Consider the following 72,089-nt stretch of genomic DNA (forward strand, 5'->3'; position numbering starts at 1 on the left):
ACCACATGATCATTTCATTAGATGCTAAGAAAGCATTTGACAAAATTCAACACCCCTTCATGATAAAAGTCCTGGAAAGAATAGAAATTCAAGGCCCATACCTAAACATAGTAAAAGCCATATACAGCAAACCAGTTGCTAACATTAAACTAAATGGAGAGAAACTTGAAGCAATCCCACTAAAATCAGGGACTAGACAAGGCTGCCCACTCTCTCCCTACTTATTCAATATAGTTCTTGAAGTTCTAGCCAGAGCAATCAGACAACAAAAGGAGATCAAGGGGATACAGATCGGAAAAGAAGAGGTCAAAATATCACTATTTACAGATGACATGATAGTATATTTAAGTGATCCCAAAAGTTCCACCAGAGAACTACTAAAGCTGATAAACAACTTCAGCAAAGTGGCTGGGTATAAAATTAACTCAAATAAACCAGTTGCCTTCCTCTATACAAAAGAGAAACAAGCCGAGAAAGAAATTAGGGAAACGACACCCTTCATAATAGACCCAAATAATATAAAGTTTCTCGGTGTGACTTTAACCAAGCAAGTAAAAGATCTGTACAATAAGAACTTCAAGACACTGAGGAAAGAAATTGAAGAAGACCTCAGAAGATGGAAAGATCTCCCATGCTCATGGATTGGCAGGATTAATATAGTAAAAATGGCCATTTTACCAAAAGCAATCTACAGATTCAATGCAATCCCCATCAAAATACCAATCCAATTCTTCAAAGAGTTAGACAGAACAATTTGCAAATTCATCTGGAATAACAAAAAACCCAGGATAGCTAAAGCTATCCTCAACAATAAAAGGACTTCAGGGGGAATCACTATCCCTGAACTCAAGCAGTATTACAGAGCAATAGTGTTAAAAACTGCATGGTATTGGTACAGGGACAGACAGATAGACCAATGGAATAGAATTGAAGACCCAGAAATGAACCCACACACCTATGGTCACTTGACTTTTGACAAAGGAGCCAAAACCATCCAATGGAAAAAAGATAGCATTTTCAGCAAATGGTGCTGGTTCAACTGGAGGGCAACATGTAGAAGAATGCAGATCGATCCATGCTTATCACCCTGTACAAAGCTTAAGTCCAAGTGGATCAAGGACCTCCACATCAAACCAGACACACTCAAACTAATAGAAGAAAAACTAGGGAAGCATCTGGAACACATGGGCACTGGAGAAAGTTTCCTGAACAAAACACCAATGGCTTATGCTCTAAGATCAAGAATCGACAAATGGGATCTCATAAAACTGCAAAGCTTCTGTAAGGCAAAGGACACTGTGGTTAGGACAAAACGGCAACCAACAGATTGGGAAAAGATCTTTACCAATCCTACAACAGATAGAGGCCTTATATCCAAAATATACAAAGAACTCAAGAAGTTAGACCGCAGGGAAACAAATAACCCTATTAAAAAATGGGGTTCAGAGCTAAACAAAGAATTCACAGCTGAGGAATGCCGAATGGCTGAGAAACACCTAAAGAAATGTTCAACATCTTTAGTCATAAGGGAAATTCAAATCAAAACAACCCTGAGATTTCACCTCACACCAGTGAGAATGGCTAAGATCAAAAACTCAGGGGACAGCAGATGCTGGCGAGGATGTGGAGAAAGAGGAACACTCCTCCATTGTTGGTGGGATTGCAGACTGGTAAAACCATTCTGGAAATCAGTCTGGAGGTTCCTCAGAAAATTGGACATTGAACTGCCTGAGGATCCAGCTATACCTCTCTTGGGCATATACCCAAAAGATGCCTCAACACATAAAAGAGACACGTGCTCCACTATGTTCATCGCAGCCTTATTTATAATAGCCAGAAAATGGAAAGAACCCAGATGCCCTTCAACAGAGGAATGGATACAGAAAATGTGGTACATCTACACAATGGAATATTACTCAGCTATCAAAAACAACGAGTTTATGAAATTCGTAGGCAAATGGTTGGAACTGGAAAATATCATCCTGAGTGAGCTAACCCAATCACAGAAAGACATACATGGTATGCAGTCATTGATAAGTGGCTATTAGCCCAAATGCTTGAATTACCCTAGATCCCTAGAACAAACGAAACTCAAGACGGATGATCAAAATGTGAATGCTTCACTCCTTCTTTAAATGAGGAAAAAGAATACCCCTGGCAGGGAAGGGAGAGGCAAAGATTAAAACAGAGACTGAAGGAACACCCATTCAGAGCCTGCCCCACATGTGGCCCATACATATACAGCCACCCAATTAGAGAAGATGGATGAAGCAAAGAAGTGCAGACCGACAGGAGCCGGATGTAGATCGCTCCTGAGAGACACAGCCAGAATACAGCAAATACATAGGAGAATGTCAGCAGCAAACCACTGAACTGAGAATAGGTCCCCTATTGAAGGAATCAGAGAAAGAACTGGAAGAGCTTGAAGGGGCTCGAGACCCCAAAAGTACAACAATGTCAAGCAACCAGAGCTTCCAGGGACTAAGCCACTACCTAAAGACTATACATGGACTGACCCTGGACTCTGACCTCATAGGTAGCAATGAATATCCTAGTAAGAGCACCAGTGGAAGGGGAAGCCCTGGGTCCTGCTAAGACTGAACCCCCAGTGAACTAGTCTATGGGGGGAGGGCGGCAATGGGGGGAGGGTCGGGAGGGGAACACCCATAAGGAAGGGGAGGGGGGAGGGGGATGTTTGCCCGGAAACCGGGAAAGGGAATAACACTCGAAATGTATATAAGAAATACTCAAGTTAATAATAATAAAAAAAAAGAATGTGCGATTTAGACTGGGAAACGCATGTTTTGTCTATGTAGAAAAGTATACTTTTTACCGTCTAGAGCCACTTACAACTAAGTTTACTCGCCTAGAAAAAGCAATTCACTTTGCGAAACACTGGCTGTGTTTTCCTGTGTAAACGTAAATATCCTACAAGCTTTTCCCTCTTGGAACGAACAGAATTCGCAAAAGAATGTGTCAATCAGACTGGGAAACACATGTTTGTCTATCCAGAAAAGTATGCTTTTTACCGTCTAGGACCACTTCAAACTAAGCTTATTCGCAAAGTAACAGCAATTCAATTTGTGAAACACAAGGTTTGTGTTTATCTGATTTGTAAACTTCCTACACGCTTTTCCCAGTCGGAACGAACAGAATTTGCCTAAGAATGTGTGATTTAGACTGGGAAACGCATGGTTTGTCTATATAGAAAAGTATGCTTTTTACCGTCTGGAAGCACTTAAAACTAAGCTTACTCGCCAAGAAAAAGCAATTCACTTTGTGAAACACTAGCTGTGTGTTCATGGGTAAAAGTAAACATCCTACTAGCTTTTCCCACTTGGAACGAACAGAATTCGCAAAAGAATGTGTGAATGAGACTGGGAGCACATGTTTGTCTATCCAGAAAATTATGCTTTTTACCGTCTAGTACCACTTAAAACTAAGCTTATTCGCCAAGTAACAGCAATTCACTTTGTGAAACACAAGGTTTGTGTTTATCTGATTTGTAGACTTCCTACATGCTTTTCCCAGTCGGAATGTACAGAATTCGCCTAAGAATGTGTGATTTAGACTGGGAAACACATGTTTGTCTATATGGAAAGGTATGCTTTTTACTGTCTGGAACCAGTTAAAACTAAGCTTACGAGAAGCGGCACAGGTCTTCCTTGTTGCTGCAGCTGCAGAGAGCCCCTGGGCAGCACCCCACGAGCGAACCTGAGCCTCGGGACCACAGGTAAGACCAAATTTTCTGCTGCAAGAAAGCTGCCTGGTGAGCTTGGGACACACGGAAGCAGAATTTCTCTAGGACCGGGCACGTTCTGTGTTTCCCGGAAGTCCCACACCCGTGGATCCCGGCCCGCAGCAGCTCTCTGCTCCCAGACCCGGTGAGAGAGAGACCCAACCGCCTGGTCAGGTGGGCACTCCTGAGGCTGCAGAGCGGAAGAGACCACCAACACTGCTCACTCCTGCCCACATCCCTAGCCCAAGAGGAAACTGTATAAGGCCTCTGGGCTCCCGTGGGGGAGGGCCCAGGAGCGGCAGGACACCTGCCTGAGACACCGCCGGAACCTGAAAGAAACAGACCGGATAAACAGTTCTCTGCACCCAAATCCCGTGGGAGGGAGAGCTAAACCTTCAGAGAGGCAGACAAGCCTGGGAAACCAGAAGAGACTGCTCCCTGCACACACATCTTGGACGCCAGAGGAAAAAGCCAAAGACCATCTGGAACCCTGGTGCACTGAAGCTCCCGGAAGGGGCAGCACAGGTCTTCCTGGTTGCTGCCGCTGCAGAGAGCCCCTGGGCAGCACCCCACGAGCGAACCTGAGCCTCGGGACCACAGGTAAGACCAAATTTTCTGCTGCAAGAAAGCTGCCTGTTGAACTCAAGACACAGGCCCACAGGAACAGCTGAAGACCTGTAGAGAGGAAAAACTACACACCCGAAAGCAGAACACACTGTCCCCATAACTGACTGAAAGAGAGGAAAACAGGTCTACAGCACTCCTGACACACAGGCTTATAGGACAGTCTAGCCACTGTCAGAAATAGCAGAACAAAGTAACACTAGAGATAATCTGATGGCGAGAGGCAAGCGCAGGAACCCAAGCAACAGAAACCAAGACTACATGCCATCATTGGAGCCCAATTCTCCCACCAAAACAAACATGGAATATCCAAACACACCAGAAAAGCAAGATCTAGTTTCAAAATCATATTTGATCATGATGCTGGAGGACTTCAAGAAAGACATGTACACACTTAGGGAAACACAGGAAAACATTAATAAACAAGTAGAAGCCTACAGAGAGGAATCGCAAAAATCCCTGAAAGAATTCCAGGAAAACACAATCAAACAGTTGAAGGAATTAAAAATGGAAATAGAAGCAATCAAGAAAGAACACATGGAAACAACCCTGGATATAGAAAACCAAAAGAAGAGACAAGGAGCTGTAGATACAAGCTTCACCAACAGAATACAAGAGATGGAAGAGAGAATCTCAGGAGCAGAAGATTCCATAGAAATCATTGACTCAACTGTCAAAGATAATGTGAAGCGGAAAAAGCTACTGGTCCAAAACATACAGGAAATCCAGGACTCAATGAGAAGATCAAACCTAAGGATAATAGGTATAGAAGAGAGTGAAGACTCCCAGCTCAAAGGACCAGTAAATATCTTCAACAAAATCATAGAAGAAAACTTCCCTAACCTAAAAAAAGAGATACCCATAGACATACAAGAAGCCTACAGAACTCCAAATAGATTGGACCAGAAAAGAAACACCTCCCGTCACATAATTGTCAAAACACCAAACGCACAAAATAAAGAAAGAATATTAAAAGCAGTAAGGGAAAAAGGTCAAGTAACATATAAAGGGAGACCTATCAGAATCACACCAGACTTCTCGCCAGAAACTATGAAGGCCAGAAGATCCTGGACTGATGTCATACAGACCCTAAGAGAACACAAATGCCAGCCCAGGTTACTGTATCCAGCAAAACTCTCAATTAACATTGATGGAGAAACCAAGATATTCCATGACAAAACCAAATTTACACAATATCTTTCTACAAATCCAGCACTACAAAGGATAATAAATGGTAAAGCCCAACATAAGGAGGCAAGCTATACCCTAGAAGAAGCAAGAAACTAATCGTCTTGGCAACAAAACAAAGAGAATGAAAGCACACAAACATAACCTCACATCCAAATATGAATAGAAAGGGAAACAATAATCACTATTCCTTAATATCTCTCAATATCAATGGCCTCAACTCCCCAATAAAAAGACATAGATTAACAAACTGGATACGCAACGAGGACCCTGCATTCTGCTGCCTACAGGAAACACACCTCAGAGAAAAAGACAGACACTACCTCAGAGTGAAAGGCTGGAAAACAACTTTCCAAGCAAATGGTCAGAAGAAGCAAGCTGGAGTAGCCATTCTGGTATCAAATAAAATCAATTTCCAATTAAAGGTCATCAAAAAAGATAAGGAAGGACACTTCATATTCATCAAAGGAAAAATCCACCAAGATGAACTCTCAATCCTAAATATCTATGCCCCAAATACAAGGGCACCTACATACGTAAAAGAAACCTTACTAAAGCTCAAAACACACATTGCACCTCACACAATAATAGTGGGAGATTTCAACACCCCACTCTCGTCAATGGACAGATCATGGAAACAGAAATTAAACAGTGATGTCGACAGACTAAGAGAAGTCATGAGCCAAATGGACTTAACGGATATTTATAGAACATTCTATCCTAAAGCAAAAGGATATACCTTCTTCTCAGCTCCTCATGGTACTTTCTCCAAAATTGACCATATAATTGGTCAAAAAACGGGCCTCAACAGGTACAGAAAGATAGAAATAATCCCATGCGTGCTATCGGACCACCACGGCCTAAAACTGGTCTTCAATAACAATAAGGGAAGAATGCCCACATATACGTGGAAATTGAACAATGCTCTACTCAATGATAACCTGGTCAAGGAAGAAATAAAGAAAGAAATTAAAAACTTTTTAGAATTTAATGAAAATGAAGATACAACATACTCAAACTTATGGGACACAATGAAAGCTGTGCTAAGAGGAAAACTCATAGCGCTGAGTGCCTGCAGAAAGAAACAGGAAAGAGCATATGTCAGCAGCTTGACAGCACACCTAAAAGATCTAGAACAAAAAGAAGCAAATACACCCAGGAGGAGTAGAAGGCAGGAAGCAATCAAACTCAGAGCTGAAATCAACCAAGTAGAAGCAAAAAGGACCATAGAAAGAATCAACAGAACCAAAAGTTGGTTCTTTGAGAAAATCAACAAGATAGATAAACCCTTAGCCAGACTAACGAGAGGACACAGAGAGTGCGTCCAAATTAACAAAATCAGAAATGAAAAGGGAGACATAACTACAGATTCAGAGGAAATTCAAAAAATCATTAGATCTTACTATAAAAACCTATATTCAACAAAATTTGAAAATCTTCAGGAAATGGACAATTTCCTAGACAGATACCAGGTATCGAAGTTAAATCAGGAACAGATAAACCAGTTAAACAACCCCATAACTCCTAAGGAAATAGAAGCAGTCATTAAAGGTCTCCAACCAAAAAGAGCCCAGGTCCAGACGGGTTTAGTGCAGAATTCTATCAAACCTTCATAGAAGACCTCATATCAATATTATCCAAACTATTCCACAAAATTGAAACAGATGGAGCCCTACCGAATTCCTTCTACGAAGCCACAATTACTCTTATACCTAAACCACACAAAGACACAACAAAGAAAGAGAACTTCAGACCAATTTCCCTTATGAATATCGACGCAAAAATCCTCAATAAAATTCTGGCAAACCGAATTGAAGAGCACATCAAAACAATCATCCACCATGATCAAGTAGGCTTCATCCCAGGCATGCAGGGATGGTTTAATATATGGAAAACCATCAACGTGATCCATTATATAAACAAACTGAAAGAACAGAACCACATGATCATTTCATTAGATGCTGAGAAAGCATTTGACAAAATTCAACACCCCTTCATGATAAAAGTCCTGGAAAGAATAGGAATTCAAGGCCCATACCTAAACATAGTAAAAGCCATATACAGCAAACCAGTTGCTAAAATTAAACTAAATGGAGAGAAACTTGAAGCAATCCCACTAAAATCAGGGACTAGACAAGGCTGCCCACTCTCTCCCTACTTATTCAATATAGTTCTTGAAGTTCTAGCCAGAGCAATCAGACAACAAAAGGAGATCAAGGGGATACAGATCGGAAAAGAAGAGGTCAAAATATCACTATTTGCAGATGACATGATAGTATATTTAAGTGATCCCAAAAGTTCCACCAGAGAACTACTAAAGCTGATAAACAACTTCAGCAAAGTGGCTGGGTATAAAATTAACTCAAATAAATCAGTTGCCTTCCTCTATACAAAAGAGAAACAAGCCGAGAAAGAAATTAGGGAAACGACACCCTTCATAATAGACCCAAATAATATAAAGTACCTCGGTGTGACTTTAACCAAGCGAGTAAAAGATCTGTACAATAAGAACTTCAAGACACTGAGGAAAGAAATTGAAGAAGACCTCAGAAGATGGAAAGATCTCCCATGCTCATGGATTGGCAGGATTAATATAGTAAAAATGGCCATTTTACCAAAAGCAATCTACAGATTCAATGCAATCCCCATCAAAATACCAATCCAATTCTTCAAAGAGTTAGACAGAACAATTTGCAAATTCATCTGGAATAACAAAAAACCCAGGATAGCTAAAGCTATCCTCAACAATAAAAGGACTTCAGGGGGAATCACTATCCCTGAACTCAAGCAGTATTACAGAGCAATAGTGTTAAAAACTGCATGGTATTGGTACAGGGACAGACAGATAGACCAATGGAATAGAATTGAAGACCCAGAAATGAACCCACACACCTATGGTCACTTGACTTTTGACAAAGGAGCCAAAACCATCCAATGGAAAAAAGATAGCATTTTCAGCAAATGGTGCTGGTTCAACTGGAGGGCAACATGTAGAAGAATGCAGATCGATCCATGCTTATCACCCTGTACAAAGCTTAAGTCCAAGTGGATCAAGGACCTCCACATCAAACCAGACACACTCAAACTAATAGAAGAAAAACTAGGGAAGCATCTGGAACACATGGGCACTGGAAAAAATTTCCTGAACAAAACACCAATGGCTTATGCTCTAAGATCAAGAATCGACAAATGGGATCTCATAAAACTGCAAAGCTTCTGTAAGGCAAAGGACACTGTGGTTAGGACAAAACGGCAACCAACAGATTGGGAAAAGATCTTTACCAATCCTACAACAGATAGAGGCCTTATATCCAAAATATACAAAGAACTCAAGAAGTTAGACCGCAGGGAAACAAATAACCCTATTAAAAAATGGGGTTCAGAGCTAAACAAAGAATTCACAGCTGAGGAATGCCGAATGGCTGAGAAACACCTAAAGAAATGTTCAACATCTTTAGTCATAAGGGAAATTCAAATCAAAACAACCCTGAGATTTCACCTCACACCAGTGAGAATGGCTAAGATCAAAAACTCAGGGGACAACAGATGCTGGCGAGGGTGTGGAGAAAGAGGAACACTCCTCCATTGTTGGTGGGATTGGAGACTGGTAAAACCATTCTGGAAATCAGTCTGGAGGTTCCTCAGAAAATTGGACATTGAACTGCCTGAGGATCCAGCTATACCTCTCTTGGGCATATACCCAAAAGATGCCTCAACACATAAAAGAGACACGTGCTCCACTATGTTCATCGCAGCCTTATTTATAATAGCCAGAAAATGGAAAGAACCCAGATGCCCTTCAACAGAGGAATGGATACAGAAAATGTGGTACATCTACACAATGGAATATTACTCAGCTATCAAAAACAACGAGTTTATGAAATTCGTAGGCAAATGGTTGGAACTGGAAAATATCATCCTGAGTGAGCTAACCCAATCACAGAAAGACATACATGGTATGCAGTCATTGATAAGTGGCTATTAGCCCAAATGCTTGAATTACCCTAGATCCCTAGAACAAACAAAACTCAAGACGGATGATCAAAATGTGAATGCTTCACTCCTTCTTTAAATGAGGAAAAAGAATACCCCTGGCAGGGAAGGGAGAGGCAAAGATTAAAACAGAGACTGAAGGAACACCCATTCAGAGCCTGCCCCATATGTGGCCCATACATATACAGCCACCCAATTAGACAAGATGGATGAAGCAAAGAAGTGCAGACCGACAGGAGCCGGATGTAGATCGCTCCTGAGAGACACAGCCAGAATACAGCAAATACATAGGAGAATGTCAGCAGCAAACCACTGAACTGAGAATAGGTCCCCTATTGAAGGAATCAGAGAAAGAACTGGAAGAGCTTGAAGGGGCTCGAGACCCCAAAAGTACAACAATGCCAAGCAACCAGAGCTTCCAGGGACTAAGCCACTACCTAAAGACTATACATGGACTGACCCTGGACTCTGACCTCATAGGTAGCAATGAATATCCTAGTAAGAGCACCAGTGGAAGGGGAAGCCCTGGGTCCTGCTAAGACTGAACCCCCAGTGAACTAGTCTATGGGGGGAGGGCGGCAATGGGGGGAGGGTCGGGAGGGGAACACCCATAAGGAAGGGGAGGGGGGAGGGGGATGTTTGCCCGGAAACCGGGAAAGGGAATAACACTCGAAATGTATATAAGAAATACTCAAGTTAATAATAATAAAAAAAAAGAATGTGCGATTTAGACTGGGAAACGCATGTTTTGTCTATGTAGAAAAGTATACTTTTTACCGTCTAGAGCCACTTATAACTAAGTTTACTCGCCTAGAAAAAGCAATTCACTTTGTGAAACACTGGCTGTGTTTTCCTGTGTAAACGTAAATATCCTACAAGCTTTTCCCTCTTGGAACGAACAGAATTCGCAAAAGAATGTGTCAATCAGACTGGGAAACACATGTTTGTCTATCCAGAAAAGTATGCTTTTTACCGTCTAGGACCACTTCAAACTAAGCTTATTCGCAAAGTAACAGCAATTCAATTTGTGAAACACAAGGTTTGTGTTTATCTGATTTGTAAACTTCCTACACGCTTTTCCCAGTCGGAACGAACAGAATTAGCCTAAGAATGTGTGATTTAGACTGGGAAACGCATGGTTTGTCTATATAGAAAAGTATGCTTTTTACCGTCTGGAAGCACTTAAAACTAAGCTTACTCGCCAAGAAAAAGCAATTCACTTTGTGAAACACTAGCTGTGTGTTCATGGGTAAACGTAAACATCCTACTAGCTTTTCCCACTTGGAACGAACAGAATTCGCAAAAGAATGTGTGAATGAGACTGGGAAACACATGTTTTGTCTATCCAGAAAATTATGCTTTTTACCGTCTAGTACCACTTCAACCTAAGCTTATTCGCCAAGTAACAGCAATTCACTTTGTGAAACACAAGGTTTGTGTTATCTGATTTGTAGACTTCCTACATGCTTTTCCCAGTCGGAATGAACAGAATTCGCCTAAGAATGTGTGATTTAGACTGGGAAACACATGTTTGTCTATATGGAAAGGTATGCTTTTTACCGTCTAGTACCACTTAAAACTAAGCTGATTCGCCATGTAACAGCAATTCACTTTGTGAAAGACAAGGTTTGTGTTTATCTGAAATGTAAACTTAGTACAAGCTATTCCCAATTGGAACGAATAGAATTTTTCTAGGAAAGTGCGATTAAGACTGGGAAACGCATGTTTTGTCCATATAGACATGTATTATTTTACTGTTTAGAACCACTTAAGTCTAAGCTTACTAGCCATGTAAAAGCAATTCAGTTTGCGCAACACTAGCTGTGTGTTTATCGGTAAAGTAAAGGTCCTACAAGCTTTTCCCACTTGGAAGGAACAGAATTCGACAAAAATGTACGATTCAGAATGGGAAACACATGTTTTTTCTATACAAAAAAGTATGCTTCTTACCGTATAGTATCACATAATAGTAGGCTTATTCGCCAAGTTCGCCTACACGCTTTTCCCAAATGGAAGGAACAGAATTCGCCTAAGAATGTGCGATTTAGACAGGGAAACGCATGTTTTGTCTATCCAGAAAAGTATGCTTTTTACAGTCTAGGACCACTTAAAACTAAGCTTATTCACCAAGTAACAGCAATTCACTTTGTGAAACACAAGGTTTGTGTTTATCTGATTTGTAAACTTCCTACATGCTTTTCCCAGTTGGAACGAACAGAATTCGCCTAAGAATGTGCGATTCAGACTGGGAAACGCATGATTTGTCTATATAGAAAAGTATGCTTTTTATCGTCTAGAACCACTTAAAACTAAGCTATTCACCAAGAAAAAGCAATTCACTTTGTGAAACACTAGCTGTGTGTTCATGGCTAAACGTAAACATCCTACTAGGTTTTCCCACTTGGAAGGAACAGAATTCGCAAAAGAATGTGTGAATGAGACTGGGAGACACATGTTTTGTCTATCCAGAAAATTATGCTTTTTACCGTCTAGTACCACTTAAACCTAAGCTTATTCGCCAAGTAACAGCAATTCACTTTGTGAAACACAAGGTTTGTGTTTATCTGATTTGTAGACTTCCTACATGCTTTTCCCAGTCGGAATGTACAGAATTCGCCTAAGAATGTGTGATTTAGACTGGGAAACACATGTTTGTCTATATGGAAAGGTATGCTTTTTACTGTCTGGAACCACTTAAAACTAAGCTTACGAGGGGCGGCACAGGTCTTCCTTGTTGCTGCCGCTGCAGAGAGCCCCTGGGCAGCACCGCACGAGCGAACCTGAGCCTCGGGACCACAGGTAAGACCAAATTTTCTGCTGCATTAATGCTGGCTGGTGAGCTTGGGACACACGGAAGCAGAATTTCTCTAGGACCGGGCACGTTCTGTGTTTCCCGGAAGTCCCACACCCGCGGATCCCGGCCCGCAGCAGCTCTCTGCTCCCAGACCGGGTGAGAGAGAGACCCAACCGCCTGGTCAGGTGGGCACTCCTGAGGCTGCAGAGCGGAAGAGACCACCAACACTGCTCACCCCTGCCCACATCCCTAGCCCAAGAGGAAACTGTATAAGGCCTCTGGGCTCCCGTGGGGGAGGGCCCAGGAGCGGCAGGACACCTGCCTGAGACACCGCCGGAACCTGAAAGAAACAGACCGGATAAACAGTTCTCTGCACCCAAATCCCGTGGGAGGGAGAGCTAAACCTTCAGAGAGGCAGACAAGCCTGGGAAACCAGAAGAGACTGCTCCCTGCACACACATCTCGGACGCCAGAGGAAAAAGCCAAAGACCATCTGGAACCCTGGTGCACTGAAGCTCCCGGAAGGGGCAGCACAGGTCTTCCTGGTTGCTGCCGCTGCAGAGAGCCCCTGGGCAGCACCCCACGAGCGAACCTGAGCCTCGGGACCACAGGTAAGACCAAATTTTCTGCTGCAAGAAAGCTGCCTGGTGAACTCAAGACACAGGCCCACAGGAACAGCTGAAGACCTGTAGAGAGGAAAAACTACACACCCGAAAGCAGAACACTCTGTCCCCATAACTGACTGAAAGAGAGGAAAACAGGTCTACAGCACTCTTGACACACAGGATTATAGGACAGTCTAGCCACTGTCAGAAATAGCAGAACAAAGTAACACTAGAGATAATCTGATGGCGAGAGGCAAGTGCAGGAACCCAAGCAACAGAAACCAAGACTACATGCCATCATTGGAGCCCAATTCTCCCACCAAAACAAACATGGAATATCCAAACACACCAGAAAAGCAAGATCTAGTTTCAAAATCATATTTGATCATGATGCTGGAGCACTTCAAGAAAGACATGAACACACTTAGGGAAACACAGGAAAACATTAATAAACAAGTAGAAGCCTACAGAGAGGAATCGCAAAAATCCCTGAAAGACTTCCAGGAAAACACAATCAAACAGTTGAAGGAATTAAAAATGGAAATAGAAGCAATCAAGAAAGAACACATGGAAACAACCCTGGATATAGAAAACCAAAAGAAGAGACAAGGAGCTGTAGATACAAGCTTCACCAACAGAATACAAGAGATGGAAGAGAGAATCTCAGGAGCAGAAGATTCCATAGAAATCATTGACTCAACTGTCAAAGATAATGTAAAGCGGAAAAAGCTACTGGTCCAAAACATACAGGAAATCCAGGACTCAATGAGAAGATCAAACCTAAGGATAATAGGTATAGAAGAGAGTGAAGACTCCCAGCTCAAAGGACCAGTAAATATCTTCAACAAAATCATAGAAGAAAACTTCCCTAACCTAAAAAAAGAGATACCCATAGACATACAAGAAGCCTACAGAACTCCAAATAGATTGGACCAGAAAAGAAACATCTCCCGTCACATAATTGTCAAAACACCAAACGCACAAAATAAAGAAAGAATATTAAAAGCAGTAAGGGAAAAAGGTCAAGTAACATATAAAGGGAGACCTATCAGAATCACACCAGACTTCTCGCCAGAAACTATGAAGGCCAGAAGATCCTGGACTGATGTCATACAGACCCTAAGAGAACACAAATGCCAGCCCAGGTTACTGTATCCAGCAAAACTCTCAATTAACATTGATGGAGAAACCAAGATATTCCATGACAAAACCAAATTTACACAATATCTTTCTACAAATCCAGCACTACAAAGGATAATAAATGGTAAAGCCCAACATAAGGAGGCAAGCTATACCCTAGAAGAAGCAAGAAACTAATCGTCTTGGCAACAAAACAAAGAGAATGAAAGCACACAAACATAACCTCACTTCCAAATATGAATAGAAAGGGAAACAATAATCACTATTCCTTAATATCTCTAGATATCAATGGCCTCAACTCCCCAATAAAAAGACATAGATTAACAAACTGGATACGCAACGAGGACCCTGCATTCTGCTGCCTACAGGAAACACACCTCAGAGACAAAGACAGACACTACCTCAGAGTGAAAGGCTGGAAAACAACTTTCCAAGCAAATGGTCAGAAGAAGCAAGCTGGAGTAGCCATTCTAATATCAAATAAAATCAATTTCCAACTAAAAGTCATCAAAAAAGATAAGGAAGGACACTTCATATTCATCAAAGGAAAAATCCACCAAGATGAACTCTCAATCCTAAATATCTATGCCCCAAATACAAGGGCACCTACATACGTAAAAGAAACCTTACTAAAGCTCAAAACACACATTGCACCTCACACAATAATAGTGGGAGATTTCAACACCCCACTCTCATCAATGGACAGATCATGGAAACAGAAATTAAACAGTGATGTCGACAGACAAAGAGAAGTCATGAGCCAAATGGACTTAACGGATATTTATAGAACATTCTATCCTAAAGCAAAAGGATATACCTTCTTCTCAGCTCCTCATGGTACTTTCTCCAAAATTGACCATATAATTGGTCAAAAAACGGGCCTCAACAGGTACAGAAAGATAGAAATAATCCCATGCGTGCTATCGGACCACCACGGCCTAAAACTGGTCTTCAATAACAATAAGGGAAGAATGCCCACATATACGGGGAAATTGAACAATGCTCTACTCAATGATAACCTGGTCAAGGAAGAAATAAAGAAAGAAATTAAAAACTTTTTAGAATTTAATGAAAATGAAGATACAACATACTCAAACTTATGGGACACAATGAAAGCTGTGCTAAGAGGAAAACTCATAGCGCTGAGTGCCTGCAGAAAGAAACAGGAAAGAGCATATGTCAGCAGCTTGACAGCACACCTAAAAGCTCTAGAACAAAAAGAAGCAAATACACCCAAGAGGAGTAGAAGGCAGGAAATAATCAAACTCAGAGCTGAAATCAACCAAGTAGAAACAAAAAGGACCATAGAAAGTATCAACAGAACCAAAAGTTGGTTCTTTGAGAAAATCAACAAGATAGAAAAACCCTTAGCCAGACTAACGAGAGGACACAGAGAGTGCGTCCAAATTAACAAAATCAGAAATGAAAAGGGAGACATAACTACAGATTCAGAGGAAATTCAAAAAATCATCAGATCTTACTATAAAAACCTATATTCAACAAAATTTGAAAATCTTCAGGAAATGGACAATTTCCTAGACAGATACCAGGTATCGAAGTTAAATCAGGAACAGATAAACCAGTTAAACAACCCCATAACTCCTAAGGAAATAGAAGCAGTCATTAAAGGTCTCCCAACCAAAAAGAGCCCAGGTCCAGACGGGTTTAGTGCAGAATTCTATCAGACCTTCATAGAAGACCTCATACCAATATTATCCAAACTATTCCACAAAATTGAAACAGATGGAGCCCTACCGAATACCTTCTACGAAGCCACAATTACTCTTATACCTAAACCACACAAAGACAGAACAAAGAAAGAGAACTTCAGACCAATTTCCCTTATGAATATCGACGCAAAAATACTCAATAAAATTCTGGCAAACCGAATTCAAGAGCACATCAAAACAATCATCCACCATGATCAAGTAGGCTTCATCCCAGGCATGCAGGGATGGTTTAATATATGGAAAACCATCAACGTGATCCATTATATAAACAAACTGAAAGAACAGAACCACATGATCATTTCATTAGATGCTAAGAAAGCATTTGACAAAATTCAACACCCCTTCATGATAAAAGTCCTGGAAAGAATAGGAATTCAAGGCCCATACCTAAACATAGTAAAAGCCATATACAGCAAACCAGTTGCTAACATTAAACTAAATGGAGAGAAACTGGAAGCAATCCCACTAAAATCAGGGACTAGACAAGGCTGCCCACTCTCTCCCTGCTGATTCAATATAGTTCTTGAATTTCTAGCCAGAGCAATCAGACAACAAAAGGAGATCAAGGGGATACAATTCGGAAAAGAAGAGGTAAAATATCACTATTTGCAGATGACATGATAGTATATTTAAGTGATCCCAAAAGTTCCACCAGAGAACTACTAAAGCTGATAAACAACTTCAGCAAAGTGGCTGGGTATAAAATTAACTCAAATAAACCAGTTGCCTTCCTCTATACAAAAGAGAAACAAGCCGAGAAAGAAATTAGGGACACGACACCCTTCATAATAGACCCAAATAATATAGAGTACCTCGGTGTGACTTTAACCAAGCAAGTAAAAGATCTGTACAATAAGAACTTCAAGACACTGAGGAAAGAAATTGAAGAAGACCTCAGAAGATGGAAAGATCTCCCATGCTCATGGATTGGCAGGATTAATATAGTAAAAATGGCCATTTTACCAAAAGCAATCTACAGATTCAATGCAATCCCCATCAAAATACCAATCCAATTCTTCAAAGAGTTAGACAGAACAATTTGCAAATTCATCTGGAATAACAAAAAACCCAGGATAGCTAAAGCTATCCTCAACAATAAAAGGACTTCAGGGGGAATCACTATCCCTAAACTCAAGCAGTATTACAGAGCAATAGTGTTAAAAACTGCATGGTATTGGTACAGAGACAGACAGATAGACCAATGGAATAGAATTGAAGACCCAGAAATGAACCCACACACCTATGGTCACTTGACTTTTGACAAAGGAGCCAAAACCATCCAATGGAAAAAAGATAGCATTTTCAGCAAATGGTGCTGGTTCAACTGGAGGGCAACATGTAGAAGAATGCAGATCGATCCATGCTTATCACCCTGTACAAAGCTTAAGTCCAAGTGGATCAAGGACCTCCACATCAAACCAGACACACTCAAACTAATAGAAGAAAAACTAGGGAAGCATCTGGAACACATGGGCACTGGAGAAAGTTTCCTGAACAAAACACCAATGGCTTATGCTCTAAGATCAAGAATCGACAAATGGGATCTCATAAAACTGCAAAGCTTCTGTAAGGCAAAGGACACTGTGGTTAGGACAAAACGGCAACCAACAGATTGGGAAAAGATCTTTACCAATCCTACAACAGATAGAGGCCTTATATCCAAAATATACAAAGATCTCAAGAAGTTAGACTGCAGGGAAACAAATAACCCTATTAAAAAATGGGGTTCAGAGCTAAACAAAGAATTCAAAGCTGAGGAATGCCGAATGGCTGAGAAACACCTAAAGAAATGTTCAACATCTTTAGTCATAAGGGAAATGCAAATCAAAACAACCCTGAGATTTCACCTCACACCAGTGAGAATGGCTAAGATCAAAAACTCAGGTGACAGCAGATGCTGGCGAGGATGTGGAGAAAGAGGAACACTCCTCCATTGTTGGTGGGATTGCAGACTGGTAAAACCATTCTGGAAATCAGTCTGGAGGTTCCTCAGAAAATTGGACATTGAACTGCCTGATGATCCAGCTATACCTCTCTTGGGCATATACCCAAAAGATGCCTCAACATATAAAAGAGACACGTGCTCCACTATGTTCATCGCAGCCTTATTTATAATAGCCAGAAGCTGGAAAGAACCCAGATGCCCTTCAACAGAGGAATGGATACAGAAAATGTGGTACATCTACACAATGGAATATTACTCAGCTATCAAAAACAACGAGTTTATGAAATTCGTAGGCAAATGGTTGGAACTGGAAAATATCATCCTGAGTGAGCTAACCCAATCACAGAAAGACATACATGGTATGCAGTCATTGATAAGTGGCTATTAGCCCAAATGCTTGAATTACCCTAGATCCCTAGAACAAACGAAACTCAAGACGGATGATCAAAATGTGAATGCTTCACTCCTTCTTTAAATGAGGAAAAAGAATACCCCTGGCAGGGAAGGGAGAGGGAAAGATTAAAACAGAGACTGAAGGAACACCCATTCAGAGCCTGCCCCACAGGTGGCCCATACATATACAGCCACCCAATTAGACAAGATGGATGAAGCAAAGAAGTGCAGACCGACAGGAGCCGGTTGTAGATCGCTCCTGAGAGACACAGCCAGAATACAGCAAATACAGAGGCGAATGCCAGCAGCAAACCACTGAACTGAGAATAGGTCCCCCGTTGAAGGAATCAGAGAAAGAACTGGAAGAGCTTGAAGGTGCTCGAGACCCCAAAAGTACAACAATGTCAAGCAACCAGAGCTTCCAGAGACTAAGCCACTACCTAAAGACTATACATGGACTGACCCTGGACTCTGTCCCCATAGGTAGCAATGAATATCCTAGTAAGAGCACCAGTGGAAGGGGAAGCCCTGGGTCCTGCTAAGACTGAACCCCCAGTGAACTAGACTATGCGGGGAGGGTGGCAATTGGGGGAGGTTTGGGAGGGGAACACCCATAAGGAGGGGGAGGGATTAGGGGGATGTTTGCCCGGAAACCGGGAAAGGGAATAACACTCGAAATGTATATAAGAAATACTCAAGTTAATAATAATAATAATAAAAAAAGAATGTGCGATTTAGACTGGGAAACGCATGTTTTGTCTATGTAGAAAAGTATACTTTTTAACGTCTAGAGCCACTTATAACTAAGTTTACTCGCCTTGAAAAAGGAATTCACTTTGCGAAACACTGGCTGTGTTTTCCTGTGTAAACGTAAATATCCTACAAGTTTTCCCTCTTGGAACGAACAGAATTCGCAAAAGAATGTGTGAATGATACTGGGAAACACATGTTTTGTCTATCAAGAATAGTATGCTTTTTACCGTCTAGTACCACTTAAAATTAAGCTTATTCGCCAAGTAACAGCAATTCACTTTGTGAAACACAAGGTTTGTGTTTATCTGATTTGTAAACTTCCTACACGCATTTCCCAGTCGGACCGAACAGAAATTGCCTAAGAATGTGTGATTTAGACTAGTAAACGCATGTTTTGTCTATATAGAAAACTATGCTTTTTACCGTCTGGAAGCACTTAAAACTAAGCTTACTCGCCAAGAGAGAGCAATTCACTTTGTGAAACACTAGCTGTGTGTTCATGGGTAAAAGTAAACATCCTACTAGCTTTTCCCTCTTGGAACGAACTGAATTCGCAAAAGAATGTGTGAATCAGACTGGGAAACACATGTTTTGTCTATCCAGAAAAGTATGCTTTACCGTCTAGTACCACTTCAAACTAAGCTTATTCGCCAAGTAACAGCAATTCACTTTGTGAAACACAAGGTTTGTGTTTATCTGATTTGTAAACTTCCTACACGCTTTTCCCAGTCGGAACGAACAGAATTTGCCTAAGAATGTGTGATTTAGACTGGGAAATGCATGTTTTGTCTATATAGAAAAGTATGCTTTTTACCGTCTGGAAGCACTTAAAACTAAGCTTACTCGCCAAGAAAAAGCAATTCACTTTGTGAAACACTAGCTGTGTGTTCATGGGTAAAAGTAAACATCCTACTAGCTTTTCCCACTTGGAACGAACAGAATTCGCAAAAGAATGTGTGAATGAGACTGGGAAACACATGTTTTGTCTATCCAGAAAAGTATGCTTTTTACTGTCTAGTACCACTTAAAAGTAGGCTTATTCGCCAAGTTCGCCTACACGTTTTTCACAATTGGAACGAACAGAATTCGCCTAAGAATGTGCGATTTAGACTGGGAAACGCAGGTTTTGTCTCTGTAGAAAAGTATACTTTTTACTGTCTAGAGCCATTTATAACTAAGTTTACTCGCCTAGAAAAAGCAATTCACTTCGCGAAACACTGGCTGTGTTTTCCTGTGTAAACGTAAATATCCTACAAGCTTTTCCCTCTTGGAACGAACAGAATTCGCAAAAGAATGTGTGAATGAGACTGGGAAACACATGTTTTGTCTATCAAGAAAAGTCTGCCTTTTACCGTCTAGTACCACTTCAAACTAAGCTTATTCACCACGTAACAGCAATTCACTTTGTGAAACACAAGGTTTGTGTGTATCTGATTAGTAAACTTCCTACACGCTTTTCCGAGTCGGACCGAACAGAAATTGCCTAAGAATGTGTGATTTAGACAAGTAAACGCATGTTTTGTCTATATAGAAAAGTATGCTTTTTACCGTCTGGAAGCACTTAAAACTAAGCTTACTCGCCAAGAGAGAGCAATTCACTTCGCGAAACACTGGCTGTGTTTTCCTGTGTAAACGTAAATATCCTACAAGCTTTTCCCTCTTGGAACGAACAGAATTCGCAAAAGAATGTGTGAATGAGACTGGGAAACACATGTTTTGTCTATCAAGAAAAGTCTGCCTTTTACCGTCTAGTACCACTTAAAACTAAGCTTATTCGCCAAGTAACAGCAATTCACTTTGTGAAACACAAGGTTTGTGTTTATCTGATTTGTAAACTTCCTACACGCTTTTCCCAGTCGGACCGAACAGAAATTGCCTAAGAATGTGTGATTTAGACAAGTAAACGCATGTTTTGTCTATATAGAAAAGTATGCTTTTTACCGTCTGGAAGCACTTAAAACTAAGCTTACTCGCCAAGAGAAAGCAATTCACTTTGTGAAACAAGAGCTGTGTGTTCATGGGTAAACGTAAACATCCTACTAGCTTTTCCCACTTGGAACGAATAGAATTCCCAAAAAAAAAATGTGTGAATGAGACTGGGAAACACATGTTTTGTCTATCCAGAAAAGTATGCTTTTTACCGTCTAGTACCACTTAAAACTAAGCTGATTCGCCATGTAACAGCAATTCACTTTGTGAAAGACAAGGTTTGTGTGTATCTGAAATGTAAACTTACTACAAGCTATTCCCAATTGGAACGAATAGAATTTGTCTAGGAAAGTGTGATTAAGACTGGGAAACGCATGTTTTGTCCATATAGACATGTATTATTTTACTGTTTAGAACCACTTAAGTCTAAGCTTACTAGCCATGTAAAAGCAATTCAGTTTGCGAAACACTAGCTGTGTGTTTATCGGTAAAGTAAAGGTCCTACAAGCTTTTCCCACTTGGAAGGAACAGAATTCGACAAAAATGTACGATTCAGAATGGGAAACACATGTTTTTTCTATACAAAAAGTATGCTTCTTACCGTATAGTATCACATAAAAGTAGGCTTATTCGCCAAGTTCGCCTACACGCTTTTCCCAAATGGAACGAACAGAATTCGCCTAAGTATGTGCGATTTAGACAGGGAAACGCATGTTTTGTCTATCCAGAAAAGTATGCTTTTTACAGTCTAGGACCACTTAAAACTAAGCTTATTCACCAAGTAACAGCAATTCACTTTGTGAAACACAAGGTTTGTGTTTATCTGATTTGTAAACTTCCTACATGCTTTTCCCAGTTGGAACGAACAGAATTCGCCTAAGAATGTGCGATTCAGACTGGGAAACGCATGATTTGTGTATATAGAAAAGTATGCTTTTTATCGTCTAGAACCACTTAAAACTAAGCTATTCGCCAAGAAAAAGCAATTCACTTTGTGAAACACTAGCTGTGTGTTCATGGCTAAACGTAAACATCCTACTAGGTTTTCCCTCTTGGAACGAACAGAATTCGCAAAAGAATGTGTGAATGAGACTGGGAAACACATGTTTTGTCTATCAAGAAAAGTCTGCCTTTTACCGTCTAGTACCACTTCAAACTAAGCTTATTCACCACGTAACAGCAATTCACTTTGTGAAACACAAGGTTTGTGTGTATCTGATTTATAAACTTCCTACACGCTTTTCCGAGTCGGACCGAACAGAAATTGCCTAAGAATGTGTGATTTAGACAAGTAAACGCATGTTTTGTCTATATAGAAAAGTATGCTTTTTACCGTCTGGAAGCACTTAAAACTAAGCTTACTCGCCAAGAGAGAGCAATTCACTTTGTGAAACACTAGCTGTGTGTTCATGGGTAAAAGTAAACATCCTACTAGCTTTTCCCTCTTGGAACGAACTGAATTCGCAAAAGAATGTGTGAATCAGACTGGGAAACACATGTTTTGTCTATCCAGAAAAGTATGCTTTACCGTCTAGTACCACTTCAAACTAAGCTTATTCGCCAAGTAACAGCAATTCACTTTGTGAAACACAAGGTTTGTGTTTATCTGATTTGTAAACTTCCTACACGCTTTTCCCAGTCGGAACGAACAGAATTTGCCTAAGAATGTGTGATTTAGACTGGGAAACGCATGTTTTGTCTATATAGAAAAGTATGCTTTTTACCGTCTGGAAGCACTTAAAACTAAGCTTACTCGCCAAGAAAAAGCAATTCACTTTGTGAAACACTAGCTGTGTGTTCATGGGTAAAAGTAAACATCCTACTAGCTTTTCCCACTTGGAACGAACAGAATTCGCAAAAGAATGTGTGAATGAGACTGGGAAACACATGTTTTGTCTATCCAGAAAAGTATGCTTTTTACTGTCTAGTACCACTTAAAAGTAGGCTTATTCGCCAAGTTCGCCTACACGTTTTTCGCAATTGGAACGAACAGAATTCGCCTAAGAATGTGCGATTTAGACTGGGAAACGCAGGTTTTGTCTCTGTAGAAAAGTATACTTTTTACTGTCTAGAGCCATTTATAACTAAGTTTACACGCCTAGAAAAAGCAATTCACTTCGCGAAACACTGGCTGTGTTTTCCTGTGTAAACGTAAATATCCTACAAGCTTTTCCCTCTTGGAACGAACAGAATTCGCAAAAGAATGTGTGAATGAGACTGGGAAACACATGTTTTGTCTATCAAGAAAAGTCTGCCTTTTACCCTCTAGTACCACTTAAAACTAAGCTTATTCGCCAAGTAACAGCAATTCACTTTGTGAAACACAAGGTTTGTGTTTATCTGATTTGTAAACTTCCTACACGCTTTTCCCAGTCGGACCGAACAGAAATTGCCTAAGAATGTGTGATTTAGACAAGTAAACGCATGTTTTGTCTATATAGAAAAGTATGCTTTTTACCGTCTGGAAGCACTTAAAACTAAGTTTACTCGCCAAGAGAAAGCAATTCACTTTGTGAAACAAGAGCTGTGTGTTCATGGGTAAACGTAAACATCCTACTAGCTTTTCCCACGTGGAACGAATAGAATTCCCAAAAAAAAATGTGGGAATGAGACTGGGAAACACATGTTTTGTCTATCCAGAAAAGTATGCTTTTTACCGTCTAGTACCACTTAAAACTAAGCTGATTCGCCATGTAACAGCAATTCACTTTGTGAAAGACAAGGTTTGTGTGTATCTGAAATGTAAACTTACTACAAGCTATTCCCAATTGGAACAAATAGAATTTGTCTAGGAAAGTGTGATTAAGACTGGGAAACGCATGTTTTGTCCATATAGACATGTATTATTTTACTGTTTAGAACCACTTAAGTCTAAGCTTACTAGCCATGTAAAAGCAATTCAGTTTGCGAAACACTAGCTGTGTGTTTATCGGTAAAGTAAAGGTCCTACAAGCTTTTCCCACTTGGAAGGAACAGAATTCGACAAAAATGTACGATTCAGAATGGGAAACACATGTTTTTTCTATACAAAAAAGTATGCTTCTTACCGTATAGTATCACATAAAAGTAGGCTTATTCGCCAAGTTCGCCTACACGCTTTTCCCAAATGGAACGAACAGAATTCGCCTAAGTATGTGCGATTTAGACAGGGAAACGCATGTTTTGTCTATCCAGAAAAGTATGCTTTTTACAGTCTAGGACCACTTAAAACTAAGCTTATTCACCAAGTAACAGCAATTCACTTTGTGAAACACAAGGTTTGTGTTTATCTGATTTGTAAACTCCCTACATGCTTTTCCCAGTTGGAACGAACAGAATTCGCCTAAGAATGTGCGATTCAGACTGGGAAACGCATGATTGTGTATATAGAAAAGTATGCTTTTTATCGTCTAGAACCACTTAAAACTAAGCTATTCGCCAAGAAAAAGCAATTCACTTTGTGAAACACTAGCTGTGTGTTCATGGCTAAACGTAAACATCCTACTAGGTTTTCCCACTTGGAACGAACAGAATTCGCAAAAGAATGTGTGAATGAGACTGGGAGACACATGTTTTGTCTATCCAGAAAATTATGCTTTTTACCGTCTAGTACCACTTAAACCTAAGCTTATTCGCCAAGTAACAGCAATTCACTTTGTGAAACACAAGGTTTGTGTTTATCTGATTTGTAGACTTCCTACATGCTTTTCCCAGTCGGAATGTACAGAATTCGCCTAAGAATGTGTGATTTAGACTGGGAAACACATGTTTGTCTATATGGAAAGGTATGCTTTTTACTGTCTGGAACCACTTAAAACTAAGCTTACGAGGGGCGGCACAGGTCTTCCTTGTTGCTGCCGCTGCAGAGAGCCCCTGGGCAGCACCCCACGAGCGAACCTGAGCCTCGGGACCACAGGTAAGACCAAATTTTCTGCTGCAAGAAAGCTGCCTGGTGAGCTTGGGACACACGGAAGCAGAATTTCTCTAGGACCGGGCACGTTCTGTGTTTCCCGGAAGTCCCACACCCGCGGATCCCGGCCCGCAGCAGCTCTCTGCTCCCAGACCCGGTGAGAGAGAGACCCAACCGCCTGGTCAGGTGGGCACTCCTGAGGCTGCAGAGCGGAAGAGACCACCAACACTGCTCACCCCTGCCCACATCCCTAGCCCAAGAGGAAACTGTATAAGGCCTCTGGGCTCCCGTGGGGGAGGGCCCAGGAGCGGCAGGACACCTGCCTGAGACACCGCCGGAACCTGAAAGAAACAGACCGGATAAACAGTTCTCTGCACCCGAATCCCGTGGGAGGGAGAGCTAAACCTTCAGAGAGGCAGACAAGCCTGGGAAACCAGAAGAGATTGCTCCCTGCACACACATCTCGGACGCCAGAGGAAAAAGCCAAAGACCATCTGGAGCCCTGGTGCACTGAAGCTCCCGGAAGGGGCAGCACAGGTCTTCCTGGTTGCTGCCGCTGCAGAGAGCCCCTGGGCAGCACCCCACGAGCGAACCTGAGCCTCGGGACCACAGGTAAGACCAAATTTTCTGCTGCAAGAAAGCTGCCTGGTGAACTCAAGACACAGGCCCACAGGAACAGCTGAAGACCTGTAGAGAGGAAAAACTACACACCCGAAAGCAGAACACTCTGTCCCCATAACTGACTGAAAGAGAGGAAAACAGGTCTACAGCACTCCTGACACACAGGCTTATAGGACAGTCTAGCCACTGTCAGAAATAGCAGAACAAAGTAACACTAGAGATAATCTGATGGCGAGAGGAAAGCGCAGGAACCCAAGCAACAAAACCAAGACTACATGCCATCATTGGAGCCCAATTCTCCCACCAAAACAAACATGGAATATCCAAACACACCAGAAAAGCAAGATCTAGTTTCAAAATCATATTTGATCATGATGCTGGAGGACTTCAAGAAAGACATGAACACACTTAGGGAAACACAGGAAAACATTAATAAACAAGTAGAAGCCTACAGAGAGGAATCGCAAAAATCCCTGAAAGAATTCCAGGAAAACACAATCAAACAGTTGAAGGAATTAAAAATGGAAATAGAAGCAATCAAGAAAGAACACATGGAAACAACCCTGGATATAGAAAACCAAAAGAAGAGACAAGGAGCTGTAGATACAAGCTTCACCAACAGAATACAAGAGATGGAAGAGAGAATCTCAGGAGCAGAAGATTCCATAGAAATCATTGACTCAACTGTCAAAGATAATGTAAAGCGGAAAAAGCTACTGGTCCAAAACATACACGAAATCCAGGACTCAATGAGAAGATCAAACCTAAGGATAATAGGTATAGAAGAGAGTGAAGACTCCCAGCTCAAAGGACCAGTAAATATCTTCAACAAAATCATAGAAGAAAACTTCCCTAACCTAAAAAAAGAGATACCCATAGACATACAAGAAGCCTACAGAACTCCAAATAGATTGGACCAGAAAAGAAACACCTCCCGTCACATAATTGTCAAAACACCAAACGCACAAAATAAAGAAAGAATATTAAAAGCAGTAAGGGAAAAAGGTCAAGTAACATATAAAGGGAGACCTATCAGAATCACACCAGACTTCTCGCCAGAAACTATGAAGGCCAGAAGATCCAGGACTGATGTCATACAGACCCTAAGAGAACACAAATGCCAGCCCAGGTTACTGTATCCAGCAAAACTCTCAATTAACATTGATGGAGAAACCAAGATATTCCATGACAAAACCAAATTTACACAATATCTTTCTACAAATCCAGCACTACAAAGGATAATAAATGGTAAAGCCCAACATAAGGAGGCAAGCTATACCCTAGAAGAAGCAAGAAACTAATCGTCTTGGCAACAAAACAAAGAGAATGAAAGCACACAAACATAACCTCACATCCAAATATGAATAGAAAGGGAAACAATAATCACTATTCCTTAATATCTCTCAATATCAATGGCCTCAACTCCCCAATAAAAAGACATAGATTAACAAACTGGATACGCAACGAGGACCCTGCATTCTGCTGCCTACAGGAAACACACCTCAGAGACAAAGACAGACACTACCTCAGAGTGAAAGGCTGGAAAACAACTTTCCAAGCTAATGGTCAGAAGAAGCAAGCTGGAGTAGCCATTCTGGTATCAAATAAAATCAATTTCCAATTAAAGGTCATCAAAAAAGATAAGGAAGGACACTTCATATTCATCAAAGGAAAAATCCACCAAGATGAACTCTCAATCCTAAATATCTATGCCCCAAATACAAGGGCACCTACATACGTAAAAGAAACCTTACTAAAGCTCAAAACACACATTGCACCTCACACAATAATAGTGGGAGATTTCAAAACCCCGCTCTCATCAATGGACAGATCATGGAAACAGAAATTAAACAGTGATGTCGACAGACTAAAAGAAGTCATGAGCCAAATGGACTTAACGGATATTTATAGAACATTCTATCCTAAAGCAAAAGGATATACCTTCTTCTCAGCTCCTCATGGTACTTTCTCCAAAATTGACCATATAATTGGTCAAAAAACGGGCCTCAACAGGTACAGAAAGATAGAAATAATCCCATGCGTGCTATCGGACCACCACGGCCTAAAGCTGGTCTTCAATAACAATAAGGGAAGAATGCCCACATATACGTGGAAATTGAACAATGCTCTACTCAATGATAACCTGGTCAAGGAAGAAATAAAGAAAGAAATTAAAAACTTTTTAGAATTTAATGAAAATGAAGATACAACATACTCAAACTTATGGGACACAATGAAAGCTGTGCTAAGAGGAAAACTCATAGCGCTGAGTGCCTGCAGAAAGAAACAGGAAAGAGCATATGTCAGCAGCTTGACAGCACACCTAAAAGCTCTAGAACAAAAAGAAGCAAATTCACCCAGGAGGAGTAGAAGGCAGGAAACAATCAAACTCAGAGCTGAAATCAACCAAGTAGAAACAAAAAGGACCATAGAAAGAATCAACAGAACCAAAAGTTGGTTCTTTGAGAAAATCAACAAGATAGATAAACCCTTAGCCAGACTAACGAGAGGACACAGAGAGTGCGTCCAAATTAACAAAATCAGAAATGAAAAGGGAGACATAACTACAGATTCAGAGGAAATTCAAAAAATCATCAGATCTTACTATAAAAACCTATATTCAACAAAATTTGAAAATCTTCAGGAAATGGACAATTTCCTAGACAGATACCAGGTATCGAAGTTAAATCAGGAACAGATAAACCAGTTAAACAACCCCATAACTCCTAAGGAAATAGAAGCAGTCATTAAAGGTCTCCCAACCAAAAAGAGCCCAGGTCCAGACGGGTTTAGTGCAGAATTCTATCAAACCTTCATAGAAGACCTCATACCAATATTATCCAAAATATTCCACAAAATTGAAACAGATGGAGCCCTACCGAATTCCTTCTACGAAGCCACAATTACTCTTATACCTAAACCACACAAAGACACAACAAAGAAAGAGAACTTCAGACCAATTTCCCTTATGAATATCGACGCAAAAATACTCAATAAAATTCTGACAAACCGAATTCAAGAGCACATCAAAACAATCATCCACCATGATCAAGTAGGCTTCATCCCAGGCATGCAGGGATGGTTTAATATATGGAAAACCATCAACGTGATCCATTATATAAACAAACTGAAAGAACAGAACCACATGATCATTTCATTAGATGCTAAGAAAGCATTTGACAAAATTCAACACCCCTTCATGATAAAAGTCCTGGAAAGAATAGGAATTCAAGGCCCATACCTAAACATAGTAAAAGCCATATACAGCAAACCAGTTGCTAACATTAAACTAAATGGAGAGAAACTTGAAGCAATCCCACTAAAATCAGGGACTAGACAAGGCTGCCCACTCTCTCCCTACTTATTCAATATAGTTCTTGAAGTTCTAGCCAGAGCAATCAGACAACAAAAGGAGATCAAGGGGATACAGATCGGGAAAAGGAGAGGTCAAAATATCACTATTTGCAGATGACATGATAGTATATTTAAGTGATCCCAAAAGTTCCACCAGAGAACTACTAAAGCTGATAAACAACTTCAGCAAAGTGGCTGGGTATAAAATTAACTCAAATGAACCAGTTGCCTTCCTCTATACAAAAGAGAAACAAGCCGAGAAAGAAATTAGGGAAACGACACCCTTCATAATAGACCCAAATAATATAAAGTACCTCGGTGTGACTTTAACCAAGCAAGTAAAAGATCTGTACAATAAGAACTTCAAGACACTGAGGAAAGAAATTGAAGAAGACCTCAGAAGATGGAAAGATCTCCCATGCTCATGGATTGGCAGGATTAATATAGTAAAAATGGCCATTTTACCAAAAGCAATCTACAGATTCAATGCAATCCCCATCAAAATACCAATCCAATTCTTCAAAGAGTTAGACAGAACAATTTGCAAATTCATCTGGAATAACAAAAAACCCAGGATAGCTAAAGCTATCCTCAACAATAAAAGGACTTCAGGGGGAATCACTATCCCTGAACTCAAGCAGTATTACAGAGCAATAGTGTTAAAAACTGCATGGTATTGGTACAGAGACAGACAGATAGACCAATGGAATAGAATTGAAGACCCAGAAATGAACCCACACACCTATGGTCACTTGACTTTTGACAAAGGAGCCAAAACCATCCAATGGAAAAAAGATAGCATTTTCAGCAAATGGTGCTGGTTCAACTGGAGGGCAACATGTAGAAGAATGCAGATCGATCCATGCTTATCACCCTGTACAAAGCTTAAGTCCAAGTGGATCAAGGACCTCCACATCAAACCAGACACACTCAAACTAATAGAAGAAAAACTAGGGAAGCATCTGGAACACATGGGCACTGGAGAAAGTTTCCTGAACAAAACACCAATGGCTTATGCTCTAAGATCAAGAATCGACAAAAGGGATCTCATAAAACTGCAAAGCTTCTGTAAGGCAAAGGACACTGTGGTTAGGACAAAACGGCAACCAACAGATTGGGAAAAGATCTTTACCAATCCTACAACAGATAGAGGCCTTATATCCAAAATATACAAAGAACTCAAGAAGTTAGACCGCAGGGAAACAAATAACCCTATTAACAAATGGGGTTCAGAGCTAAACAAAGAATTCACAGCTGAGGAATGCCGAATGGCTGAGAAACACCTAAAGAAATGTTCAACATCTTTAGTCATAAGGGAAATGCAAATCAAAACAACCCTGAGATTTGACCTCACACCAGTGAGAATGGCTAAGATCAAAAACTCAGGTGACAGCAGATGCTGGCGAGGATGTGGAGAAAGAGGAACACTCCTCCATTGTTGGTGGGATTGCAGACTGGTAAAACCATTCTGGAAATCAGTCTGGAGGTTCCTCAGAAAATTGGACATTGAACTGCCTGAGGATCCAGCTATACCTCTCTTGGGCATATACCCAAAAGATGCCTCAACATATAAAAGAGACACGTGCTCCACTATGTTCATCGCAGCCTTATTTATAATAGCCAGAAAATGGAAAGAACCCAGATGCCCTTCAACAGAGGAATGGATACAGAAAATGTGGTACATCTACACAATGGAATATTACTCAGCTATCAAAAACAACGAGTTTATGAAATTCGTAGGCAAATGGTTGGAACTGGAAAATATCATCCTGAGTGAGCTAACCCAATCACAGAAAGACATACATGGTATGCACTCATTGATAAGTGGCTATTAGCCCAAATGCTTGAATTACCCTAGATCCCTAGAACAAACGAAACTCAAGACGGATGATCAAAATGTGAATGCTTCACTCCTTCTTTAAATGAGGAAAAAGAATACCCCTGGCAGGGAAGGGAGAGGCAAAGATTAAAACAGAGACTGAAGGAACACCCATTCAGAGCCTGCCCCATATGTGGCCCATACATATACAGCCACCCAATTAGACAAGATGGATGAAGCAAAGAAGTGCAGACCGACAGGAGCCTCAAAAATAAAAAGGAGAGAAACTTAGCACTCCCCTTAAAATTTTATAAGACATTTGAAGAGCCACATGAAGCTAAACTCATAAGTTCAATTTTCTAAATCTAACTAAATATATGTTTTAATTTCAGGATCTGTTACAGATAAACATGCTAAGTGGGCATGCACGTGTGTGTATATTTGTGTTCTGTACATAAACATATGCACATATTATTCTGATTTTAAAATGTCTAGTTTTATATTACATACCTCTCATAACCTAGAAAACTAGGTTAAGATAGTCTTGATTAAGAGATATTTCAGAAAGGGTTCATCATCCTTAGCAATTCCGATTGTCTTTGAGATTTCATCTCACTCTGCTCTGAATGGCTAAGGTTAACTAAACAACCAATGTGTCATGCTTACAAAAAATGAGGGGAATGTGCAATTCTTACTCACTGTTGTTAAGAATATAAACTTGAGAAGCCACACTGGACATCATTCTGGAGACATCTCAACGAGCTCAAAATGTCTTCCATGTGACCTAGCTGTACATCTCCGTGGTATATTCCCAAAGGATCCAGGTCTTGCTCCTCAGACATTTACTCAGTGATGTTCACTACTGCTCCATATCCAATAGCTGGGAAATAGAAATAACCAGAATGCCTTTCAGCTGATGAATGGATAATGAAAAGGCCATGCTCATTATATAATGGGATAGTAGCTTCTCAGAGTAAGACAAAGGACTCTAATACAAAGAAGGTTGTTGGGGTTGGGGATTTAGCTCAGTGGTAGAGCACTTGACTAGCAAGCGCAAGGCCCTGGGTTTGGTCCTCAGCTCCTCTCAAGAGGTTGAAGGTAAGCTCTCAATGCTAAAGAAACCACATAATAGAGACAGAACTCTGAAAACTCAATTTCAATCTGACCTGAAACCCCTTTTCCAGTGGTTTAACATTTCTAGAATCAGACCATACCTTTTAAGCCACTGACAGATGGGAACAATCAATGGTCCTGTCCATCCATGACAATCTTCATTTTCGCAATGGACATATGGCAAGATGTCCTTTAAAGATGCAATAGTGGTACTCATATACTGGCATAACATAGCACGTATCCAAATGAAGGCCAGAGGGATTCAGATTTGGCTTTATATTATATAGCAAGTCAAGGAAATCAGGACATTTTGGAAAAGCCATCCCCATCTTAGCTAAAGCAATGCTCAAAATTTGAGAAATGGATGTTTTGAAAATCGCAAAGCTGACAGATGTTTGCCTGAGGTCTGACCACTATATAATATGTCTTCATGCTCATGATGAGTAGAGCAACTGAGTTCAGCTGAGCATAAGTCCTCTCTCCTAAGCTAGACATAGCTTTATAGACTTACAACTACTTTTCTCCCATGTAGCCCAGGGGGTTTGTTTCTCTGACAGCATAAAGCCTGTTTTCTTGAGGTGATGAAGTTTATTAATATGAGGTTCTTTTCATGAGACCAGTGCTGAGTTAAGAAGGTCACATGATCTGGAAGAAGCAAGATAAGTCACTTCCTGTCTATCATGAGGATCTTTTTGAGTTTCATGAGTCTGATAGTGGATGGGGTATGGCAAATACTAACAAAAACTGGAGAAGTGGTGTGGGTGAAATAGAGCAGGCAGTGGAGATAGGTAGGGTACCCTTAAATTAAAGGTGTTTGGCTATTGGGACAGGAATTGTGAATGGCCTGGAACTCTCAGTGTTCTACTGAGTAGATTTTATATGTCAAATTTCTATTAGTATTTACTAAATTTAAATCTGTAGTGTTTGACGTGTTGCTTTCATGATGAGAACAGTGTTGAAATGAAAATCAGCAGGATGTGTCTCTTAGGTATATAACAGAAGTTTAAAATGTAAATAAATTTTATTATTAGTTATTTTGGTATTATCATAACTAAATAGTTTCAGAGTGAAATTAAGAGAGGTATGTGATCACAAAGTAAGTGGGATCTCATGTGCATGGTTCTTAACCTCAAAGAATGACTCATGTAATTACCATCATGTGACCAATGCTTAAGCCACATAGATTTTTCTTAATCTATGATGACTGTAGTGCCCCCATGAGTTCTGATCTTTGAATACATGATCCTCAGATGTTAATACTCTTTAGGAAGTTGGTAAAGCTTGTTTGGAGAAAGTGCATGATGGGGTCCAGGTTTGAGATTTCATGGCCTTGTCCCACTTCCTATAAACCGTCTCTGCCAGGCTTCTTGCTCTTGCCAATAGGAGTGTCTGCCTGCTGGTTGGATGTTCTTTTATCCCTCTGGAACTAAAATAAAAAATAAACTTATTCATGGTATTTAATCTCATAAACCATAATTAACTAACATAAAAATAAGTATACCAGACAGTAGGCTATTGTTCTCAAGATGTTGTGTTGTTCATAGAGGAATGTGAATATCATTGGATCCTTAAACTACAAAAGCAACTGAATGCTCGGAGCTCTATTTGGTGACACTGTGTTTGGAAAGTGATAACAGCCTTGGCCGAGGCTTATGTCATTGAGAGTTCATAGCCTCATCTGACTTCCAGTTTCCTAACTCTGCTTCAAGTTTGAGGTTACAGATGTGATCTTCTGCTCCTCCTGCCATTCTGCTTTCATGGTGGACACTTATCTCTCTGGAACTAAGCCAAAGTAAATGCTTCCTTCTGTAATCTGCCTTGATGATGGTGTCCTAACAGATTAATAGAGAAGTAACACATGCTGTGCCTGTTCTCATTCTCAAGTAATCATAAAGAAGGAAATGCTTCGCACAGCTTCTGGGAGATGATGACTGTGGGCGATGTTTGAGCTTTCTCTACCTTGAAGACTGATGCTACAGGAAGGATTGATTCTTTACTCAAGTTCACTTCTTCTCCAGAGTCTAGTTTTGTTTTAAGGGTTTCTCATGATGCCATATTGGCTGCATTTATGAAGATTCCCTTCACTTCTGGTCCCTTTCCAATGATAATAAAGAGTATATCCTGCGTGAGAGCAAGATAAGTGCATCTCATTTAGGATCTACACTTGCAGAGCACCGGTGTGAGTCTTGAGAAGATCAATGGCTCACAAGGGACAGAGGTAGAGCTATAGGAAGGAAGAGATGTAGAACTGGATCTTCCTTCTCTACTTGTACGTTCTTTCCCCCTCCACTCCAATGCATCACCCTGACAACTGCGGACGTGTTTGAATCAGGTTTTCTTCTGCTGTGATTTAATGATCTTAACTCAATCTCTGGCTCGATGCTCCTGACAATGTTTCCTCTTACTTCACTGTTCTTTCCTATGAATGCCTTTCCCCACTGTGTAGTTCTAATTTCTTACTGAATTTTTGCCTTTAATTTATTATGATCCAACTCACTTCCAATATATAATCCTTACATATAAAATTTAAATCAGTGTTCACAAAGATCTTTTTCTAAATAAATTATTCTGTGTGAGCCATTCATTTGCTTCTATTGTCTTCATGTCAGTGTTTTTATATAGAATGTAACTGGTCCTGTCAGGAACTCATGGGAACTGAAATCTATTCTGCCAGTGATTTACCATGTAAGACTGGGTACTATAAACAATCAGACTGAGGTTTTTGCTTATGTAATTAGCAGGGACAGGGTTAAGACTTTCATGGTTACTGTCAACTTTTATAAAGTATTCAACATTTGTTGTAATATCATTCTTGTACCTGATATGATAAATTTCTTCCAATGCAATATAAGTATCCTTATAGTGAGGATGTTGGACATTCAGTGTTTCCACTGTTAATTTAATAACTTCTTCATAATAGTATAAGCCAAAACAAATGTCATGCTTTGTAATATCTTGTTAGGATTTTAGGATTAATTATTAGTAAAGAAAAAACATTTTATATTTAGGCCCTTAGATTTCAAACATGCCAGATACTTAGATTATATGAATGGTCAGACTATAATGTAATAAAACCATAAAACTGGGTCTGACACCAGTGTGCAGCTGAAGAATAAATTAGAAGAGGGATGTGAGGCAGAGATGTTTGAGAGTGTCACACCTACTGAGCACACTACACTCACACAGCAAGTAAATGTGGATCATTTCTGAAACCAGTAGAAAAAGACTAGAATTTATTCTCCTGTTCTGGTTTCTATGATTTACCAAAACAATATGGCATTATTTTAACAAGTAATATTTACTAGCTTCCTCAACCCTAGTGATGGTTTTTCTAATAATCGGTCACCCAGGGAATTAATTACATAAGAAATTTTTTATTGGATATCTCTTTATTTACATTTCAAATGTTATTCCCTTTCCTGGTTCCCTGTCCATAAGCCACTATCCCCACTCCTTCTTCTATAAGGATGTTCCTCTCCCCAACCGCCGCTCCTTTCTACCCCTGTCTGACATTCCCTTGCACTGGGGATCCAACTTTGGCAGGACCAAGGGCTTCTCCTTCCATTGGTGCCCAATAAGGCCATCCTCTGCTACATATGCAGTTGGAGTGCTGGGTCAGCCCATATATAGTCTTTGGGTAGTGGATTAGTCCCTGGAAGCTCTGGTTGGTTGGCATTGTTGTTCTTATGGGGTAGTAAGCCCCTTCAGCTCTTTTAATCTTTGTCTAATTCCTCCAATGTGGGTCCTGATTTCAGTTCAGTGGTTTGCTGCTAACATTCACTTCTGTATTTGACATGCTCTGGCCGTGTCTCTCAGGAGAGCTCTATATCCAGTTCCTGTCAGCATGTACTCCTTAGCTTCATCCATCTTATCTAGTTTGGTGGCTGTATATATATGGGCCACATGTGGGGCAGGCTCTGAATGGCTGTTACTTCAGTCTCTGCTCTAAACTGTGCCACATATCCCCTCCTATGGATATTCAAAGATTCAAGATGGCCATGAGGATGGATGGAGAAAAAATAATGCTTATTAGAATTGGACAAAGCAGATAGTTTTCCTCACAAATAATCATAAGAGAGTTTCCAAAGAACTCTTATGGCTGGTGTGGGTGTGTCCAGCAGCAGGTAGTCATGGAAGGTACTGGAATCCCATGAAACCATCTGGGTTAAGAAACAGTGCAGTTTTCTGTTTTCTCTGAATCTGTGGAATAATCAAAATCATAATTTTCACAATGATTTTACATTGTACTACTATAATGCTTGCTTAAGTGTGCTACATATTTCTAATCATTTAAAAATGATGTCATGTCAAAGATGAAGATGGGTGATGTGTCACCAAATGTCCATATTTAATTATTCTCTTGGTGTGTCTGAGATTTGTTCCTTAAATAAACCTAGGGCATATTCAAGATATTAGATAGGATCCTGACTATGGAATATAAGAATAAGTTAGTCATTCAAAACTCTAATTGAGTGTATTTTATTTAGAATAGACTCAGAACAATAATAAAGGTCATCAAGGAGAATTTTCAAGGAAGGAGATACAGAACAAGGTGATTTAATGGCAGAAAAGAAAATGACGCGTGCGCGCACACACACACACACACACACACACAAGTTTAAGTGGAAAAAGGGTGAGAGGGCAGTTAATAGAATCAAGGATAACTAATACTAACTTTAGTTTGAAAAATAATACATTTAAGACATATTAATATATAAACTTCCTAAAATAAACATTCAAATACCAAAAAATCAAGGTTAAATATTTTACAGTGTCATTTTCTAAGGATGGTCCTCTAGACGAACCAACTTAACAAATAAAAATCTTAGTGCTAGAAATGGGTTACCTTTTAAAGAGTTGTTTGACTATGAATTCCCACAACCCCATCAACAATAGGTCATTGCATTGATCTTGCTTCTCATCTAGTCTTTGATGTTTAGAATCTAACACTGGAGCTGTTATATGCTTGACTCACAGAAATAGAAAAATCATTCTTATAGTCTCCTAGTCATTAACAGGGCTAGATTGTGGTAAATATGCTTCCAGAGGAGAAAATAATCAGACTTGCACAGTTATAATCTTGTGAGCTACAATGTGGTTTGGAAAGGCATTAGGAGTTCAACAATAGTGGCAAGACTGACATGGGTCTTATCAATAACTTTGCAAAATGTGTTTAATATCCAATTGACTAGATGAAACCCATACCAGATCACTTTTGATATATATATGTATATATATATATATACATATATATATATGTATATATATATATCAGAGGCCGTGAGTGAAAAAGCAACCACTGTTAATCTGCTAAATGTACACAGTTTCAAACTAACCCTGAATTATGTATACTCATACTCATAGATCAACCTTTGTCAGAGATGCTTCTTTTTTGGCAGTAGATAGTGTTTAACACAGAGACCTACCAGAGATAAACGTGCAAAGAGTAAGAGTCTTTGAAATACTAGCCATAAATGTCAACTACTTTTCTATGTGCAATACAGAAGTTAGCACATGGAAACTCTGAACAATTATTGACACATGTACTATAACCTTACAAATTAAAGTTTCCAGATAAGGTCTCTTCAAGGATGATGGAGGTAGTGATGAAGTTCCTTGTTTAAATGAAGAGTTATTGGCAATTGATAGTTAACAAAAGAGTAAGAATCAATAATATTCAATGGTGTAGCTATTTATAGATGGACCATTCTTCATGAGAGGGCTCCAAACCCAAAAGTATATGGGCAATAAAATTAGGTTTGACATTTTCATGTTTTAAAGGAGAAAAGAGCACATAAGTTGGGTTGGTTAATAAACGGGTGTGGATTTTAGAAAAGTTAGGAGGGTGGCATTCAGTGTGATGAAATACATTGGACAAAAATTTCAAAGAATTTAAAAAGTGTTTATATCTAAGTAGTCATTTTAAATTACTGATGGTTATACAAAGTATATAGTGCATTCCATTGCTTAGTGTGTCATATTATTTTGTCATCTGGGTTGATCCTAAAATTGAATTTATAAATTAATTGGTTTAGCTCAATGTATTTGTCTGCTATAGGAGTTTTCTGGTGCAGTCTTTAAGGGTCTTGTTTATATAGAATCATATCCTTACTTGTGTTCCTTTTACCTCCTTCAGTTACCTTATTGCTCTAGCTAAGACTTCAAACACGACATTGAACAGTAATTGATGAAACTTTTCTTGCTGTCCTCAGCCCTTCTCCTAACATACCTCCATCCTGCTGAGTTAAAATTAATAAAACAGAAGTAAAATAAGTTTAAAAGTTAGTCGTTTCTTTGATTTCTTCACTCAGGGTGATTGTTTCTAGTTCCATCCACTTACCTGAAAATGTCATAATTTTGTTTTTCTTGACACCTGAATAGGAGATGATGGTGAGCAGAATGCATTGTGTACATGTATGAAATTGTTAAGGGATATATTATTAAAGATAAAAAAATTATCTGGGCTGTAGTTTTATTATAAAGGATTCTATATATAATTTACCCAAAGCACATATCTTATCTCCTCTTTCGAGGTTCCCACAACTTGTTTTTACATCCTCTAACCTTTACAATTTGCATTTACATATTTTCTTAGATTCTCACAATTTTAGACCTTCATTCTTGATGAGTTGATGAGTAGGAAAAGCTGGGAGTTGTATAGTGGAGGTGGGTTGGTTTGCTGAAATACATTTCAGATTTGGGTTAGATTATACACAAAGGTCTTACTTACCTGCAGGGGTGAGAGCCAGGTAAGCAGATTTGATATTAAAGTGCATTCTGTGCTGTGGGTAGTTAAAGATGCGCTGTGTTGAAGCAGGTATTATAGGATAGTTGGGCTTAACAACGAGTGGATAACAGAGATGGAATAATGGGTTTGTGGTCTATGCAGCTGGTAAAGGGTGGAAGGGTTGGGTTTGGGAGTTGAGATGTAGGCAGAATGGTCTTTAAGCTCTTTAAATGTAACAGGAGATTAGAATGAAGAGGTAGCATACCATATAATGAGATTGCCTAAACAAGTGGCCAGAAGGCAAGAGGGGTTTGAGGAATTTGGAGAGTTGAGTGTTCAAATGGAGGCTCTGGTGCTTTGAAAGAAAATAGTCCCCTTAAGGCTCATAGGCAACAGGAGGTGTGGCCGTGTTGGAATAGGTGTGGCCTTCATTGAAGAAGTACATCTCGGCTCACTTCCTGCAGAACTCTCAATTCCTTCTCCAGCACCATGTCTGCCTGAACTCTGTCACCTTTCTTGCCATGATAGATAAACCATCCCTCTGAAACTTTAAGCCAGATCCATCCAACTACATGTTTTCCTTTATAAGAGTTGCTGTGGGACATGAAGCTTAAGAAGAACAACAACCAAAGTGCAGATGCTTCAGTCCTTCTTAAAAGGGGGGACAAAAATATTCATAGCAGGGGATATGAAGACAAATTTTGGAGCAGAGATGGAAGGAATGGCCATTCAAAGCCTGCCCTACATGGGTATACAGCCCATATACATATACATATATATACATATATACATGTATACATGTATGATATATACATATATACATACATATATATAGACACACACACATATATATGTGTATGTGTATATATATATATATATATATATATATATATATATATATATATATATATATATCCACCAAAACTATAAAGCTAAGAAGTGTATGCTGACAGGAACCGGATATAGATCTCTCATGAGAGACAGTGCCAGAGCATGTCAAATACAGAGACGAATGCTAGCAACAAACCATTGAACTGAGAACGGGATCCTCATTGGAGAAATTAGAGAAAGGATTGAAAGAGCTGAAGGGGCTTGCAACCCCATAAGAAAAAGAATGCCAACCAACCAGAGTTCCTAGGGACTAAACCACTACCCAGAGAACACATGGACAGACCCATGGCTCCAGCTGCATATGTAGCAGAGGATGGCCTTGTTGGACACCAATGGGAGGAGAAACACTTGGTCCTGGCAAAGCTCGACTCCCTAGTATAGAGGAATGTCAGAGTGGGAGGCAGAAAGTAGGGGTGGTTGGAAAGGGGGTACACTCTTATAGAAGAAGGGGATGGAGACAGAATAGGGGACTTATGGGCAGGAAACTGGGAAAGGGAATAACATTTGAAATATAAAAAAAAATCCAATAAAAAAAGTTGTCATTTCACAGCAATAAAATGCTAAGACTGGAGCTAAGAAAAGGAGAAATAAGGATGCTGAAGTGCCTTGGGAGCTTTTTTGGAGTAGAAGTCAAAATCTGTGCCAACTTTGGAAAGAATATCTCTTCCTAGTAAAAGAATGGGGCAGGAGGTACAAGCAGCAAGCTTCATGAACTATCTGAGCAGGGAGCTCCAGAGGTGAGCTCTAGCAGGAAGCTCCTAGAGCAGTGCAGCCAGGGACTCCATGGGGGGACTTCTAGAGTTGTGTTGCCATAGCAGTGACAGTGGAGATTTTGATGACCAATGAAACATGAGGCAAGAAACAAAGTATAAGGGGAATGCTTGGAGCTGAGGTAAAAATAAAAATAAAAAGGGCAGAAATAAAGGTATTTATGGAAAGGGAAGGCAGAAAGGAGGAGGGGTATCTTCCATGATTCCTTGCCCATTACAATTGTAAAGGTTGTCTTTTATTTTATTTTATTTCCTTTTAATGTAGGGAGTTTAAGGGACATTTTTGAGCTAGGTGTGAGTCTGAGTCTTTAGAAGACATCGCAGAGGCATATTAGTCAAGATGGAGTGAATATTTTTGCTAATGGTGACTGGGAGACAAAGTGAGTAGTCAAGGGCATCATCCCTCATGGTCTAGAGTGGCCAATATGGAGGTACCTGTGAGGGAAGGATCATCATCCAAGCTCTGTCACCAAGAGGGTGACATAATAGTCTGAAGAGAAATCCAGGGACCTTTGAGAGGATTTTTGGATAGTTAAAGGCAGACACTGAATTCCAGAAGTATAGCCCCCAAACGTGAAAGGAAAACATCAAGCCAAACTGAGAGGAATGGGCTTGGGAGCCATCTGAGGGAGTCCACAGGAGCTGCTGAAGGTCAAAGTCAGGTGTGTGCTTCCCATTCCCAGAACACAGATTGGGACGCCAGATGCTCAAGGGTCATTACCCAATGTTCTACAGAAGGTTTTGGATGGCTAGTAAGGGGAAAGTCACCAGTTAGCCTCTGTTGGGTGAAGGGAGCAGGCACTAGATGATCTGGAAAGTGCAGAACTGATCAGGGTCCTGTCACAATCTGAGTCATGTCACCAAATTTGGGGGTTCCAGAGTTGGCACAAAACACAACCAGACAGCAAATTCTCAACACAAATAATATTTTATTTATCCTGGAGGGAATAAATGGGAGTCTTCCTCTGGATTGGGCAAAGACAGCAGCAGATGTCTCTGTAGGTGTGATTTTTAAGGAGATAAAGGAAAAGTCTAGATTAGGATAAATTGATCAGTCTTTATCTCTGCCTTTCTGTGTGTCTGGCCTTAGCTCCCTCTATGCCCACCTGTCTGTGTGTGTCTACCTCCTCCCGTGTGTGTGTGTGTGTGTGTGTGTGTGTGTGTGTGTGTGTGAGAGAGAGAGAGAGACAGAGACAGAGACAGAGAGAGAGAGAGAGAGAGAGAGAATCTTAGTGCTAAGGATTATTTCTATAAATGTACTATATCCCAAGCAAATGCTCTTTACAAAAATGTCACCTGAGCCACCTGACACTGATTTCACATTACTAACTGTGGCCCAAGAATAAAAGAAGTATCAAAGAATTCAAGAGCAGAGGTGATATCTTGTGTAAAAGCAATCAGTAAGTAGTCCATCTTAGACATATGCTCAGAATGTGGATAGAGAAGTTTTCTCTGGCTGAGATCAGGAATTAGCAGGTATAGAATCCTTCACCAAGCCTGTTGACTAAGGTTAGATCCCTCAACAAATTTGGACAGAAAGGTCAATCCAAAATGTGCTCTAATATCCACAGATGCCTTGGCACAGGCATGAACACACACATACACACACACACAGACATACACACACATACCTGCACACAGACAGACAAGCACACACAGAGAGACACATACACATATACACACACACATATACATGTACACAGACAGACATAGACACATACAGGCACACAGACACACAGACATACATGCACACAGACAGACATATACACATAGACACACACATGTACACACACAGACACACACATGCACACACATGCACACACAGACACACACACACGTGCACAGACACATTCTCAAATGGTAGTTATATAATAAGTTATCCTTATATTTAAGAGGAGATGAGAATAAAGAGCTATCATTATGCACCTGACTTATGTACAATGTACAGAGAGTCAGAGAGAAAGAAATAGCAGAAGAAAAGGTAAAACTGAAAAATGTCACCAACTACGTAAATATGTATAATTAATAGTATATAGTAGTCTCCCTATCTCATAACTCCTGCATATTTATAATTATACTTGAATAAAAAATAAGACATATTTAATTTGTAAATTAAATTTAGAACAGTTTATAATAATTTAAATTTAATATGAACTACTTACTTTTTTAGAACTGCAGCTAACTCAATTTATTCTTCCTTCATTCTTCCTAGTCCTTTTCACATATATGCATGCATGACATACACATCTACATTTTCCACACAGTAGTGTCTGAAATCTATCTCCCTCCCTTTCTCCTGCTTCTTCTTTTGCCTCTCTCCCCTACTCTACCACCCTTCATTCCCCCATTCTTATACATTCTGTTGACCTTGCTCCCCTAGTCAAGAACCCTAACTGTCTTCTTTGGCCTTACAGGCGCATGCGCTGGTGCAGCGTCGGATGTCCTCTGTGACCATCTGCAGTGCAGCACTCTTACTCTCGCCATTCATCTTGGCCTCATTGATGTATCTGCTCAAAAGCAACACAAACACACAGAACAATGACAGGAAGCAATTAGTAGCTCACTGTCAAATGAATCATTGCTAACATTTTCGTCTCTTTTCTTGTGAATGGAAGTGTGTAAACTCAGTGATGAAGTGTGGATTGAGAAGTATGCCAAGAATATTTCATCAAAAAAGACGTGGTTCGGAAGGCAGGGCATGGCTATGCGATGTGAGCTTAAGAAGCAAATCCCAACACCAGAAGTTTGCTCTTCATGGAAAGAACCAAAAGCCTTCCTAATTTCTAGGGCGGAAAGCATCACATGTTTTGAGTTTGCATGATAGAGTAACTCTGCTGGAAGGAATGATATATGTCCGTGGAGAACTGCTTACTCTAATGTGTAGACTGAAGAGAAAACAATGATCTTGTCAACCAGAACTCCTCAAGTAATAGATAAAATGTATGTTTTAACTAGAGAACAGATAGCAGCAACCAGGCTTTACATCTAGTAAAGCCACACCGGGGGGAGGGATGCATCTGACAATTTTACTAAGAAATGGTGCACTTTTCTGGGGTCACTGGTGTGCAGAGACTGCCATTCCTTTATCACTAAGGAATTAATATATGAACATTAGAAAATACCTTTGGACACCCGCGGATCCCGGCCCGCAGCAGCTCTCTGCTCCCAAACCCCGTGGGAGAGAGACCTCACCGCCTGATCAGGTGGGCACTCCTGAGGCTGCAGAGCGGAGGAGACCACCAACACTGCCCACCCCTGCCCACATCCCTGGCCCAAGAGGCAACTGTATAAGGCCTCTGGGTTCCCGTAGGGGAGGGCCCAGGAGCGGCAGGATCCCTGCGCCTGAGACACCGCCAGAACCTGAAGGAAACAGACCGGATAAACAGTTCTCTGCACCCAAATCCCGTGGGAGGGAGAGCTAAACCTTCAGAGAGGCGAACACGCCTGGGAAACCAGAAGAGACTGCACTCTGTGCACATCCAGATGCCAGAGGAAAACACCAAACGCCATCTGGAACCCTGGTGCACGGAGGCTCCCGGAAAGAGCGGCGCAGATCTTCCCGGTTGCTGCCGCCGCGGAGAGGACTTAGGCAGTACCCCACGAGCAAACTTGAGCCTTGGAACCACAGGTAGGACCAACTTTTCCCCTGCAAGAAACCTGCCTGGTGAACTCAAGACACAGGCCCACAGGAACAGCTGAAGACCTGTAGAGAGGAAAAACTACACGCCCTAAAGCAGAACACTCTGTCCCCATAACTGGCTGAAAGAAAACAGGAAAACAGGTCTACAGCACTCCTGACACACAGGCTTATAGGACAGTCTAGCCACGGTCAGAAATAGCAGAACAAAGTAACACTAGAGATAATCTGATGGCGAGAGGCAAGCGCAGGAACCCAAGCAACAGAAACCAAGACTACATGGCATCATCGGAGCCCAATTCTCCCACCAAAGCAAACACTGAATATCCAAACACACCAGAAAAGCAAGATCTAGTTTCAAAATCATATTTGATCATGATGCTGGAGGACTTCAAGAAAGACATAAAGAACTCCCTTAGAGAACAAGTAGAAGCCTACAGAGAGGAGTCGCAAAAATCCCTGAAAGAATTCCAGGAAAACACAATCAAACAGTTGAAGGAATTAAAAATGGAAATAGAAGCAATCAAGAAAGAACACATGGAAACAACCCTGGACATAGAAAATCAAAAGAAAAGACAAGGAGCTGTAGATACAAGCTTCACCAACAGAATACAAGAGATGGAAGAGAGAATCTCAGGAGCAGAAGATTCCATAGAAATCATTGACTCAACTGTCAAAGATAATGTAAAGCGGAAAAAGCTACTGGTCCAAAACATACAGGAAATCCAGGACTCAATGAGAAGATCAAACCTAAGGATAATAGGTATAGAAGAGAGTGAAGACTCCCAGCTCAAAGGACCAGTAAATATCTTCAACAAAATCATAGAAGAAAACTTCCCTAACCTAAAAAAAGAGATACCCATAGGCATACAAGAAGCCTACAGAACTCCAAATAGATTGGACCAGAAAAGAAACACCTCCCGTCACATAATTGTCAAAACACCAAACGCACAAAATAAAGAAAGAATATTAAAAGCAGTAAGGGAAAAAGGTCAAGTAACATATAAAGGCAGACCTATCAGAATCACACCAGACTTTTCGCCAGAAACTATGAAGGCCAGAAGATCCTGGACAGATGTCATACAGACCCTAAGAGAACACAAATGCCAGCCCAGGTTACTGTATCCTGCAAAACTCTCAATTAACATAGATGGAGAAACCAAGATATTCCATGACAAAACCAAATTTACACAATATCTTTCTACAAATCCAGCACTACAAAGGATAATAAAGGATAAAGCCCAACATAAGGAGGCAAGCTATACCCTAGAAGAAGCAAGAAACTAATCGTCTTGGCAACAAAACAAGGAGAATGAAAGCACACAAACATAACCTCACATCCAAATATGAATATAACAGGAAGCAATAATCACTATTCCTTAATATCTCTCAATATCAATGACCTCAACTCCCCAATAAAAAGACATAGATTAACAAACTGGATACGCAATGAGGACCCTGCATTCTGCTGCCTACAGGAAACACACCTCAGAGACAAAGACAGACACTACCTCAGAGTGAAAGGCTGGAAAACAACTTTCCAAGCAAATGGTCAGAAGAAGCAAGCTGGAGTAGCCATTCTAATATCAAATAAAATCAATTTTCAATTAAAAGTCATCAAAAAAAGATAAGGAAGGACACTTCATATTCATCAAAGGAAAAATCCACCAAGATGAACTCTCAATCCTCATCTTCGATTGGTTTATATACAAGTGTGCAATTTCTAGGCTTGAAAGTAAAATGATGCTATCTGGTGCTGGATAGAGGAGCCTTATTTTTTATTATGGCAGCTTGCTATTTTTGTAATATGGTGATTTGGTTGAACACATTAAAGTACAGTAGTAACTGATCTCCCCCTCTTCCTGGATGAGTGAGGAGATGATTAAATGTTGATGTCAGCATCCATGAGCATATTCAGATGAGCTTCTGCTTCTGTTGAAAAGGATGCTGTGTTTGATTGTGGTCCGAAGCTTTGAAGCACTACTTGGCATCTCCTTCCTTGGAGGTCTCACTGTTTAAACATAACAGATTTGATAGCTTGTTGGTAAGGTGAGGTCCAGCTTGTCTCCACTAGGACATCTTCATGTGAATCCGGTGGTTATACGGTTTTGTTCTAGGGATATTTCATTTTTTTAATAACGGTTTTAGCTGACATTCATGGAGAGAATGAATCCTTAGAAGTGTGCCACTAGTGAAAGGAAATCCTGTCTAGAGTATGTTTCTTTACAAAGCTGTGTCACACCATCCTTTGGGCCCTCTGCTGGAAAAGTAGAATCAAGTCTCAAATAATGCCTTTTAAATTGTATCCTCTAGTATTATAGATGTAGGACAGTACTGTATCATACCTCTGTGGATGTAAAATAGCTTGTACCTGCTTTATGATACGTAGTAGTGACCGTGCTTTATCAGAGCTGTTTTTAATGATGTTGCTCAGAATGTTTTCTTTCCAGATGATGATTGAGAAGCTAATTTTAAAAAAAAATGGTGCCAGGTACCACAAGAGTAACAGAACTGTGCTGTTTTCTCGGGTTTTGTTTTTTTACTTTTTTTTTTTTTAATGGAGTGTGCTGGATGTCTCTACAGTTTTGTTCAGATGACTGCAGAACCTGGAAAAGCTGTTGCTGCTGTTGATGCATAACACACTGCTATTATTGGTCTTTTTATATAAATATAAATATATATATACAGATATATAATTTGAATTTTTTGAAACTTTACCTGTGCTGTCAACTTTCGAAAAAAGTATCCCCGTTTACTGTGTTGAGTTGGCACTGTACAGAAATTAACAGCCATATTGGTCTAGAAATGTTGAACTTAAGTTTTTTCCATTTGTACAGGGGTAACACACTGTATTAAATATGTAAGGTCTTATATACGTGGGTTTGATTACAAAAACTAATAAAGTATTCTCTAAATAAAAAAAAAACAAAAAAAAAAAACAAAAAAAAAATTAAGCAGACAACCCAAGCTGCAGTTTCTTAGGGAGAGGGAAGGCAAATTAGAAGGGAACTAACATCACAGACAATCAAGTTATTGGTCCCCAGAACCACAAAGAAAACAAAAAATGAAAAACAAAACAAAAAACCCTTGAGTGTGGTGGTTCAGACCACCAACTCTCCATCACTCTGGTGGGCTGAGGTAAGAGGTTCAAAGAAGTGAATTCAAGAGCTCTATGAAAACCTCTGTCAACCTGCCCCTCCAATTACTGGTTCCCAATCTTTACCGTCTGGTCAACCCAGGAATTAGTTTAATTGTATATGTCATAGAGCTCCAGAATTATCAGAAAAGGTTATTTAGTAAGCTGGGCATGCTAGTGCAGATCTCTAATCCTAGTACTCTGGGGGCTTGGAGGCAGCCTGGGTTAAACATTGAGACCCCATCTCACAGATATAAACAAAAAGGGTTATTAAATCTATATAAAACACCATTAGTAATTAATAAAGAATATTTTTGCTTCGCTTAAAAAAAAAAAAAAAAAAAAAAAAGAAAATACCTTTGGAGGAAAAACCACCACCATTTTTTCTGTTCCTTGGTACTGTAATTTAAAAAGTGAGAAAAAATTAGAATGTGGGAAATATTTATGCTAAGATGTTTAAAATAAACATAAAAATATTATAAGTCAGTTTTTACCAATGAGGTACAGGTGTAATTTGTGTCTTCTACAAAATTGGGCTTTCATTGACCAATTCTTTAACTGGTGTCCTAATATGATAGAAAGTTCACTACTGTGAAGGCCGATTGGGAGTTTAAAGACCGGACTGTAACTATGAAACAAGAGCCTTGTTGATGTCTGGGCAATCAACTGCCCTAAGCTTTAGTTTCCTGTGTATAAATGTGTAATTAAGGCTTACAGTGTCCAAACAGCTTGAGGCTGGGTTTATATGAAGTCATGTCCCTATTCACATTAAATCACATGCAAAGCAATTGACATTTGGAGAAATCACAAGCTATTTTTAAAGAAGACCGATAAAGGAAAAAAAAAGAATCCTGTGACTTATTTTCTTATGCAGACTACAGAATTTGTAATATGTGACTTTAGTTCTCACGAAAACAGGCTTTCATTTCCGAGAGTCTCATAACGAACAATTCATTTAGCGCTAACTCCTAACAAGCCCTCTGCTTCTTCATGTAGCATTTAGAACTGTAATTAAAAGAGCCAAGTATTCACCATCATTTCTGACACTTAATGAAATTGCATGTAGCTTGAGTGTTTCCATCAAGCGACATCGGTCACATTCGCAGGGTGGTGTGAGCATCAGCATTATTTCATGGAAGAACGCGCTTTTCTTATCCAAACAGCAAATCCTGGCTCATACACCAGGGGGCGTTTTCCTTTCCTTCTATTCTTCTTTCTTCTTTCTTCTTCTTTCTTCTTTCTTCTTTCTTCTTCTTTCTTCTTTCTTCTTTCTTCTTTCTTCTTTCTTCCTTCTTCTTCTTCTCCTTCTTCTCCTTCTTCTCCTTCTTCTCCTTCTCCTTCTTCTCCTTCTCCTTCCTTCTTCTTCTTCTTCTTCTTCTTCTTCTTCTTCTTCTTCTTCTTCTTCTTCTCTTCTTCTTCTTCTCTTCTTCTCCTCCTCCTCCTCCTCCTCCTCCTCCTCCTCCTCCTCCTCCTCCTCTTCTTCTTCTTTTTTTCCCATCTTTATTAACTTGAGTATTTCTTATTTACATTTTGATTGTTATTCCCCTTCCCGGTTTCCGGGCCAACATCCCTCTAACCCTTCTCCCTCCCCTTCTATATGGGCTTCCCATCCTCGTCCTCCCTTCATTACCGCCCTCCCCCCAACAATCACTTTCACTGGGGGTTCAGTCTTGGCAGGAACAAGGGCTTCCCCTTCCACTGGTGCTCTTACTAGGATATTCATTGCTACCTATGAGGTCAGATTCCAGGGTCAGTCCATGTATAGTCTTTAGGTAGTGGTTTAGTCCCCGGAAACTCTGGTTGGTTGGCATTGTTGTTCATATGGGGTCTCGAGCCCCTTCACGCTCTTCCAGTCCTTTGTTTCAATATTTGTGATATTTCCATCTTTTAGAAAATTATGATTCATGCTTTTAACAACATTGATGCACAGATTTTTTTTTAATCTGGGTGCTACACCCAGGACTGAGGCTACAGTCACATGGAAATTCATTGTAACTTCCCATGGAATCATGGGCAGCTTCTTCCTCCAAGGAGTGGCAATTTACTGAGTCTACCATTAACTGCTCCCACACTTCCTACCGGCATTGTGTTTGTAACCAGCTACATTAGAAACGCTGGAAATTCCTATGGCCCTAACCTACATATAGACCTGCATAGCACATTTAGTAACATGGAATTATAAAACAGACATAGCTGAAGCCTCAGAGGCATTTGGTGGTTTGCATGCCTAAAAATTCCTAGGACACATTTAACTGAATGCTAATTATATTCTAAATTGTGTAGGAATAATTTCAAATTTTACCTCCTTCATTAAAAAAGCTTCATAGAAATGCTCTCAAGAAAGATTTCATATATCCTTAATTAAAAATACTTCCTCTCCTATGCAGCCTGGGACAAGTGGCAATAATGGATTATCTACAATGAGTTAGCCAATGGGTTTTTAGAAAGTAGATATTAGGAGAATGACAAGCATAAACTTCTTTCTGAAATGCTGTGGAAATGGATACCCTATGTCATTTACAGAGTCACAAACTATGCAAAGTTCAGTAAACACAGAGGTATCTTTGCTAGCTGGTTTGGCTCTGTGGTGATGCTGGAGGTTTGGGTGGAGGAAGGAGGGGAGGAGGATACCACGTGCACACGAAGAACTCTTTATGTAAATAACAAATATAAAAGCTGATGTGTGCTTGAAACACAGAGTTGGGTAGAGTTAGCAAGTCAGTTTGCATCCAAAAGACCCACTCAGGAGGTTCAGGGTGCCCAGCCAGAATCCCTTTCCTCAGTCTACCTAAGGATGCATGCAGAAAAACTCAACAAAGCCCAGCACTTGGGAATGTAATTATTTTCTTAATTCAATACTATTCTTTAGAAAAATCCATTTGGGAATAAACATAAATTTGTAAAACTAACCTGGACTTCCCAACATCACTGGAAAAGAAAGATTAAACTCATGTAGCTTTAGAGCTCCCATAATAGCAGACCACTGTGAGATGAGGACCATGGAGTAAATCCATGCAGCCCACAACCTTTACAGCACCTTAGCAGCCCCCACCTTTCACACCTTGTACAACTGTTTTCAAACTCCGCTGATAAAAATATAAGGAATCTCTCCCAGCCTGCCCACTGTTGATCCATTTATACACATTAATATGCAAAAACCAGCATCGTGGGAGGTAGAGGGGAAACAAGTGTCAACACAGGCCAGGAAAACTCAACAGTTTATACACAATCGCCTAAAAACAGATTCTTTAAAAAAAAAACAAAAAACTATAGGTTCCTTGTTTGCTAAAGAGTGTGAAGCTGACCCTGGATTTCCACAGCCTGCAGCTTGTTAATGCAGGTCCAAGCTTTAGGTCTTACCAGAAGGTGGCCACGAAATTTTCCATGGGCCAGCAAAGGAAGATGGACTTGGAGGCAGTCCTGTTGTCTCCTCCCACAAGGTCTGCATAGTCACAAATCCAGAGGTAACTCAGTGGGATGATATATTTTATCTTAAACTTCTTCTTGTGTCTAGGAAGGGAATCAAACAGCTCTATTAGCTTGCTTTGCAATGTAGGTGTAACTGCTCACGGCAATACCACTCTTCCTCTTCAGAGCAGAGGGCCACCCATCCGTCTCTATCATCCAGGCACAGCTCATCTGAAGGTAGATGGCTCTCAACAAAGCTTGCAGCTAGGAAAGTTTATATCACATTCAAACTAAATATACTTTTCCATCACCACAAAAAGCCAGAGATTGTCTGGTATTTTACAACATAAAAGTGTTTAAGATTACTGTACTGTGTATTTTTAAAAGGTGAAGATTTTAGACTCCACATGTGTGAGGCTAGACATTCCACGTCAGCAATTCTCCTCATTATTTCCCGAAGGTCTATGATGTCCTCCTTTCTTATAAGCCAAACCACGAAAGTTATATAAAAGCAAGAGACAGCTGTCCCATCCCATAACAATTCTGAGCAGCAGCCACATGCTAGGAAATATTTCATATATTCTAAGGTCATTGAATGCTGCATTCCTCAAATAACTGCACAAACTCATCTTCTCCAGACCTACTTTGCAGTTGAGGCAACTCTGAAAGCAGTCAATAAACTAGAGAATGGTCTAGACCGTGACCTAGGCTGCCCAACTGCCAGCCACAGCTCGATATGGCCAGGGCCCTGCGGTTCTCACCCACTTCTCACAGCATCTGCTGACATAAATTCTGTGGAGTAAGTCTGCAATCTTTCTCTACTTCCTTTTCTTTCCTTGCCAGAGCTGTTACCTTTTATACTGGATTTAGTCTTTGTTTTGAGAGCAAATGGAGAAATTACATGACTTTATTACAAGTGGAGTGACATGCGGCCTTTACGTCTATGTAGCATACATTTATCAAGAGGGTACATGCATCAAGAGGGTACCTGTCAGTCATATTTAGCGATATTTAATTTGGAGAAAAAATGTTTTTATACAGGTAATGAGTTCCTTAAACTTGGAATTTCCCTCAATCAGCCAGAAATGTGATGGGATTATTGGCATGTGCCAACATGCCTGGCGCTTTCTTTATTCTTGATCGTATTCTCCACAGGAGTGGACAGCAAAATAGACCTTTCACTAATTCTTATTTAAGAAGCAGGGACAAATTGCTTGCCAGAAAAAGAAAACAAAAAAAAAACCCTTTATATTATTGTACAGTTATGGACTGGTGAAATGGTCACCTTTCCCAAGGAGAAAAGGATTACATAAACACATACATATTATTAGACACAACCAAAAGATCATTCAACAAGAAGAGATGGCGCTTCTTTTTCCTCCAGCCTCTTCTGAATTCCACGGGCCCTTCGAGCAGCAAGCTTCCACGTACGCCATGAAATAGTGTCGCTTTCTCACCGTGGGTTTCCATGTGAGGAGAAAGCTTTTTCCTGGTACAGGCCAAACACTAACAGAACAGATAATCAGTAGATAGTTTATGGAATACATTTTACATGATAAATGTAAAGGTTGACATGAAATTAAAACAGTCTCAATTGTTAAAGCCAATCTCCACTACTGTGTGTGCGTGTGTGTGCGTGCGTGTGTGTGCGTGCGTGTGTGTGTGTGTGTGTGTGTGTGTGTGTGTGTGTATTGAATGGAGGTGAATAGAAATAAAATAAAATTAGATCAATGTATCAAAATGCCATAATGAAACTCATTACTGAGAAGATCTTTCTGTCTATACAGTGTGTCTTTAAATCTCCAAACCCTGGTGATGGTGATATAGTAGATTTTGAAGTCTGAAAACTCATGTGTTTACTGACCTATTAATATTTAAATTAAAAAATTAGGAAGATCTACTAAATTTCACATGAAGCCTGACTTTGAATTATTACTGATTTAAATGGTCTGACACATTGAATGGGGTTAAATAACAAAATAAGCTTTATATATCAAAAAATACTACAGTAAAATCCATTACTTTGTCTATTGTCTTAAGTAAGTTTAAAGGAAATAAAATCAAGATCGTGGAGGGTTTTTTTTCTAATTTATATCTATAAACTCAATATTTACATGAACAAAGGTTTACTCTGCCCAATCACAAGCCATAGCTTTCAAAGGAGACAGATAGAGGCAGTAGTTTTTATAAGTTAAGTTACGAATAACCAGTGAAAGTAAAGGTAAAGGGGGACATCTGTACACATGTAAGACATTGGTAGGGTGATTGTGAAATAGTTCTAATTTGTTTTCAGGTTATTTGACAACACAGATAAGTAACCATTACAGGAAATTCAATTCTATCCAGATTTTGAAAACAGATGTTATGAAAAATCAAGTAACATTTGAAACATCAAACTATTTCTGGAAACAGAAGACATCTTAATATATTTCTTGAAATTTGATCTTTTGTCAACCAGAGTCTATTGTCACAATAAGGAAAACTACTAGATAGGAAAGAACATAAAACTGCTCTCATAACTCAGATGTTCCCCTAGATATTTATCTGACTTGTAGCCCTGAGCATGTCTCCCTAACAGAATAAATGTTGCCTTCTTGAGTTGAACAGCACTGAACATTATAAACAGGAGTTACATTTCATGAGGCCAGTGGTGATGTTAAGAATTAGTTCACGTGCTCTGAAGGAAACAAATAAAAACACTTCCTTAAACCACCAGGTTCTCCTCAGGTTGAAAATGGGTGTTGAAAGGAGAATACCTTCACAGGGATCCTGGACCGGGTAGTCTTTCAAAGGACTTGAAACTCTACTTCTTCCTTGGCACTAAACATCAAAGACAACTACAGCAGTTGGCAGACCAACTGCTGAAGTGTGAGAGTTCTGCAGGAGTCATGGTGACAGACCAAAGTGATGTCATGGTTCTAAGCCTCATGTTGTAACTGAAAAGGCGTCACATTTATTTCATTTCCATTGAATTTTGGCTTAATAAAAATTATGTTTGAGAAATTTTGAGATTCACAGTAGTCAAAGGAGTAGCACAGATTCTCTCAATGTTTATAGTGATTCAAATCAATAGTAAACCTTATCTCCAAACTCTAGTGCAGTCTCGTAATCCGGTACAGATTATAGTGTGGTAATCCCTGTTGTGATGGCTAGAATGGTAAGTGATGTTTGATTAAATGATTTGACACCTGGTAAGAGCAGTTTTGATAATGTCAGGTCACAGTGAACTGTCACCTTTCAAATGGGAGCTTCTGAGAGAGCACCCAATGAGATGGGAAGTCAAGCAGAGTAGGAGACTAGTCTTTATCTCTGAAAATGATAAAGCTTAACACAAGATCCAGAAGAAAAGAAACCTTATTCAATTCAAAGGGGTCCCATTCCCAAGTGCTACCATCCTTTAATATTGCCTCATTGGGGCCTAAACATTATCAATGAGTCCATGGGAACAAACCGTATCTGATTACAGGCCCAGAATGTTAATTCTGATACTAATAAGATAGGATGTTCACACTACAGCGAAAATGCTCTATTTCTGTACAGTCATAAAGGTTGACCTTTTGATATTGACCATGCTTTTAATCACCAGTACATGTTTATTCATTCTTCTTTTCTCTAGCACTGTGTTTTCAAGGACACCATATTTCATTAACAAAGGGCATACACTGCCTTTTTGTAATTTTTCTCAATCAGCATAATTGGAGGTTCACTCGGTGATTCATATGACTGTGTTGTCAATGGAAGTTCAGTTACAGAGTATTGCATATACATCATGCCTGTGTAACACATATTCCTTGATACTGCTCTTTGCTTCACTACTGAAATCATTGTGGTTGCCTCCAGTTTGGTGATGTTGTAAATCTAGTAATTATAATAATATGTACAGAGGTTTTCCCATTTTTATTGGGTATTTATGTATTTACACTCAAATGCTTTCCCCTTTCTCTCCTCTCCCATTCCCTTTCTCTCCTACCCCTGCTTCTGGGAAGGTGCTCCTACTTTCACCCATCCACTCCCACCTCAAAACCCTGGCATTCCCCTACACTGGGGAAACAAGTCATCACAAGACCAAGGGCTTCTCCTATTGACGCTAGACAATGCCATCCTCTGCTACAAATGCAGCTAGTAGAAGAGAAAATGGGGAAGAACCTCGAACACACATGCACAGGGAAATTTTCCTGAACAGAACACTCCCTGTGCATATGTGTTCGAGGCTCTTCCCCATTTTCTCTTCCATTAGTTTCAGTTTTATGTGGAGGTCCTTGATCCTCTTGGACTTGAGCTTTCTACAAGAGGATAAGAATGGATCTATTTGCATTCGTCTACATGCAGACAACCTGCACCATTTGTTGAAAATCCTGTCTTTTTTCCACTGGATGGTTTTAGCTCCTTTGTCAAATATCAAGTGACCATAGGTGTATGGGTTCATTTCTGGGTCTTCAACTCTATTCCATTGATCTACCTGCCTGTTTCTGTACCATGCAGTTTTTTTCACCATTGCTGTGTAACAGTGATTGAGGTTGGGGATGGTGATTTCCCCAGAAGTTCTTTTATTGTTGAGAATAGTTTTCACTATCCTGTGTTTTTCGTTATTCCAAATGAAGTTGCAAATGGCTCTTTATAACTCTATGAAGAATTGGATTGGAATTTTGATGGGGATTGCATTGAAGCAATCTGTAGATTGCTTTTGGTAAAATGGCCATGTTTACTATATTATTCCTGCCAATCCATGAGCATAGGAGATCTTTCCATCTTCTGAGATCTTCTTCAATTTCTTTCTTCAGAGACTTGAAGTTCTTATCATACAACTTGCTTGATTAGAGCCACACCAAGGTATTTTATATTATTTGTGACTATTGTGAAGGATATCAATGCCTTAATTTTTTCTCAGCCTGTTTATCCTTTCAGTAGAGGAAGGCTACTGATTTGTTTGAGTTTATTTTATATCCAGCCACTTTGATGAAGTTGTTTTTCAGGTTTAGAAACTCTCTGGTACACCCGCGGATCCCGGCCCGCAGCAGCTCTCTGCTCCCAGACCCGGTGAGAGAGAGACCCAACCGCCTGGTCAGGTGGGCACTCCTGAGGCTGCAGAGCGGAAGAGACCACCAACACTGCTCACCCCTGCCCACATCCCTGGCCCAAGAGGAAACTGTATAAGGCCTCTGGGCTCCCGTGGGGGAGGGCCCAGGAGCGGCAGGACCCCTGCCGGAGACACCGCCGGACCCTGAAGGAAACAGACCGGATAAACAGTTCTCTGCACCCAAATCCCGTGGGAGGGAGAGCTAAACCTTCAGAGAGGCAGACAGGCCTGGGAAACCAGAAGAGACTGCTCCCTGCACACACATCTCGGACGCCAGAGGAAAAAGCCAAAGACCATCTGGAACCCTGGTGCACTGAAGCTCCCGGAAGGGGCGGCACAGGTCTTCCTGGTTGCTGCCGCTGCAGAGAGCCCCTGGACAGCACCCCACGAGCAAACCTGAGCCTCGGGACCACAGGTAAGACCAAATTTTCTGCTGCAAGAAAGCTGCCTGGTGAACTCAAGACACAGGCCCACAGGAACAGCTGAAGACCTGTAGAGAGGAAAAACTACACGCCCGAAAGCAGAACACTCTGTCCCCATAACTGACTGAAAGAGAGGAAAACAGGTCTACAGCACTCCTGACACACAGGCTTATAGGACAGTCTAGCCACTGTCAGAAATAGCAGAACAAAGTAACACTAGAGATAATCTGATGGCGAGAGGCAAGCGCAGGAACCCAAGCAACAGAAACCAAGACTACATGCCATCATCGGAGCCCAATTCTCCCACCAAAACAAACATGGAATATCCAAACACACCAGAAAAGCAAGATCTAGTTTCAAAATCATATTTGATCATGATGCTGGAGGACTTCAGGAAAGACCTGAACACACTTAGGGAAGCACAGGAAAACATTAATAAACAAGTAAAAGCCTACAGAGAGGAATCGCAAAAATCCCTGAAAGAATTCCAGGAAAACACAATCAAACAGTTGAAGGAATTAAAAATGGAAATAGAAGCAATCAAGAAAGAACACATGGAAACAACCCTGGATATAGAAAACCAAAAGAGGAGACAAGGAGCTGTAGATACAAGCTTCACCAACAGAATACAAGAGATGGAAGAGAGAATCTCAGGAGCAGAAGATTCCATAGAAATCATTGACTCAACTGTCAAAGATAATGTAAAGCGGAAAAAGCTACTGGTCCAAAACATACAGGAAATCCAGGACTCAATGAGAAGATCAAACCTAAGGATAATAGGTATAGAAGAGAGTGAAGACTCCCAGCTCAAAGGACCAGTAAATATCTTCAACAAAATCATAGAAGAAAACTTCCCTAACCTAAAAAAAGAGATACCCATAGACATACAGGAAGCCTACAGAACTCCAAATAGATTGGACCAGAAAAGAAACACCTCCCGTCACATAATTGTCAAAACACCAAACGCACAAAATAAAGAAAGAATATTAAAAGCAGTAAGGGAAAAAGGTCAAGTAACATATAAAGGGAGACCTATCAGAATCACACCAGACTTCTCGCCAGAAACTATGAAGGCCAGAAGATCCTGGACTGATGTTATACAGACCCTAAGAGAACACAAATGCCAGCCCAGATTACTGTATCCAGCAAAACTCTCAATTAACATTGATGGAGAAACCAAGATATTCCATGACAAAACCAAATTTACACAATATCTTTCTACAAATCCAGCACTACAAAGGATAATAAATGGTAAAGCCCAACATAAGGAGGCAAGCTATACCCTAGAAGAAGCAAGAAACTAATCGTCTTGGCAACAAAACAAAGAGAATGAAAGCACACAAACATAACCTCACATCAAATATGAATATAACGGGAAGCAATAATCACTATTCCTTAATTTCTCTCAATATCAATGGCCTCAACTCCCCAATAAAAAGACATAGATTAACAAACTGGATACGCAACGAGGACCCTGCATTCTGCTGCCTACAGGAAACACACCTCAGAGACAAAGACAGACACTACCTCAGAGTGAAAGGCTGGAAAACAACTTTCCAAGCAAATGGTCAGAAGAAGCAAGCTGGAGTAGCCATTCTAATATCAAATAAAATCAATTTCCAACTAAAAGTCATCAAAAAAGATAAGGAAGGACACTTCATATTCATCAAAGGAAAAATCAACCAAGATGAACTCTCAATCCTAAATATCTATGCCCCAAATACAAGGGCACCTACATATGTAAAAGAAACATTACTAAAGCTCAAAACACACATTGCACCTCACACAATAATAGTGGGAGATTTCAACACCCCACTCTCATCAATGGACAGATCATGGAAACAGAAATTAAACAGTGATGTAGACAGACTAAGAGAAGTCATGAGCCAAATGGACTTAACGGATATTTATAGAACATTCTATCCTAAAGCAAAAGGATATACCTTCTTCTCAGCTCCTCATGGTACTTTCTCCAAAATTGACCATATAATTGGTCAAAAAACGGGCCTCAACAGGTACAGAAAGATAGAAATAATCCCATGCGTGCTATCGGACCACCACGGCCTAAAACTGGTCTTCAATAACAATAAGGGAAGAATGCCCACATATACGTGGAAATTGAACAATGCTCTACTCAATGATAACCTGGTCAAGGAAGAAATAAAGAAAGAAATTAAAAACTTTTTAGAATTTAATGAAAATGAAGATACAACATACTCAAACTTATGGGACACAATGAAAGCTGTGCTAAGAGGAAAACTCATAGCGCTGAGTGCCTGCAGAAAGAAACAGGAAAGAGCATATGTCAGCAGCTTGACAGCACACCTAAAAGCTCTAGAACAAAAAGAAGCAAATACACCCAGGAGGAGTAGAAGGCAGGAAATAATCAAACTCAGAGCTGAAATCAACCAAATAGAAACAAAAAGGACCATAGAAAGAATCAACAGAACCAAAAGTTGGTTCTTTGAGAAAATCAACAAGATTGATAAACCCTTAGCCAGGCTAACGAGAGGACACAGAGAGTGTGTCCAAATTAACAAAATCAGAAATGAAAAGGGAGACATAACTACAGATTCGGAGGAAATTCAAAAAATCATCAGATCTTACTATAAAAACCTATATTCAACAAAATTTGAAAATCTTCAGGAAATGGACAATTTCCTAGACAGATACCAGGTATCGAAGTTAAATCAGGAACAGATAAACCAGTTAAACAACCCCATAACTCCTAAGGAAATAGAAGCAGTCATTAAAGGTCTCCCAACCAAAAAGAGCCCAGGTCCAGACGGGTTTAGTGCAGAATTCTATCAAACCTTCATAGAAGACCTCATACCAATATTATCCAAACTATTCCACAAAATTGAAACAGATGGAGCCCTACCGAATTCCTTCTACGAAGCCACAATTACTCTTATACCTAAACCACACAAAGACACAACAAAGAAAGAGAACTTCAGACCAATTTCCCTTATGAATATCGACGCAAAAATACTCAATAAAATTCTGGCAAACCGAATTCAAGAGCACATCAAAACAATCATCCACCATGATCAAGTAGGCTTCATCCCAGGCATGCAGGGATGGTTTAATATACGGAAAACCATCAACGTGATCCATTATATAAACAAACTGAAAGAACAGAACCACATGATCATTTCATTAGATGCTGAGAAAGCATTTGACAAAATTCAACACCCCTTCATGATAAAAGTCCTGGAAAGAATAGGAATTCAAGGCCCATACCTAAACATAGTAAAAGCCATATACAGCAAACCAGTTGCTAACATTAAACTAAATGGAGAGAAACTTGAAGCAATCCCACTAAAATCAGGGACTAGACAAGGCTGCCCACTCTCTCCCTACTTATTCAATATAGTTCTTGAAGTTCTAGCCAGAGCAATCAGACAACAAAAGGAGATCAAGGGGATACAGATCGGAAAAGAAGAGGTCAAAATATCACTATTTGCAGATGACATGATAGTATATTTAAGTGATCCCAAAAGTTCCACCAGAGAACTACTAAAGCTGATAAACAACTTCAGCAAAGTGGCTGGGTATAAAATTAACTCAAATAAATCAGTTGCCTTCCTCTATACAAAAGAGAAACAAGCCGAGAAAGAAATTAGGGAAACGACACCCTTCATAATAGACCCAAATAATATAAAGTACCTCGGTGTGACTTTAACCAAGCAAGTAAAAGATCTGTACAATAAGAACTTCAAGACACTGAGGAAAGAAATTGAAGAAGACCTCAGAAGATGGAAAGATCTCCCATGCTCATGGATTGGCAGGATTAATATGGTAAAAATGGCCATTTTACCAAAAGCAATCTACAGATTCAATGCAATCCCCATCAAAATACCAATCCAATTCTTCAAAGAGTTAGACAGAACAATTTGCAAATTCATCTGGAATAACAAAAAACCCAGGATAGCTAAAGCTATCCTCAACAATAAAAGGACTTCAGGGGGAATCACTATCCCTGAACTCAAGCAGTATTACAGAGCAATAGTGATAAAAACTGCATGGTATTGGTACAGAGACAGACAGATAGACCAATGGAATAGAATTGAAGACCCAGAAATGAACCCACACACCTATGGTCACTTGATTTTTGACAAAGGAGCCAAAACCATCAAATGGAAAAAAGATAGCATTTTCAGCAAATGGTGCTGGTTCAACTGGAGGGCAACATGTAGAAGAATGCAGATCGATCCATCCTTATCACCCTGTACAAAGCTTAAGTCCAAGTGGATCAAGGACCTCCACATCAAACCAGACACACTCAAACTAATAGAAGAAAAACTAGGGAAGCATCTGGAACACATGGGCACTGGAAAAAATTTCCTGAACAAAACACCAATGGCTTATGCTCTAAGATCAAGAATCGACAAATGGGATCTCATAAAACTGCAAAGCTTCTGTAAGGCAAAGGACACTGTGGTTAGGACAAAACGGCAACCAACAGATTGGGAAAAGATCTTTACCAATCCTACAACAGATAGAGGCCTTATTTCCAAAATATACAAAGAACTCAAGAAGTTAGACCGCAGGGAAACAAATAACCCTATTAAAAAATGGGGTTCAGAGCTAAACAAAGAATTCACAGCTGAGGAATGCCGAATGGCTGAGAAACACCTAAAGAAATGTTCAACATCTTTAGTCATAAGGGAAATGCAAATCAAAACAACACTGAGATTTCACCTCACACCAGTGCGATTGGCTAAGATCAAAAACTCAGGTGACAGCAGATGCTGGCGAGGATGTGGAGAAAGAGGAACACTCCTCCATTGTTGGTGGGATTGCAGACTGGTAAAACCATTCTGGAAATCAGTCTGGAGGTTCCTCAGAAAATTGGACATTGAACTGCCTGAGGATCCAGCTATACCTCTCTTGGGCATATACCCAAAAGATGCCTCAACATATAAAAGAGACACGTGCTCCACTATGTTCATCGCAGCCTTATTTATAATAGCCAGAAGCTGGAAAGAACCCAGATGCCCTTCAACAGAGGAATGGATACAGAAAATGTGGTACATCTACACAATGGAATATTACTCAGCTATCAAAAACAACGAGTTTATGCAATTCGTAGGCAAATGGTTGGAACTGGAAAATATCATCCTGAGTGAGCTAACCCAATCACAGAAAGACATACATGGTATGCACTCATTGATAAGTGGCTATTAGCCCAAATGCTTGAATTACCCTAGATCCCTAGAACAAACGAAACTCAAGACGGATGATCAAAATGTGAATGCTTCACTCCTTCTTTAAATGAGGAAAAAGAATACCCTTGGCAGGGAAGGGAGAGGCAAAGATTAAAACAGAGACTGAAGGAACACCCATTCAGAGCCTGCCCCACATGTGGCCCATACATATACAGCCACCCAATTAGACAAGATGGATGAAGCAAAGAAGTGCAGACCGACAGGAGCCGGATGTAGATCGCTCCTGAGAGACACAGCCAGAATACAGCAAATACAGAGGCGAATGCCAGCAGCAAACCACTGAACTGAGAATAGGTCCCCTATTGAAGGAATCAGAGAAAGAACTGGAAGAGCTTGAAGGGGCTCGAGACCCCAAAAGTACAACAATGCCAAGCAACCAGAGCTTCCAGGGACTAAGCCACTACCTAAAGACTATACATGGACTGACCCTGGACTCTGACCCCATAGGTAGCAATGAATATCCTAGTAAGAGCACCAGTGGAAGGGGAAGCCCTGGGTCCTGCTAAGACTGAACCCACAGTGAACTAGTCTATGGGGGGAGGGCGGCAATGGGGGGAGGGTTGGGAGGGGAACACCCATAAGGAAGGGGAGGGGGGAGGGGGATGTTTGCCCGGAAACCGGGAAAGGGAATAACACTCGAAATGTATATAATACTCAAGTTAATAAAAAAAAAAAAAAAAAAAAAGAAACTCTCTGGTAGAAATTTTAGGGTCACTTAAGTATACTATGGTATCTTCTACAAATAGCGATGTTTTGACTTCTTGCTTTCCAAATTGTATCTATTTGACCTCTTTCTGTTGTCTAATTGCTCTAGCTAGGGCTTCAAGTACTATATTGTATAGGTAGGGAGAGAGTGGACAGCCTTGTCTAGTCCCTGATTTTAGTGGGATTGCTATAAGTTTCTCTCCATTTAATTTGATGTTGGCTACTTGTTTGCCATATATTGCTTTAACTATGTTTAGGTAAGGGCCTTGAATTCCTGATCTTTCCAAGACTTTTATCATGAAAAGGTGTTGAATTTTGTCAAATGCTTTCTCTGCATCTAATGAAATGATCATGTGTTTTTTTCTTTGAATTTGTTTATATAGTGGATTATGTTACTGGATTTCCTTATGTTGAACCATCCCTGCATACCTGGGATGAAGTCTACTTGATCATGGTGAATGATTGTTTTGATATGATCTTGAATTCAGTTTGTGAGAATTTTATTATTTTAGCATCGATATTCATGGGGTTAATTCGTCTGAACTTCTCTTTATTGGATCTTTGTGTGGTTTAGGTATAAGCGTCATTGTGGCTTCGTGAAAAGAATTGGGTGGTGTTCTTTCTGTTTCTATTTTAAAACTAGATCTGTATGATCTAGTTTGAAGAGTATTGGTATTAGGTCTTCTTAGATACCTCAAGCATCTTTCCTCCTGAAGCAGTGGTTCTCTATCTTTCTAAGGTTGTGACCTAGTAACACAGTTCTTTGTGTTGTGGTGACCACCAGCCGTAAAATTATTGTCATTGCTCCTTCATAACTATAAATTTGATACTTTATAAATTGTGATTTGACCTCTAGGTTGAGAACTGTTGTACCAGAGTCACAAAGCTAGTGCTTTGCATGAGGAGCCCATTCCCATTTCTCAGGCTTCTGGAGAGTTGAGGTCCTTCCCCAGCTATGCACCTTGAGGACAAACACATCTTCATTCTAATTGTATTACATGCTCCCAGTCAAATACACTGTACAGAGCAAGAATGACATTTTCCCAACACTCAGCTTTCTTTCCATCTTACTGAATACTTACTTGAATGTGTGTTAGTTACCGCCCAGTAGACTCTACAGGCCTTCCGGCTCTCATCAGTGTTCCCTTGGAATCAAACGCCCCGAGATAAACTGCCAGCCTAAGAACTATCTTCCATGAGCTTAATCTTTTCTTACCCTCCTTTATACTCAAAGATACATTTAATGTTTCTTAGATGTCCCTGTTTCCTATGAAGCTTACCATTCATATTTCCAAAGAATAAGATAATTTTAATGTCACCGTCATTTCTTGGGTTGGATTTTCCCTTCGCCATTTACCTTTCCTGAAACCTTAGGTGTTCACACTTGACTCGCTTTGAAATCTAGATTTTTGCCTACGCCTGTTTCAACATTCTTCTCAGTGGATCACGGTTGCTTTTCTTCTTGTTGAGAGCATCTATACACTTCTGAATGTGGCGCTTCAACAAAGCTCCAGGGAGTAGACTTTCACATCAGCCCTTACTAGACACTTTGTCAAACAATGAAATCTCTCCTGTACTCCCCGAGAGGACTGTAAAGTTCCATCTCTACTCCACGTCAGCACACAGCTAGATCATACGAAGTTGTTTACTGCAATATGACAAAGACAACACTGAATGAGTCTACTGAGTCACTACCAGATTTTTGCTTATACTTTCATCTCCCTATAAGACTTCAGCTTTAGAAAGGCCAGCACCTAGCATATATTCAGAACTGTCAGATTTAATGAATGTTGAGTATGGAATTCTTTCATGAATGATCAGGCTCCATTTGTTTCCAAAATAATGAAGCTAAATGCGTTATTCTGGAGAAATATCTAATAATGGTATCGAATTGTGACATTTAATAAATGCAGTGCAATAGGAAGCAAATTTTAGATTAGAGATTAGAAATCATTTTTGAAATCTTCACTTGCTCCTTTTAAAATATGGAATCAGTGAACAGAAATAATGTACCTGACAGACTAAAGTGAAAGCAAGCGAGAGCTGTATACGAGGCAGACGAAAAGGCTAAACTGTGGGTGTTACACATTGATGTGTGAAGTATTTGTGGATGGCACTTGTCCTTTTGCAATGACGCTTCTTTAAGAGGGCAGCACTCAGTAATAAAGAACATTTTCTATATTAATCCAGTCTATCATCCACCAATATCAAAAGGACACCCACACAACAAAAACAAGCTCACACAACTACATAAAAAACAAGAACACTTCAAACATTATGACTGTAGATACAAACATGAACAGCCCAGACAGTGTGCCTCTTCCAGAGACAAGCATTGGCTCTGCTGAAGAACAAGACCAGAAGTTATGAATGTGCTCAAGGATCTCAAAGAGGATGAAAATAGATGCCTCAAGGATGGCGATAACACAAACAGTTGAAGGAAATAGTGAAAACATCTAAAGACATGACAGTAGAATTTAACTAAGAAATAAGGCAACTAAAAAGAAAATTCAACCCAAAAGAAAACTACAAAGGAAAAACTTAGGAGGTCAAACTAAAACTCGGGTGTAAGTACCACCAATAAATTAAAGGATGTGGAAGACAGAATTGCATGTCTTGAAGACAAGGTAAAGGAAATAGATAACTCAGTCAAAGGAAATAATAAATGAAGGACTATTAGAATAACAGCCGACTTTCCAATGGAAGCCTGGAATCCACAGGGGTCTGGAGAGGTGTTCTAAAAATCTGAGAGGCCGCAGATGTCAGGGAAGACTACTCTACTTAGCAAAACTATCACTCTTAGTCAATAGAGAAGGAATCACATTCCATAAAAATATGAATTTAAGCCATTTCTATCTACCAATCTAGGCCTTAGAAGGCACTAGAAGAAAAATTTCAGTCTGAAGAGGTTAGTCACACCCTTAAATAGCTATTAATTAAAAAATACGAGACTAGTAAATCAAAAGGGAAATCAAACCACAACAACACAGCTGATTGATAGCTCAATATTGATAGCCTTAGTTTCCCCCAATAAAAAGACAGACTAAGAGACTAAGTTAAAAAACAAACCATGGGGGTTGGGGATTTAGCTCAGTGGTAGAGTGCTTGCCTGGCAAGCGCAAGGCCCTGGGTTCGGTCCCCAGCTCCGATAAAAAGAAAACAAACAAACAAACAAACAAAAAGAAAAAACCATGATTAATATTTCTTCTGGACAAAAGAAACATATCTCAACATAAACAATAGACACCACCGTAGGGTAAAAATGGAAAAGATACTTTTAAAAAATGAACATAAGAAGCAGTAGGTTTATTTATTTTTAATATCTATATGAACTCACAGAAATTGAACAGCTCACTACTGAATGAAAGTTGTGTCAAGATAGAAATAAAAAAGAAGCTTAACATTTTTAAAGAATTCAATAAATTAAACACAGACAACATCAAACCTATTGAACACACAGATGGCAGTTCTAAAACAAAGTTCATAACACCAAGTCTCTACATCAAAAAAAAAAGATAGACATTTCATATTTGTAATTTAATGAAATTCCTGGAGGCTCTAGAACGGGAAGAAATAATACCCAGAGAGAATTAATGCGAAGAAATAGTCAAATGTGGGCTGAAATCTGTGAAATAGAGAACTGACGCCCTCTGCTGGACGATGTGGACACATGCGCTCACATGGGGCCATAATTACCGTCCATTGCATACACAAATACATGTGACTTAAAATAAAATAAATATTTTAAAAATCACTCATCACTGGAAGTGTAATATAAAATTTCCTAGTCCTTCCCTTTGCCTTGATTTTTACATCTTACCCACTGCCTTTACTCACACTGGGAGAAAAACACCCTCAGTAATGCCTGAAGCCTCCATAATGGACTCTGGACATCTTTCTTATTCAGTCTCTCTAATTGCCTTTACCTCTGAGATGACCAATTTCCACCATCGTCTACTTGCCAGGTTAACTAGATTCGTTATCCCAGTATCTTCCTGGAGGTCCTCCTAGATCCTGTATGACATCATTGGCTGTCACCCATGAAGCTCACTCACTTAGGGTAAGCACGATTATAATTTAAACCAACCGACACCAAGAATACAGTCTGTCCAGTTTATAAGCCCCAGTTTATTGCAATCTATTTTCAAATCAATATGAATCCATGGAAAAATATAGAATAAAACTATTAATTGATTGAGAGATTCAATGATTAGTATATGAGTGAGTTTAGGAGCAGACATGAATTAAGGAAAATTGTTGGTTTAAGAGTTTGCCATAATAAGAAACAGAAGTAAAAGAATGAGGTGATAATATTAGTTATCACTGCTACATTCTGAAATAAAACACAAATTCAGCTACTAAACTGACCAACTGTATATATAAATAAATAGGAATCTGTTTAAAGGAACAGACTATTTAACTTATGACACCTCCCTGGATATAATTGGTAAATTGTATTTCAGGAACATTACGAACATTCCTAAAACAATAATCAGGAAAAAAAAGAACGAAACAAAATAATACAACAAAAAGCTGACCTAAAAGCACATAATCAAATAAAGGTTAAGAAGTCAAGGAAAAACACCCGGCCCGCAGCAGCTCTCTGCTCCCAGACCCGGTGAGAGAGAGACCCAACCGCCTGGTCAGGTGGGCACTCCTGAGGCTGCAAAGCGGAAGAGACCACCAACACTGCTCACCCCTGCCCACATCCCTGGCCCAAGAGGAAACTGTATAAGGCCTCTGGGCTCCCGTGGGGGAGGGCCCAGGAGCGGCAGGACACCTGCCTGAGACACCGCCAGAACCTGAAAGAAACAGACCAGATAAACAGTTCTCTGCACCCAAACCCCGTGGGAGGGAGAGCTAAACCTTCAGAGAGGCAGACAAGCCTGGGAAACCAGAAGAGACTGCTCCCTGCACACACATCTTGGACGCCAGAGGAAAAAGCCAAAGACCATCTGGAACCCTGTGCACTGAAGCTCCCGGAAGGGGCGGCACAGGTCTTCCTGGTTGCTGCCGCTGCAGAGAGCCCCTGGGCAGCACCCCACGAGCGTACTTGAGCCTCAGGACCAAAGGTAAGACCAAATTTTCTGCTGCAAGAAAGCTGCCTGGTGAACTCAAGACACAGGCCCACAGGAACAGCTGAAGACCTGTAGAGAGGAAAAACTACACACCCGAAAGCAGAACACTCTGTCCCCATAACTGACTGAAAGAGAGGAAAACAGGTCTACAGCACTCCTGACACACAGGCTTATAGGACAGTCTAGCCACTGTCAGAAATAGCAGAACAAAGTAACACTAGAGATAATCTGATGGCGAGAGGCAAGCGCAGGAACCCAAGCAACAGAAACCAAGACTACAATGCATCATCAGAGCCCAATTCTCCCACCAAAACAAACATGGAATATCCAAACACACCAGAAAAGCAAGATCTAGTTTCAAAATCATATTTGATCATGATGCTGGAGGACTTCAAGAAAGACATGAACACACTTAGGGAAACACAGGAAAACATTAATAAACAAGTAGAAGCCTACAGAGAGGAATCGCAAAAATCCCTGAAAGAATTCCAGGAAAACACAATCAAACAGTTGAAGGAATTAAAAATGGAAATAGAAGCAATCAAGAAAGAACACATGGAAACAACCCTGGATATAGAAAACCAAAAGAAGAGACAAGGAGCTGTAGATACAAGCTTCACCAACAGAATACAAGAGATGGAAGAGAGAATCTCAGGAGCAGAAGATTCCATAGAAATCATTGACTCAACTGTCAAAGATAATGTAAAGTGGAAAAAGCTACTGGTCCAAAACATACAGGAAATCCAGGACTCAATGAGAAGATCAAACCTAAGGATAATAGGTATAGAAGAGAGTGAAGACTCCCAGCTCAAAGGACCAGTAAATATCTTCAACAAAATCATAGAAGAAAACTTCCCTAACCTAAAAAAAGAGATACCCATAGACATACAAGAAGCCTACAGAACTCCAAATAGATTGGACCAGAAAAGAAACACCTCCCGTCACATAATTGTCAAAACACCAAACGCACAAAATAAAGAAAGAATATTAAAAGCAGTAAGGGAAAAAGGTCAAGTAACATATAAAGGGAGACCTATCAGAATCACACCAGACTTCTCGCCAGAAACTATGAAGGCCAGAAGATCCTGGACTGATGTCATACAGACCCTAAGAGAACACAAATGCCAGCCCAGGTTACTGTATCCAGCAAAACTCGCAATTAACATTGATGGAGAAACCAAGATATTCCATGACAAAACCAAATTTACACAATATCTTTCTACAAATCCAGCACTACAAAGGATAATAAATGGTAAAGCCCAACATAAGGAGGCAAGCTATACCCTAGAAGAAGCAAGAAACTAATCGTCTTGGCAACAAAACAAAGAGAATGAAAGCACACAAACATAACCTCACATCCAAATATGAATAGAAAGGGAAACAATAATCACTATTCCTTAATATCTCTCAATATCAATGGCCTCAACTCCCCAATAAAAAGACATAGATTAACAAACTGGATACGCAACGAGGACCCTGCATTCTGCTGCCTACAGGAAACACACCTCAGAGACAAAGACAGACACTACCTCAGAGTGAAAGGCTGGAAAACAACTTTCCAAGCAAATGGTCAGAAGAAGCAAGCTGGAGTAGCCATTCTAATATCAAATAAAATCAATTTCCAACTAAAAGTCATCAAAAAAGATAAGGAAGGACACTTCATATTTATCAAAGGAAAAATCCACCAAGATGAACTCTCAATCCTAAATATCTATGCCCCAAATACAAGGGCACCTACATACGTAAAAGAAACCCTACTAAAGCTCAAAACACACATTGCACCTCACACAATAATAGTGGGAGATTTCAACACCCCACTCTCATCAATGGACAGATCATGGAAACAGAAATTAAACAGTGATGTCGACAGACTAAGAGAAGTCATGAGCCAAATGGACTTAACGGATATTTATAGAACATTCTATCCTAAAGCAAAAGGATATACCTTCTTCTCAGCTCCTCATGGTACTTTCTCCAAAATTGACCATATAATTGGTCAAAAAACGGGCCTCAACAGGTACAGAAAGATAGAAATAATCCCATGCGTGCTATCGGACCACCACGGCCTAAAACTGGTCTTCAATAACAATAAGGGAAGAATGCCCACATATACGTGGAAATTGAACAATGCTCTACTCAATGATAACCTGGTCAAGGAAGAAATAAAGAAAGAAATTAAAAACTTTTTAGAATTTAATGAAAATGAAGATACAACATACTCAAACTTATGGGACACAATGAAAGCTGTGCTAAGAGGAAAACTCATAGCGCTGAGTGCCTGCAGAAAGAAACAGGAAAGAGCATATGTCAGCAGCTTGACAGCACACCTAAAAGCTCTAGAACAAAAAGAAGCAAATACACCCAGGAGGAGCAGAAGGCAGGAAATAATCAAACTCAGAGCTGAAATCAACCAAGTAGAAACAAAAAGGACCATAGAAAGAATCAACAGAACCAAAAGTTGGTTCTTTGAGAAAATCAACAAGATAGATAAACCCTTAGCCAGACTAACGAGAGGACACAGAGAGTGCGTCCAAATTAACAAAATCAGAAATGAAAAGGGAGACATAACTACAGATTCAGAGGAAATTCAGAAAAATCATCAGATCTTACTATAAAAACCTATATTCAACAAAATTTGAAAATCTTCAGGAAATGGACAATTTCCTAGACAGATACCAGGTATCGAAGTTAAATCAGGAACAGATAAACCAGTTAAACAACCCCATAACTCCTAAGGAAATAGAAGCAGTCATTAAAGGTCTCCCAACCAAAAAGAGTCCAGGTCCAGACGGGTTTAGTGCAGAATTCTATCAAACCTTCATAGAAGACCTCATACCAATATTATCCAAACTATTCCACAACATTGAAACAGATGGAGCCCAACCGAATTCCTTCTACGAAGCCACAATTACTCTTATACCTAAACCACACAAAGACACAACAAAGAAAGAGAACTTCAGACCAATTTCCCTTATGAATATCGACGCAAAAATACTCAATAAAATTCTGGCAAACCGAATTCAAGAGCACATCAAAACAATCATCCACCATGATCAAGTAGGCTTCATCCCAGGCATGCAGGGATGGTTTAATATATGGAAAACCATCAACGTGATCCATTATATAAACAAACTGAAAGAACAGAACCACATGATCATTTCATTAGATGCTGAGAAAGCATTTGACAAAATTCAACACCCCTTCATGATAAAAGTCCTGGAAAGAATAGGAATTCAAGGCCCATACCTGAACATAGTAAAAGCCATATACAGCAAACCAGTTGCTAACATTAGACTAAATGGAGAGAAACTTGAAGCAATCCCACTAAAATCAGGGACTAGACAAGGCTGCCCACTCTCTCCCTACTTATTCAATATAGTTCTTGAAGTTCTAGCCAGAGCAATCAGACAACAAAAGGAGATCAAGGGGCTACAGATCAGAAAAGAAGAGGTCAAAATATCACTATTTGCAGATGACATGATAGTATATTTAAGTGATCCCAAAAGTTCCACCAGAGAACTACTAAAGCTGATAAACAACTTCAGCAAAGTGGCTGGGTATAAAATTAACTCAAATAAATCAGTAGCCTTCCTCTATACAAAAGAGAAAGAAGCCGAGAAAGAAATTAGGGAAACGACATCCTTCATAATAGACCCAAACAATATAAAGTACCTCGGTGTGACTTTAACCAAGCAAGTAAAAGATCTGTATAATAAGAACTTCAAGACACTGAAGAAAGAAATTGAAGAAGACCTCAGAAGATGGAAGGATCTCCCATGCTCATGGATTGGCAGGATTAATATAGTAAAAATGGCCATTTTACCAAAAGCAATTTACAGATTCAATGCAATCCCCATCAAAATACCAATCCAATTCTTCAAAGAGTTAGACAGAACAATTTGCAAATTCATCTGGAATAACAAAAAACCCAGGATAGCTAAAGCTATCCTCAACAATAAAAGGACTTCAGGGGGAATCACTATCCCTGAACTCAAGCAGTATTACAGAGCAATAGTGTTAAAAACTGCATGGTATTGGTACAGAGACAGACAGATAGACCAATGGAATAGAATTGAAGACCCAGAAATGAACCCACACACCTATGGTCACTTGATTTTTGACAATGGAGCCAAAACCATCCAATGGAAAAAAGATAGCATTTTCAGCAAATGGTGCTGGTTCAACTGGAGGTCAACATGTAGAAGAATGCAGATCGATCCATGCTTATCACCCTGTACAAAGCTTAAGTCCAAGTGGATCAAGGACCTCCACATCAAACCAGACACACTCAAACTAATAGAAGAAAAACTAGGGAAGCATCTGGAACACATGGGCACTGGAAAAAATTTCCTGAACAAAACACCAATGGCTTATGCTCTAAGATCAAGAATCGACAAATGGGATCTCATAAAACTGCAAAGCTTCTGTAAGGCAAAGGACACTGTGGTTAGGACAAAACGGCAACCAACAGATTGGGAAAAGATCTTTACCAATCCTACAACAGATAGAGGCCTTATATCCAAAATATACAAAGAACTCAAGAAGTTAGACCGCAGGGAAACAAATAACCCTATTAAAAAATGGGGTTCAGAGCTAAACAAAGAATTCACAGCTGAGGAATGCCGAATGGCTGAGAAACACCTAAAGAAATGTTCAACATCTTTAGTCATAAGGGAAATGCAAATCAAAACAACCCTGAGATTTCACCTCACACAGTGCGATTGGCTAAGATCAAAAACTCAGGTGACAGCAGATGCTGGCGAGGATGTGGAGAAAGAGGAACACTCCTCCATTGTTGGTGGGATTGCAGACTGGTAAAACCATTCTGGAAATCAGTCTGGAGGTTCCTCAGAAAATTGGACATTGAACTGCCTGAGGATCCAGCTATACCTCTCTTGGGCATATACCCAAAAGATGCCTCAACATATAAAAGAGACACGTGCTCCACTATGTTCATCGCAGCCTTATTTATAATAGCCAGAAAATGGAAAGAACCCAGATGCCCTTCAACAGAGGAATGGATACAGAAAATGTGGTACATCTACACAATGGAATATTACTCAGCTATCAAAAACAACGAGTTTATGAAATTCGTAGGCAAATGGTTGGAACTGGAAAATATCATCCTGAGTGAGCTAACCCAATCACAGAAAGACATACATGGTATGCACTCATTGATAAGTGGCTATTAGCCCAAATGCTTGAATTACCCTAGATCCCTAGAACAAACGAAACTCAAGACGGATGATCAAAATGTGAATGCTTCACTCCTTCTTTAAATGAGGAAAAAGAATACCCTTGGCAGGGAAGGGAGAGGCAAAGATTAAAACAGAGACTGAAGGAACACCCATTCAGAGCCTGCCCCACATGTGGCCCAT

General features: G+C 40.0%; 1 protein-coding gene across 1 annotated transcript; it reads right to left on the reverse strand.

The window, feature by feature from the left end:
• Positions 1–40,926: 40,926 nt before the first annotated feature.
• LOC147998122 (rho GTPase-activating protein 20-like) lies at positions 40,927–53,088 on the reverse strand. The gene is made up of 6 exons (XM_087600937.1): positions 52,955–53,088; positions 51,520–51,704; positions 50,151–50,300; positions 47,148–47,189; positions 42,430–42,524; positions 40,927–41,013 (listed from the first exon to the last, which is right to left on the reverse strand). Coding segments are annotated over exons 2-6 (438 nt in total). The 5' UTR covers positions 51,669–51,704; positions 52,955–53,088; the 3' UTR covers positions 40,927–41,011.
• Positions 53,089–72,089: the final 19,001 nt, after the last annotated feature.

Source organism: Rattus norvegicus, chromosome X (genome assembly GCF_021556685.1).
Source record: "Rattus norvegicus strain SHRSP/BbbUtx chromosome X, alternate assembly SHRSP_T2T, whole genome shotgun sequence".
In the NCBI taxonomy this organism is placed as follows: domain Eukaryota; kingdom Metazoa; phylum Chordata; class Mammalia; order Rodentia; family Muridae; genus Rattus; species Rattus norvegicus.

Coding starts and splice junctions, on each gene's coding strand:
- LOC147998122 (XM_087600937.1), bottom strand. CDS start 51,668: ATGGAAACCCACGGTGAGAAAGCGACACTATTTCATGGCGTACGTGGA. Junction 50,301..51,519: donor TTGGTTGTGTCTAATAATAT/GTATGTGTTTAT, acceptor TTCCCTTCCTAG/ACACAAGAAGAAGTTTAAGA. Junction 47,190..50,150: donor AATTTCGTGGCCACCTTCTG/GTAAGACCTAAA, acceptor TTTAAATTACAG/TACCAAGGAACAGAAAAAAT.